General features: G+C 50.3%; 2 protein-coding genes across 3 annotated transcripts; both read left to right on the forward strand.

Annotated features, from left to right (window-relative positions):
• The first annotated feature begins 1,608 nt into the window (after positions 1–1,608).
• Positions 1,609–13,847, forward strand: Dnmt3l (DNA methyltransferase 3 like). Its single transcript, XM_051152616.1, has 12 exons — positions 1,609–1,729; positions 2,341–2,430; positions 2,687–2,731; positions 3,683–3,762; positions 3,844–3,956; positions 4,622–4,793; positions 5,997–6,084; positions 6,992–7,080; positions 9,324–9,399; positions 10,057–10,196; positions 11,422–11,507; positions 13,523–13,847. Exons 1-12 carry the CDS (start codon positions 1,609–1,611, stop codon positions 13,680–13,682), a joined length of 1,260 nt encoding a protein of 419 aa, XP_051008573.1. The 3' UTR covers positions 13,683–13,847.
• Positions 13,848–22,054: 8,207 nt separating this feature from the next.
• Positions 22,055–28,627, forward strand: Icoslg (inducible T cell costimulator ligand). Of its 2 annotated transcripts, none has more exons than XM_051153347.1 (5): positions 22,055–22,406; positions 23,810–24,103; positions 25,878–26,042; positions 27,211–27,240; positions 28,365–28,627. In XM_051153347.1, exons 1-5 carry the CDS (start codon positions 22,082–22,084, stop codon positions 28,586–28,588), a joined length of 1,038 nt encoding a protein of 345 aa, XP_051009304.1. In that variant the 5' UTR covers positions 22,055–22,081; the 3' UTR covers positions 28,589–28,627. The 2 variants fall into 2 exon arrangements, with proteins under 2 accessions (XP_051009304.1, XP_051009305.1); XM_051153348.1 differs by having other exon boundaries at positions 28,351–28,506.
• Positions 28,628–70,201: the final 41,574 nt, after the last annotated feature.

Here is a 70,201-nt window from a genome sequence, read left to right on the forward strand (position 1 = left end):
GTTCTAGTCTATAAATTGAGTCTAGGACAGAGAAATCCTGTCTTGAAAAACAACAACAACAACACACACACAAACACAAAAGAAAAGAAAATAAAGAAGAAGAAAAAAAAGAAAAGTCTGGAGATGTAGCTCAGTTGGTCCAGGCTTCCAGTGCACACAGCCCCCAGCCCCTGGGTTCTGTTTGACCCCTAATCTGTAATCTCGGCGCTAATGAGGTGGGGCAGGAAGATGAGAAATCCAAGGTCCACCTTGATTACCTAGTGAATTCCAGACCAGCCTGAGATAAGTGAGGCCCCTAACAAAAAAAAAAAAAAAGGAAAAGAGATAAAAAACAAAAGATCAGGAAGAACCAGGTTTAACTCTTGTTCCACAGCCCTCAGCTGCAGGCCGGTGGCCATATTGGCTCCTCTAGTGCAGCCTGATCTGTGGAAATAGGCAACGTGTTTCTCCAGCTTCGTACACAGTGTTTATCAGTGGGAAGTGAGGTGTGGGAGACTTTGGACCCTTGGGTCTTTGAGCAGGTTGAGCGATGGTGGGGTGAGGGGGGTCTCAGGGTTCCTAATCCTTAACACTGAGATTCAGACAAGAACCTGGTTGCCCACTTTCTCATCAGTTCCTCACGCCACCAGGCTTGGCCACAGTGGTGCTGGCTTGGATCGCTGGGCTGAAGGGAGCAGTCCATACTGAACCTTTTGTAAGTCACCTGCCCGGCTCATGGAAGCCTGGAGTCAGGAACTATACTCCCAGGGTCTCCTCACAATTTCCACCACCCCTCGCCCCCCATTATAACCACTGGTGGATTAGGTCAGCCACTGTGGAATCCTGGAAGGGACTATTGGCCATGAATAAATTCGCCCTTTAAACCAGATAGGAAGATTAATTGATTAAGCATTCTTCTAGAAATTCGCAGGTCTTCCTTCCCATCACCTACAGGTACCTGCACAACGTCACTCTAGCGGGTCCAGGAACTCCTATTCTGACCTTGACCTTGTCTAAACTCAAGGCAACATTTCTACCCCCTCCCCCACCCTTTGTCATCCTTACTCCAACTATTGCTCTTTTGCCTTACCCATCCCCCTCTCTGCACAATCAGGAACCCAACCTCCCAGCTCCCTAACCTGAACTATGAGGCCTCGACAGTCTCTTCCCCCACCCCCACCTCATTTCAGCCCTGAGCCCTAGAGTATCTATAAGCCACCCTCTGAACACACTCTTTCTCTCTCCCTCCCTCCCTCTCTCCCTCTTCCACCCTTCCCCACAAGGCTTCCTAAGACCCTTGAGCGCCGCCCCCATCCACCCCAACCCCCACACCTTCCCTCAATACCCCCACGTGCTGGTCTCCTTAAGCCCCGCCCCTGAGTGCCTGCCCCCACACCCTCAACCCTACCATTCCAGGCCTACATAGGCTCCATCTAGCCCGGGTGCGCTCTTGTCCCTACTTACCTTAAGGTTCCTTCTAACCTTCCCTTTCTTTTCCTCCCCGTAATTCCCTACTAGGTCCCTAATTACACCCACCTCTCATCATCACTTTTTGCATTGCAGGGCTCTGACGGCCTTGCTGACACACCTACCATCCCTTGGACACCGATCCTTCTAGCAGATACCTCAATGGATTCCCAGGAGACTCGGTCTTCTTGCACCAAGGCTCTTGGAACCTGGAACCTGGATACTACAGACAGCTCCAGCCCTGACCCTACCGGCCACCTGGAAGAGCGATGGCCAAACTCCTGTGAGATCTTGGGGCTTCTTTCTTCCTTCCACCCCGCCTCCCCTCTTCTTTCCTTACCTCCTCTTACTCCGCAGGGTCTTTAGGGGGTCTGGACTGTCACTCCAAGGCATGGGTCCTAGAGATTCAGCCAGGTGCAGAGGGAGGCTGGGCCACATGGGTGCTGGGAATTAGCCCACCTGAAAACACATGTTGTCTGGGACTCCGTGGATGAAGGGTACCCCATAGTACACCTTCTCCTCCTACCAAGTACCTCAAAGCTGAAGTTGTAGTTTTTGTTTGTTTGTTTTTAGTTTTTCAAGACAGGGTTTCTCCGTGTGGCCTTGGCTGTCCTGGAACTTGCTCTGTAGACCAGGCTGGCCTCGAACTCACAGAGATCCGAGATCCTCCATCATCTGTCTCCCGAGTGCCGGGATTAAAGGCGCATGTCGCCGCCTGCTGCCACCCAGTTGATGTTACAGTCTTTCTTTTCCCTAATCCCCAGATAGTTGGGTGGATGTCATTACGGCTTGGCTGGGCAGTCTAGCGGGTCTGCAGGTAGCTTTGACTGTTTTCCTGCCTGTATCTTGTGTCCCTTTGAGGCCTCCCTGTAATGATGCCCTCTCCATCTCCAGCTCCGGACCTGAAGGATGAACATAGCATGGATGTGGTATTGGACGACTCCAAGGAGCATCTGTCCCCAGGCTCACCCCCACCAGGCAGAGGTAGGACCCTACCCAAATAATGAGCTTATTGAATCTTGGGTGTGGACCTTAAGGTTAGGTGATGCATGGAATATGCCTGTATCATTCAGGATGACTCCCCGCCCCGCCCCGCCCCACAAGAGCAGGCATTAAGTGGGTATCAGTGAGGGTAGGGATGGGGACTCTTGTGTCCCAGTCACCTCAGAAGACAAGTGTGCCCAGCATGTTCCAATGAGGAGCCAGGAGAAGGAAGGGGCCAATTGTTTTTCTCTTCCAGAGATCATAAGATATGAAGTCACTGTGAACCAACGCAACATCGAAGGTGAGTTTGCACGCTTACCCGTGAGCCGGAAAAACAGTATCAGCCCCACCAGAAAGGCTGGCTCAGCCATCCCAGAAAATGAGACGCAATCCTGGGGTACCTATGGGATGTCCTCTCCCCACGCCGTCCCCTACCTCAGTACCAGTACTAGTTGAAATTTCTTGTGTATCAGGGCTGGGCATGGTGGCGCACACCATTAATCCCAGCAATCAGGAGGCAGCGGCCAGAGGATCCATGAGTTCGAGGCCATCCTGGTTTACAGAATGAGAGTTCCAAGACAGCCAAGGCCACATAGAAAAACTCTATCCCTCACACCCGACTCTTCCACCACCCCCACCTCTACAAAAAAAAGCTATGTGTTCTTGTCAGCCACTTCTACAGTCTCGGTTGAGCCTATGCTGAATTCTCGGCAGTGTCCACTTATCTCACTTATCTCGCAGGAAGCCCTAGGTTCTATTCCCCAGTAGCTATTAAAGTAGGTGTGGTGACACACCCTGTAATTTCAGGATTCTGGAGGTAGAGGTGGAAGAACCAGGACATCCTTTGTGAAGTCAAAGCCAGCTTGAAATATAGGTGACCCTGTCAGAAAGAGATAGGGAAAAAGAGGAAAATAAAAATGTGTGTCTGTTAATAGCACTCTGGAGCTCCCCCGGTTAACAATCTATTTCTCCTGGATTGGCCAGGACTTGGGAGTGTTTGGGTTTCTCTGGGCATTTTAGGATCACTGTGTCAGGTCTGCAGATCTCCAGGGGATTTGGAGACAGTCTGCCCTTCATTTGGGGTGTCTTGTTTTCCCATTCAGTCCTCTAATCCATGGCCCTGACAACATCCCTCCTGGGTCTTCCCCCCCACCCCCCAATCTCTCTCAGGGTCCTTAGATTACTTCTGCTAAGTCTCCGCCCTCCTACCCCACCCCACCCCCGCCCCACTTTCCCTCTGTGCTCTCTCTAGAAATCTGCCTCAGTTGCGGAACTCTCCCGGTGTACACCCAGCACCCCTTGTTTGAAGGGGGAATATGTGCCCAGTGTAAGGTAAGCAGAGAGGCCGTGGGACCTTCTTGACTTGGCACTGTTGCGGGGAGGTCGCACACACAGCCTTTACTCCCTGCTCAGGACAAGTTTCTGGAGACTCTCTTCCTTTACGATGAAGATGGCCACCAGAGCTATTGCTCCATCTGCTGCTCGGGGGATACCCTGTTCATCTGTGAGAGCCCCGACTGTACCAGGTGAGGCTTCTCCCAAAGGAGCCATGCCCAACGTGGGAAATGGGTACCAAGGATGCACATCCCCGATGGCTCTCTGCGTGAGCACAGCTGCCACCCTGAGCTCCATCCGTGGTGGTCCCCTGCCCTATTCTTTTGGACATCTTCCTCTTTACAGCCTTGACTTCAAGTGTCCCCTTGCCAGCCAGCTGCCCCTGTGTATGCTTTTCCTCAGACGCCTTAAAATGTATGTTATAGGAGCTGGAAAGATGGCTCTGTGGTTAGGAGCACTGGCTGCTTTTCCAAAAGACCTGGGTTCAATTCCCAGCACCCACATGGCAATACATCTGTCTGTGACTCCAATTCCAGGGGATCTGACACCCACACACCAATGCACATTTTTAAAACTTTTAATTAATTAATTAATTTTAAAAACGTGTGTTCAGGCTTCAGGGTTGTGGAAAGGTTGAGGGGGATTGAGGTCTGCCATTGTGGCAGGTACACCCACCTCACATGTTCTCGTGAGTCCCCTTCCCCCCTTTCCAGCCTGCAGCCAAGCCCCATCCACCCAACCCTGAGAGCAAAGCCAGAGAGAAACAGTTCCCTCCAAGGCGCCCGCCTGGCTTGCAGGTGTCCCCTAACAGCAGTGTGACTTGGGTCACCATGGTTTTTTTTGGTTTGACTCCTAGATGCTACTGTTTCGAGTGTGTGGATATCCTGGTGGGCCCAGGGACCTCGGAGCGAATCAATGCCATGGCCTGCTGGGTTTGCTTCCTGTGCCTGCCTTTTACTCGGAGCGGGCTGCTGCAGAGGCGGAAGAAGTGGCGTCACCAGCTGAAGGCCTTCTATGATCAACACGGGGTAAGGACATCCAGTGCAGCGGGCAGGGGGCCTAGACCCGAGGCCGCAGGCTGCTGGCTGTCAGCTATGCACACCGCTGGATAAGGCTGAAGCTTTTGCCTTGACTCCCCTTGGCATTTTTCTATCGGAGAGCAGGTGTCACTGACGTTATGTTGTGATAGGGTCTCAGGTAGCCCAGGCTGGCCACAAACTTACTATGTAGCCGAGGATGACCTTGAACTCCTGTTCCTCTACTGAATACTAGGATTACAGGCACCACATTTGTTTGTTTTTTTCAAAACAGGATCTCTCTGTGTTAGCCCTTGGCTGTCCTGGACTCACTTTGTAGACCAGGCTGGCCCCGAACTCACAGCGATCTGCCTGCCTCTGCCTCCTGAGTGCTGAGATTAGAGGTGTGAACCTCCATGCCCGGCTAGAGAAGGAGTTTTGAGGGATTGAAATGCACAGGAAAAGAAAAAGAAAAAAGAGAGCTGGGCATGGTGGCGTTCGCCTTTAATCCCAGCACTTGGGAGACAGAGGCAGGTGGATCGCTGTGAGTTCGAGGCCAGCCTGGTCTACAAAGTGAGCCCAGGACAACCAAGGCTACACAGAGAAACCCTGTCTTGAAAAACAAAAACAAAACAAAAAAACAAAAAGAAAAGAAAAGAAAAAAGAAACGCACAGGAAAAGATCTGGTAGAGGTGAAGGCAGTGGTAGCACAGTGCTGGTGGGAGCCACTGTGTACTGAGCCCAACTGCTGAGCTTGACCTGGGAACTGTCACTCCCTGAAGCCTCAGAGGCTACCAGCCCTGGTGTTACCTGGATTTCAGTCTTCAGGCTTCTGGGCTTTGGAAACGGCTTTAAACTCCTGGAGTCTTTGGGGCCTGAGACCTACAGAGTTGTGCTCTGCTAGGAGCCACTGTCCTCTACCTTCAGAGAAACCATATCCTGCTTCCCTTTGTAGATATGTGGGGGTCCAGGCAAGAGACCTGGACCTGGGGAGTGGGTAGAGTTGGCCTCCAGGGAGAGATGGACAGCACTGGTCACAACAGGGCCAGCCTGGCATTGGCAAGCGAGTCCCAGATGGCTCTCAATTGCATCCTGCCTGTCAAGGAAAGACGGTTGTAGGGTGGTCTCACCTAGAACTCACCACTCTTGCTGGACAGCCAGACAACACACATTCTCTTATCTTTTTCCCTCTTTTTTCTTCTGTTTCTTTTTCAGGCAAACTCTCTGGGCATGTACAAGACAGTGTCGGCGTGGAAGAGACAGCCAGTGCGGGTGCTGAGCCTTTTTGGGAATATTAATAAAGGTGAATATAGTCACATCGATTGACTCTTCAGAAGAGAGGGGATAGGAGGAGCCCAGTTCTGGTGTCCTTTGCCTGGCCATTAGAATATCGCTGGGCAGCTAAGATGTGGAGCAGGACTGATGAGAGAACATGCAAACTTCTTCCTCAGACTCTTGAGCTGAGAGAACTGACTATCCCAGGAAAGCATGTGCTGGCCAGAAAAATCCCCCAACACTGTACCCAACCAGGAGGGATGGCGAAAAGGGTCAGACCCAGAATCCTGGTAGGGTCCCCGCTCCCCAAGAGGAGGAAGCAGAGATGGGGTAGGGACAATCCTGCAAGGATAGAAAGCAACTGCTACTGTCAAGAAGTCTGGGTTCTGGCAGCTCTGTCCCCCTCGTCCTTATCCCCCACTTCCTGAGCCCTCTTTTATACCTGAGTCTCCTTGGGCTACTCTGATCCCCCTGTGCCCAGCAAGCACAAAGCCCCAAAGACGATCTTGTCTCTGGCTAAAGCATATCCCATGTGGGATACCAGGGTGTTCAATGACCCCACAGTGTGTCCCAAGGGCCCCATGTAGTAGCTATAACTGTATCGCCACACCTTAAGGCTATCCAGTGAGGGCTCAAACTTGCCCAAGCTCCTGTTCTCAGGGTCTGAGGGAACCCCACTTGCTTTGGGGTTCATCAGTCTGGCTCACCCTACTGGTTGTCTAAGCCAGAGAGTAAGAGCGGGACTCAGAAATGCAAGTTTCGTAACAGATTGCTTGAATGAGTGATCGGGAAGTTTGCCCTTGAACTCTCTGTCACTGAAAACATCAAGCTGCTACCCCCATGACAGGAGAGCCATGGACGTCCACTCTGGGGACGGCTCTCATCAGCTATATCCATCTTTTCTACCCCCCGCCCCCGACCCTTCCGCCAACTAGAGCTAAAGAGTTTAGGCTTTTTGGAAAGTGGTTCCGAAGAAGAAAGACTGAAGTACTTAGAAGATGTCACAAATGTCGTGAGGAGAGATGTGAGTTGAGACGGGGCAGGGGTGGGGGGGGGGGATATAGGGGGGGGGCGCTGCCAAGATCTGATGTGCCACTGGGTGAGACTACAGGGCCCTGGGGTGGGGGGAGAGAAGGGAGGGAAGTAAGGGAGCCCTGGAGGGACAGGGAGGAGCATGCTGGCTGTAGCATATTGCTTGACATCTCCAGACCAACATGAGGTCCTGGGGCTGGCTCCAGAATAGTCACACACACACACACACACACACACACACACACACACACACACACACGCCCACTGTGCCTCACAGAGGGAAGTGGGAAAACAGTGTTTCTATAACCTTTGCACAGCCCTCAGCCTCTATCAGGGTGAGCAACCAGACATCTATTTATTTGTTTATTTAAGGTTTGGGTTTTTTTTTTTGTTGTTGTTGTTTTTTGTTTTTTGGTAATTATTTATACAGTATTTTGCCCACCACAAGAAGGCATCAAATTTCATTACAGGTGGTTGTGAACCACCATGTGGTTGCTGGGAATTGAACTCGAGACCTCTGGAAGAGCAGACGGTGCTCTTAACCTCTGAGCCATCTCTCCAGCCCTGCCAGACATCTTAAAATCCACATGGCTGCTGTTTTTTTGCTGCCTTTGATAGGGATGTGCATGGGTGGGTGGGGGGGGGGGGCTCTGCCCCACCCCACCCTGTCATAGCTACAAGGGTTGAGCTGACCCAACGACAGTTGTCAGAAAGCATCTTCCAGACACAGATCTGCTGCTGCTGTCTTGACTCTGTGGTGGGACCTCTCTCTTCCTGTGTGCATGCAGGCAGGGTGCCAGTACATTTGGCCCTCCTTAGGCAGACAATTGGAATGTCAGTCTATAACCCAGAGCCATGACCATTTCTGGCCAGACCCCAGGCAGTCATTTCCCTATAGGACTCAAATCAGGTAGAGAAGTTGAGGCAGAGAGAGAGGGGTGTGGGGAGGGGGAGGAGGAAGAGGAGGAAGAAGAGGAGGAGACTTTGGAAGTCAGCTCACTACTGAGAGAAATGGAAAGGTTCAAGAAAGTGGGTGCCTGTTGTAGTTTCAGGAACTCACACTTGGACATCTTAGGAACTTTTTCTTATGAGAATGTCTAGGGCTAGCCGGGCGGTAGAGGCATATGCCTTTTTTTTGTTTTGTTTTGTTTTTGTTTTTGTTTGTTTTTGTTTTTCAAGACAGGGTTTCTCTGTGTAGCCTTGGCCATCCTGGACTCACTTTGTAGACTAGGCTGGCCTCGAACTCACAGCTATCCACCTGCCTCTGCCTCCCGAGTGCTGGGATTAAAAGCATGCGCCACCACACCCTGCTGAGGCATATGCCTTTAATCCCAGCACTCAGAAGGCAGAGGGAGGCGGATCTGTGACTTCCGGGCCAGCTTGATCTACAGAGAAAGTTCCAAGACAGCCAGGGCTACACAGAGAAACCCTGTCCAGAGAAAGGGAGAGTGGGGGGGAAGTGAGGGGAATGTGACTGTCAGCTGGGTGGTGGCGCACACCTTTAATCCCAGCACTCAAGGAGGCAGAGGCAGGCAGATCACTGTGCGTTCGAGGCCAGCCTGGTCTACAAAGTGACCAGAGAGAGAAAGAGAGGGAGACTGAATGAACGTATGGATGTCTAGGGCTAGAGAGGCCATTGGCAAAGCAGGGGTTCTCTGGGCTCTAGAAAGGGAGCTTGGGTCATTTGTTCAAATGGAAGGCTCCTCATTAGCCTGCGCTTGGGGCTGGCTGTTTCATTCTTTTCCTGCTTGTCCAGAAAGTGACCCTGTTTGATACTAAGTGGGGATTGTTTATGACCATCAGACAGTGTCCACCCGGCCCGCTGCTCCCAGCTGCTTGGCTTTCTGTGCGGCCAGTGATTTCCCAGAAGGACACGGAACCCCCTAGGCTGAGTGAGCATATGTGCTCTTCCAGGGCTGGCCCTTTTTTTAAGAGCAACAGATAGCCAAGGAAGAATCTCAGATATGGAGTGTTCTCAGCCTACCACTGTCTGGGCTGAGAGCCAGTGGTGTGTGTGTATGTGTGTGTGTATGTGTGTGTGTGTGTGTGTGTGTGTGTGTGTCCCTGCCTAAATGGGGCCCAAGGTTCAGCTAGGCGTCCTGTGTGGGTCAACCTACAAGGTCCATCACTGGGGAGATGGGTGGGATACAGGGGCTCTATTGGGAGCCATCATTGGGGGAGCACTTGGCTTTCAACCATCCTTGTCCCATAAGTGACAACATGTGTGTTCCCTAGGTGGAGAGATGGGGCCCCTTTGACCTCGTGTATGGGTCAACACAGCCCCAAGTCTCCTCTTCTGACCACTGCCCTGGTAAGTTTCAGCCCCAGTTACCTGAGAAGCTTCTTCAACCCTGTCACCTCTGCTCTGTCTTTCTTCTGCCTCTCTCTCCCCTCATACCACCTCAGCCTTCAGAAAGGGCAGAGGGCAGAAAGCACACTTTTTTGGGGGGGGCCGGGTTCAAGATAGGGTTTCTCTGTGTAGTCTTGGCTGGCCTGGACTCACTTTGTAGACCAGGCTGGCCTCAAACTCAAAGTGATCCGCTATCTCTGCCTCCCAAGTTCTGGGATTAAAGGTGTGCACTACCATGCCTGGCTCAGAAAGCACACATTTTTTTTTTTCTGAGACAGGGTTTCTCTGTGTAGCCTTGGCTGTCCTGGACTCGCTGTGTAGACCAGGTTGGCCTCGAACTCACAGTGATCCGCCTGCCTCTGCCTCCCGAGTGCTGGGATTAAAGGTGTGCACCACCACGTCCGGCACAAGCACACATTTTAAAACCAGCCTCCCTGGGCTATAACTGACAGATGGGTCTGCACATGCTCAGTGTGCTGTCAGGGGACTGACTTCTAGACTAGGCGTTCCCATCTCCACAAAGGGAGAGCAGAGGTACCCAGGGTTCACACAGGTGTGGTCCTGGCCCTCCACTCGCCCCTCGCCATCTGACCTGGTCTTCCTCCTGGTTCGTGGCAGCCTGGTACATGTTCCAATTCCACCGGATCCTGCAGTATGCGAGGGAACATTCAGGGAGTCAGAAGCCCTTCTTCTGGATGTTCGTGGACAATCTGCGGATGACTGAGGATGACCAAGTCACAGCAGATCGCTTCTTTCAGGTGGGGGCATGTGGGGGGGAGGGGCTTAGCTCTGGGGTACCTGGGGGAGGGCCTTAGCCTCTATCCAGCTCATTCCTGAGGCCACTGTTGTCCTCCTATGTGCAGGGCCACAAGGACATCAGACACCTGAGACACACACTGCAGATTTTCAGAACACTGGTCCCTACTGGTCCCCACATGACATGCATGCCCACTCCATGCACTCACCTAGGTTCCGGTGGTCAGTTCCCTCCTCGGGTAATTTGGGCCAGTGTCAAGGTAAGGATTGACAGTCCTAGATGTAGGAGAAGAAAGACAGCAAGGCCTTTATGCCTCAGCTCCCAGAAGGACATACAACTGAGGTTGAGGAATTTGACCTACTGTGGGGGAGTAGAGAAGGTGGGGACCCACAGGTATTAGAACATTTCCCTGGGAATGTTCACTGGGAAAAAAAAATCAGCAGTGAGAGCCTCTGCCTGTCAAGTGCTGTCAAAGAGTGTGCACCACATGCCCAGCCTCTTGTGTTCTTTTTCATATTTGTGAGATGGCCAGAGCATTTCCCCCTCTGCATCCATGAATGGGCTATAGTATTTGATTAGAGCTGCTGAAAATGAACTATCCTTACATTTCTAGAAAAGCCTACTTGGCCATGGTATGTTTTGTTTTGTTGCTTTTTTGAGACAAGAGTTTCTCTGTGTAGATTTGGCTGTCCTAGACTTGCTTTGTAGACCAGGCTGGCCTCAAACTCACAGCGATCTGCCTGCCTCTGCCTCCCGAGTGCTAAGATTAAAGGCATGTGCCACCACTGCCTGGCTGGGTTTTTTGTTTTTTTGTTTTATGAGACAGCATTTCTCTTCGTAGCCTTGGCTATCCTGGACTCGATTTGTAGAGCAGGCTGGCCTCGAACTCACAGTGATCCACCTGCCTCTGCCTCTCAAGTGCTGGGATTAAAGGTGTGCACCACTACTGCCTAGCGATTTCTCTGGTTTTTAAGAGTTTTGGAAAGTTATATTATTTTAGAATATAACCCATTGCAATGATGTTTGAAAAAGTGTTTTTTATATAGTTGCTCAAAGTGATCTGCAGATTTTACCTCTTTGTAGTTATTTAAGGTAAATGAATACCAAGCAGGCAGTGCCACTGAGGAGGTGTGGCCAGCCTAGATGGTCTGCTGACTATGTGTGCCCCTTGGGAGGATATTGTGTTTGTGCGTCACGCTGACCCACAGCCCCCTCTTCTCACACAGACAGAGGCTGTGACCCTTCAGGATGTCCGTGGCAGAGTCCTCCAGAATGCTGTGCGGGTGTGGAGCAACATCCCAGGGGTGAAGAGGTATCTCCTCGGGGTAGGGGGACATTAATGGGCATGACTTCTGGTAGAGCCTAGTCTGCATAGATGCCTGCTCCACTTGGCTGTGTCTTAGAAACCTCTTGTCCACCACAACCCTGGACACAACGGGGTTCAGGGTGTCCCTGTGTTCCGAGGGACACTCCCCATGCTTATACCCACACACTCATTCATATATACTGACTCAGCTCCCTAATGCATTCACACACCCACACACAGACACCCACTTCTCACAGACATGCATGGTGGACTGAGCCAGTTTGAACCGTGTCTTCAGAGACTGCTAAGTCGTGTCCTTTCCTGCCCCACCAGGAGTTTCTGGAAACTTCCCACCCACCTCTTCCATTCAAGCATTCTCCTGGCTCCTGACCACTATTGCTGGTCAGGTACCACCAGGTTCCCTCACCTGGAGGCTTTCAGGACTTGGGTTGAGGTGGAGCAGAGGGGGAGGGGGACTATAACTTTCCCAAGCATTCTTTCTGAAAGCTTCTAAGGTGCTGTCCCCTGCCCACAGTCTCTCCCTGACAGTACTGTGGGACAAGGCAGAGCAGGAGCTGCAAAAGGAGCCAGGCTCTGCTCCTTCCAACTGTGGGCCTGTCAGGCATGTCATACACAGGCCATCTATTCCTTAACAAATAAGCCTGCTTTAGAAGTAATCATGCGAGGTCCAGCCAGTACATGTGGCTGCACAAAAAGCACCCGTCCCCCTTCTTTGAGCTGGTCCCCTATGGGAACTGCCACGTTTAGAACTTGGAGGACAACAGCTTCTTCTTCTTCTTCTTCTTCTTCTTCTTCTTCTTCTTCTTCTTCTTCTTCTTCTTCTTCTTCTTCTTTTTTTTTTTTTTTCTTTCTCGCTTCTCCTCCTCCTCCTCCTCCTCCTCCTCCTCCACCTTCCTCCTCTTCCTCTTCTTCTTTTCTTCCTCCTCCTCCTTTTTGTCCTCCTCCTTTTTTGAGACAGAGCTTTTTATCTCTCTGTACCCCTCCCTGCCTGTGCTGGAACTTGTTCTGTAGACCAGGCTGTCTTCAGACTCAGAGATCTGCCTGCCTCTGCCTCCCGAGAGCTCAGATTAAAGGTGGGCAGCACCAGCACCACCTGGGACCCCACCCCTTTTCTGATTGAGGTACCTGCTTTCTGTTAGGGCTTGCAAAGGAAGTTGAGAGCTGGGTGCACCTGCATCTAATACTTAAGGTCACCTGGCTCCTGGAGGAAACTGGAGACCGTTTGCTTTCAGTGTGACTTCATAGTCAGATGAAAGACACTTGCCCACTGAAGTAGGAATCATTTTGACAAGTTCATGTGTACTGATTTGATATTGGTCTCTGGGTGACCACTGTCATGGGGCTTGGGGGTGGGGAGGTAGGGGAGTGGGGCAGCTGGAAGACAGGGTGGAAGTAGGGAAAGTGCATTCTGACACGCCATTCATTGCTTTTGTCTGCTTTAAAAGAGATGGTCCTTAACTCCACAGGGTGAAGGGGGGTTAGGGGGAAAAGGCTGGGCACACAGAAAAGGGATGCTAGGTGTTGCATCTTCAAAGCTGGAGGACTCTAGGATGAAGTTCACCATCCTCTAGGAGCCCCTGGGGCATGGGTTTACCACTTAAGTGTAAGCTGGGTTTGCTGTGTCAGGCCTCCTAGGAACAGTGCGGATACTTGAAGGGTCTCTCTGACCTTGACCTTTACTCTGTGTGGGTCACTGCCTGGGATGGCTCAGCAGTCCCTCCTGCCAGCTTCTAGGCTCTTTCTTTACCCACAAAAGGGAGTCTGACAAAGATCACAAAGGCCGTAGTTGGGGTGTTGGTGGCACACACAGGCCTTTGCTTTTAACCCCCGGGCTTCCATGTCAGTCTTGTCTACATAGTGAGTTCCCAGCCAGCCAGGACTACACGGTGACATAACATCTACAGACCATGGGCAACCTTTCACCCTGTAGGGGACCTCAAGCCCCACCCCCTGCCCCAGCCTAATGCTGCAGTTCTAACAGGTGGCTTTTTTCTTGGTAGCAAGCACGAGGCCCTGACACCAGAGGAGCAACAGTCGCTGGAAACTCAAACCAGAACCAAGCTGGCAAAGAAAATTGACCCTCTGGTGAAGAACTGTCTTTTTCCCCTGAGAGAGTACTTCAAGTATTTTTCTCAGAGCCTACTTCCTCTTGACAAATGAATCATGGTGGAATGAAAGACTATTCTATTTCCTAGAACCACGGCACCCTTCTTCCTACGGCCTTTTCCCTCTGTAGCGTTTCCTTCTGGTTTTTTTTTTTTTTTTGCATGCCTTTGGGTTTCTCCTGTTTCATTCTCAAGAGGCAGATGCCTTGGTGCAGCTCACTGTAGGGGTGGGGAGGCGCCCACTACTGTGGACAGAATCCTGATGGGATAGCTTGTCATGCGTCTCCAAAAGTGTGTGTGTGTGTGTGTGTACCTGTTGTCAAGTTTTTCAAATATATTGTAGAATTGTTAGTGGTAGTGCTTTGGTGAAGTGCGTGAGTGAGGCCTTTAAGCTGTACATCACAGTGATGACATTCCCATAGACACTGCGTGCCTGCCATTCTGCCATGGGCATATGGCCTTTGCCACCTGTGCCTTCGTCACCTGCACCTATTGACTTTGATGTCTGAAACCACTCACCCTGCTGTCCTTCCTACATAAAGCACCCCAAACCATTGCTGAAGCTCACACCTAGTGAGCCAGACCCCAAGCCTTATGGTTTCGAGGTTCTCCTAACACAATGGAGCTTGCAGAAGTGGGTTCCCAACAGCCTTTGGCAGTTGGTGTTCCAGTGAAGCTAAATCCACAGGCGAGTGTGGACTGGCCAGCTTTGAAGTGTGTGGTGAATCCTGATGAGCCATACCCTACACACACACACACACACACACACACACACACACACACACACACACTCAACTCTCAGATCTAGACCCCAGCCATTAAAGAGACTCAAACTGCCCAGCCAGAACAGCTAGGGCTCAGGGCCCACTGGGGTTGTCAGTGCTCTGGAAAGGAAGCTGGGCCAGCGTTGGACCATGAAGTAGGAGGGGCGCTGTCTTGGGGCTAGTAAGTGGCTCAGTGCACAGATGCTCACTCCCACTCCCAAGCCTAATGTCATGAGCTTGATTCTTAGAAGCCACTCCTGTAAGCCACATGCGCTGGAGCACGAGTGTGTATGTGAGTACATATTACAGGAATTACTACTTAGGCCAGGGTCTGCCCACCCAGTTGACTTGATGAGCCAGCAGAAGCAGCAAGCATGAGCCCATAGCCGCCACCACTGACCAGACAGGTGGCAAAAGCTCTGGATAGAGTGGCAGCCAATCCCACCCAAGCTTATAGCACCAGGGTTTCCCATACGTCATTAGTGTTATTTCTCTCTCTCTCTCTCTCTCTCTCTCTCTCTCTCTCTCTCTCTCTCTCTCTCTGTGTGTGTGTGTGTGTGTGTGTGTTTAAAAAAATATATTTATACAGTATTCTGCCTGTACTCCAGAAGAGGGCACCAGATCTCATTACAGATGGTTGTGAGCTACCATGTGGTTGCTGAGAATTGAACTCAGGACCTTTGGAAGAACAGCCAGTGCTCTTAACCTCTGAGCCATCTTTCCAGCCCCTTCCTTTTTTATTTTGGGTTTTCCAAGACTGGACTCACTTTCTAGACCAGGCTGGCCTTGAACTCACAGAGATCTGCTTGTCTCTGCCTCCTGAGTGCTGGGATTAAAGATGTGTGACACCATGCCCAGCTTTTAAACAGCTTCCACGAAACCACTCTTTAAAAAAAAAAAAAAAAAAGCTGGGTGTGGTGGTGCATGCCTTTAATTTCAGGCAGCATTCAGGAGGCAGAGGTAAGTAAATCTCTGTGAGTTCAAGGTCAGCTTGGTCTCCCAAGCTAGTTCCAGGGTACACAGGGCTATTACATAGAGAAACCCCCTATCAAGCAAACAGAAAAACAGACAGTTGGTAGTGGTACATGCCTTTAATCTCAGCAAAGGCAGAGGCAGGTGGATCTTGAGTTCAAGTCCAACAGGGTCTACAAAGTGAGTGCCTGGAGGATGGTTCAGGCTGTTAAACAGAGAAACCCTACTTAGAGAGAGAGAAAAAAAAGTCAAAGCAAACACTTACTTGTCTATTTTGTGCGTGAATGTAATGTAGGCATGTGCCTTGGTGCTCACGTGGACATCAGAAAACAGCCTGTGGGAGTCTTGTTTTCTCTTTTCGCCATGTAAGTAGGCCCTAGGTTGTCAGCACCCTCAATACAGCTTGGTAGAGAGCTCCCTTGCCTGAGGCATCATCTCTTTTTCTTCTTCTAAAAATTTATTATTATGTATACTATGCTCTGCCTGCAAGCACACCTGCAGGCCAAAAGAGGGCATCAGATGACATTATAGGTGGTTGTGAGCCACCATGTGGTTACTGGGAATTGAACTCAGAACTTCTGAAAGAACAGTCAGTGCTCTTAACCTCTGAGCCATCTCTCCAGCCCCCATGAGGAGCCATCTCACTAACTGTTTCTGGTTTGCTTTTCTGAGGACCTTGAACTGCTGATTGTCTTATCCCTACCTCCCAAATGTTGGGATCACAGGCATGTGTCACTATGCTTAGCCAGTGTCAGTTTCTGCCAGCCTCCAAGCAGGGATCGCTATGAGTTCAAGGCCAGCCAAGACTACACAGAGAAACCCTATCTTGAAAAACCAAAAAAGGGGCTGGAGAGATGGCTCAGAGGTTTAGAGCACTGACTAAGAACACTGTATATATAATAATAAGTAAGTTTTAAAACAAAAGAAAAAAAGATTTATTATTTATATAGCATTCTGCCTGCATGTATACCTAGATGCCAGAAGGCGGCACCAGACCTCATTATAGATGGTTGTGAGCCACCATGTGGTTGCTGGGAATTGAACTCAGGACCTCTGGAAGAGCAGACAGTGCTCTTAACCTTTGAACCATCTCTCCAGCCTCCCACTACATTTTTTTAAAAGGATTTTTTTTTTTTTTCATGAGTGCTCTATCTGCATGTACACTTAGATGCCAGAAGAGGGCATCTGGGAGAGCAGGCAGTGCTCTTGACCACTGAGCCATCCCTTCAGCCCCCCAACCCCCTCCCCCCATCCCAAGTGCTCATAGGCACTATTTTCAAATCCTTCTGGTCAGGTGACCAGTGACCTCCCTCAGGACACCCCCATTGACTCTGAGGCCCATGACATCATCTAATGTGCCACTTAGATACACTTAGATGGTCAAGCTCTCCTAGACCACCCAGTGTCCCTGCATGATCCACAGACACCCTATGGCAGGGGACTTGACTGTACTAAGGGGACGGCTGTGCAGCTGCAGAAGCTGAAACTGAAGAGACACCTGGAGCCACCAAGATCTGGAGCCAAAGAAGGCCTCTCCTCTCAAGGCAGGGCTGTTCTTATCCTTATTTTTTAGCTGATGTGCATGGATGCTTGAGCACCATGCCTTGCCTTGTTGCTATGGAGACCAGAAGAGGGCAATGAATCCCCTAGAGCTGGAGTTATAAGAAGATGCTGTGTGCTGAGAATCAAACCTGGGTCCTCTGTGGAAGATCAACAAAACTGCTGAGCCATCTCTCCAGCACCCAGAGCTGGTGTGTGTGTGTGTGTGTGTGTGTGTGTGTGTATTAGCTATAGCTGCCCCAGGATATGGACAGACCCCCAAGAGAAAAGAATGGCTTCCTCCAGCAAGGACACTCATGATCCACAAAAACTGTGACGTTAAAGGCAGATCATTGTCCTGGCCTCCAGGGATATGGTGTCCCATGGATAAAAGCCAAGCTGCCCTGCTAGAAGACTCACTGGTTTCTGAGCACCCATCAGATGCTCCCAGCTACATACTTTCCACATTTTGTGGCATCATACTTAGGAACATTAGAGCCCCAAGTCTGTAAAACTATAATTCCTACTGGTTCTCACATCCGGCCCAGCTTGCCTTCAAGGGCAAAGCCAAAGCTAGGCTCCAGCTTCAGTCTCCTAGCTCTTGGTTTGCCTTTAAATACTATGTGCAAACAGGGCACGGTGGTGTATGCCTGGAATCCCAGCACTGGGGAGGCAGAGGCAGGAAGATTGAGAACTGGAGGGCAGCCTGGAGTGTTCCTGTCTCCAAACCAACCAAAGCACATGTCTGTATCTGTAGCCCATGCAGTGTTAGCTGTGCATTAACTCAGATTTTGTTTTGTTTTGTTTGTTTTGAGACAGGGTTTCTCTGTGTAGCCTTGGCCATCCTGGACTCACTTTGTAGACCAGGCTGGCCTCGCACTCACAGTGATTCACCTGCGTCGGCCTCCGGAGTGCTGGGATTAAACGTGTGCGCTACCATGCCTGGCTGTTTTTGTTTTTTCAAGACAGGGTTTTTCTGTGTGGCCTTGGCTGGCCTGGACTCACTTTGGGATTAAAGGCGTGCGGCACCATGCCTGGCCTTTTTTTTTGTTTGTTTGTGTTTTTTCTTTCTTTGTTTTTGTTTTCATAGAATTATTTTTGTTGTTACATCATCACAGTCATCTGGCTACTGTTAGGAATTTTAATTGAATATCTGTGTTTTCTGGTGGTCTTAGGCGCCTATGAAAGAGTGGCCCAAACCCCAAAGAGGTCGCAACCCACAGATTGTGAACCACTGTTTTATAGGCTCATATCAACATTGTCCCACCAATGCTAAATAACTCACTTAACGGTGCACAGCTTCCAGGAATCAAAGGTGGGATTTGAACCCAGCCATGCATTTGCCATGGTCTCCTGCTCTAATGTCCTTCTCCCAGGGACTCCTTCCCTGCAGCTGCCCAGCTCATGTTGCGGGGAGGGACACCAACTTTTGCAGAACTCCAGTCCCTTCCACTTTGCTAGCCATAGCATAGTCCAGCTCTGCCATAAAAGCCCTCTCAACCTCTTCCCTACTGCCTGCCTGGAAGAACTGCTGGGTTTAGGGGGTGAGGGTCGGTCAGCCTGGTGGACACAAGGCAAGAGATAGCGTGTCAGCCAATGGGGGCGCTGTTCAGGCCCCTGGACATCAGTGATAGGCCCGGACGTTGATGCCAGGTCAGGCCTATCCAATCAGAGAGAGCCTCGAGATTAGTGCCAGCGTTGTGCTGCTCTAGCAGAAGTGGGGGTATTGGGGGGCAGGGGCTGGGAGTGGGGGTGGGGGGGACTTGAAACCTAGGCTCTGGTGCTACTGTATCCGTTTCCATCTGCCCAGTAACGCCAAGGTGGCTCCCCAACACCGTCTTCTGCTGAGTCCTCAGCTGCTGCCAACCTGGTGGGGAGATGGGGGCGGGGGGGGGGGGCAAGAGAGGCCCCCAACCCTATGTGGTACCTAGCAAGAGTCCCAGCTCACACCTGGATTTTCTCTACCGGAGCCCAGTAGTCACGTTCTGATACTTGTGTTTCTACGCCTAGCACACCAAGAAGGCAGCTCCCCGCCCTGACTGCCCTGGTCACCCCCTCCCTTTCCTCTCTCCTGTTCCCTCGTGCTTGCCCTGGCCTGCCTGCTCTCTGCTGTTGACTGCCAAGAGCCTCTGGTGGGTTTCGAGACAGGGTTTCTCTGTGTAACCTTGGCTGTCCTGGAACTCACTCTGTAGACCAGGCTGGCACAAACTCAAGCGATCCACCTGCCTCTGCCTCCTCCTAGCCTCCAGGGAACACAGCGTTGGAAACAGGATTGCCAAGTCTGCCTGGCTTTGGAGAAGAAAAGGAAAATCTCATTTCAGTGTTCTCGAATGTTTACTTCACCAAGCCTTCGAAGATTGGGTGATGGGAGACCTGGACCAGAGTGGAACCCCTAATTCCCCTCCCTTCCTCCCTCCTGCTGACCCTCTTCACCCCTCCCACCTGCTTGCCTTCTACTTTTTTTTTTTTTTCCAGACAGGGTTTCTCTGTGTAGCCTTGGTCATCCTGGACTCACTTTGTAGACCAGGCTGGCCTCGAACTCACAGCGATCTGCCTGCCTCTGCTTCCCGAATGCTGGGATTAAAGGCTTGCGCCACCACGCCCGGCTTTTGCCTTCTACTTTTTATTTTATTTATTTAGTTAGTTTTGTTGTTTTTTTGTTTTTGTTTTGAGACAGGGTTTCTCTTGTCGTCCTGGCTGTCCTGGCCTCACTTCGCAGACCAGGCTGACCTCGAACTCACAGAGAGCTGCCTGCCTCTGCCTCCCAAGTGCTGGGATTAAAGGCGGGCGCCACCACGCCCGGCTATTTTTTAAATTCCTAGTCTTTAGGTTCTCCGTTCATGTGTGGTGTTTGGTCAGCACCAGGTCCAGGCTTTGAACCTAGGTTCATCCTCTATAAATAGATAGGGCCCGACACAGGGCTCTAGAAAAAGGACGCAGTGATGAGGCCCGGAATGTTCTTAGCAGCGCTGGGGGCCAGCGGTTGAGTATCGTGTCTTCTCACCCGCACCCTAAGCCTCAGCCCCCGACCTTTGGGGTACACCGTTGCCCGATCCTCCTTTTGTGCAAACCACCCAACACCCACGCACCTGTAACTCCGGCCCAAGTCCACGCGCCTGCCCAGCAGCGGACTGGGCAACTCTCAGGAGCCCCGCCTCCTCCCGCCCCCCAGGATGTGGCGGGAGGGATGGGCCGAGGGCGGGATCCCAGCCGTACCAGTCCGCCAGGCGCGCAGCGCGAGCGCGAGCGAGCGGAGTTACAGCTGGTCTCCTCCGGCCGAAGTTTCAGCAGCCCCAGATTTCTGCAGCCCAAGTCCTGGCAACCCCAGTTCTCCGTGGGCCCCGAGGGCTCCGTGGCCCCCGAGGGCTCCGGGACCCCGGCAGCTTCAGCTGTCCGCGCCCGGAGATCCAGCAGCCTGGAGTCTGCGCTCGCACCATGCCGCTAAAGTGAGTTCGTTCGCGGTCTCATCCTGTGAATGGGGTGAGGGAGTCGTGGGCTGGAGCCGGGGAACCACCCGAAGTGGGGCTGAGAGTGCCCGACGGTAGCGCAGGGGCCCAAACCTGGCGCAGATGTCCCCTGTTCAGGACGGCTAGTGGCCACACCTGGACCTGCCTGCATGAACGGCAGGAGGCGGCGCAGGGCGGACCTGCCGCACCCGCGGACCAGACCCCGGCGCGTGGGCGGCTTGTGGGAGGAGGGAGGGCAGGAGCGGAGGCTGAAGGTGAAGACTCACGGCAGCCCTGGGCACAGGCTTACCCGCCGCCGCCCTTCTTCTCCCTGCTGATTTCCCAGAAGGAAGGATGTGTGCTACCTCAAAGGCCAGCTGAAACTCACTGCTTGGGGACGGAGCACCTTCTCCGTACACTTGGCTTCCCACATAGTGGGAGGGAGAGAGGGATGGTGGGTGTGGGTGAGGTGGGTTGGGGGTTCTCTGTGGCTTGTCCTCAAGGATTTCTCTTGAGACAATCTTCTGAGAATTTCAGGAACTGCTGTTGAGGTAGACTGAGGTTTCAGATGTTAATGGTACGTGGTCAACTGAGAAGCATATATGCCCCACTGCAGGTTCTTAAGTCCTTGTAGAGAGCCTGCCTGGAATAGATAGCCTTGGGGGACTGGCAAGAGCTAGCTAAAGTATTCAAGGCCGCTTTAGAGTAGAGTGAGGTGTCCCTCTTTACCCCCCCTCCCTTTTACCCCTCACTCCCACCATTAACTCCTGTGTGGCTTGTAAGAGGAGGTGGCTAGGTTGAGACCCACAGGACAGTCTCTTGTGAGGCTGGGAGAAGCATCCAAGTCACCAAGGGTCTGGAAGATGAAGTCTCATCAAGTTTGGTTTCAGATGGTCCTGTGCCTCACCTCTCTTGGGGCCATCAGGTGTCTCCATCCCCTTTTAACACTTTAGAGGCAGTCCTACAATCTTGTGTCCTTTTTCTGGGCAGTCGGGGCACAGACCTCAGCAGGGGCTCTCGTTGCCCTGGGGATTTGCAGTAGGTCAGGGAGGGATGGGTGGTGGGGTGGTGGGGGAGAGATCTCAGTGGAAAACCAGCCTAGGGTCCTCCTGCACTCTTTCTCATTGGTATCATATTTTGTGTCCTCCGGGAACCAGCCTGCCAGTTTGGAAGAAGCAAGGTCTCGCTGGTCTCTCTTGTCTTTCTGATGGGTTCTTCTCTGGTCCCGGGCTGCTCTTGCTGCTGTTCAGCAGCCTTCACGCTGGTAAGTTGGGATGCTTCCTGCCATGTGTTTGTGTGTGTGTGCAGAGCATTAGGGACGCCCTAGCCAGAGGCCCGTTGGAGAAAGCTGGGTTCCCACACCTAGGCTGAAACAAAGGGTTGGAGGTTATAAAGGGAAATGCTTTTCCAAACTCTATATTTCTTATTTCTTGCTGGGGGAGGGGTCAGTGGAATGTCCCTCCTGGCCTCTTTGTGTGGTGAACCATAAAAGCAACCTTTGAGAAGAGCTGCGGACGAGATGGGGGAGAAGGGGGGGACCGACACTGGCACTAGGTGGAAGCTTGCACCTCACACCTGAGTTGATATAAGACCTTCACCCACCCTCCTAATGAACCTTAATAATAAACTCCTCTCTTGCCTTGGTGGGTTGAGATAAGACTGGTATTTGAATCCTGAGTAAATAAATCATGCCATTTTTTTCTGCAGAGGGTGAAGTTAAGGATGTCCATGCGATGGTGGGCAGCGACGTGGAGCTCAGCTGTGTTTGCCCCCACAGAAGCCATTTCAACTTGAATGATCTGAATGTCTATTGGCAAATCGATACCCAGAGCACTGTGGTGGTGGCTTACCACCTTCCTGAAGAGTCTACGAGGGGAAGTATGCATGTGAATGAGACGTACAAGAACCGGGCCCACCTGTCACGGGACCGCATGGAGCAGTGTGACTTCTCTCTGAGACTGCAGAATGTCACTCCTCAGGACACCCAGGAGTTCAAGTGCCTGGTATTTAGGGAGCTCGAACTGCACATGAAAGTGGTGGTCAGGCTGCATGTAGCAGGTAAGACACTCAAGGCTTCACCCAGCCTGATGCTCTGGAAAATTCCCAGGAAATGCCGATCCATCCTGTCTTGGCGGCAGGCCTCCCGTGCAGTTCTGATCTCAGCAGAGTCCATGGCTCAAGACCTCATGGTTTCAGAGAACTGTTCCGTCTAGCCATCTTTGTCTTCAGCTGCCTAATTGAACTCAGAGTGCATACTGACAACTGAGCCAATAGGGGCTGAGGGCTCATTTGGTAGAGTGTCCACCATACAAATGTGAAGACCTTAGCTCAACCCCAGCGCCCACATAAAGCCAGGCATGGCACCACAGGTCTATAGGTAGATCCTTGGGGGCTCACTGACTAACCAGTCTCTAGCCTAGCCTACCCAGCTTTAGACCAGTGTGTGATCCTATCCCATCCCCTCCCCGCCACGCCCCCAAAACCAAGGTGGACAGCTCCTATGGAACACTACTAGATTTTGTACTCTGGCTTCCAAGAACATTCTTGCACATGTACACAAGGACGCCCCCCCTCCCCCAACCAGCACGTCCTCAAACGTGTGCACACAGGGAGTAAGGAGTGCTGGAAACCTAAATGAAGTTGGGCTTTAGGGGACGCTTGCTCTACCAGGGATTTGGGGGACACTTAGTGGGGAGGCAGATGTGTCTCCGGTGAGGCCCACATGAGGGACCAGGAATTTGGTGTGTGCACTGTCACCAGGCTCTCCATATTCTCCTCTTCCCCCACCTCTGGTTTAGCTGCACTCATTACTTTTGTGGCACTACGGCCAAAATACTGATACAGATGACAGAGGAACAAAGATGAACCATAGCTTCAGCTCCCAGACCAGCCTGGAGGGAAAGGCATGGCAGGGCAGCACAAGGGATGGCAGCAGCCAACATGAGGCAGAGGCTGCTCAGCACACAGCACACCAGGCTGCAGAGAAAAGGGCAGGCTGGCTCCCCGCTCCTGGCTGGTTTTCCCTTCCTTGAAAATTATTCTGTGTATGGGTGTTTTGTCTGCATGCACGCCTGGGGACCACAGAGGGAATCAAATCTCGTGGGACTAAGTTATAGATAGTTGGTTGTGAGCTTCCACATGGGTGCTAGGAATCAAAACCCAAGGCCTCTGAAAGAGCAGCCAGTATTGAGCCATCCTTCTAGCCCTCTTTTTTTTTTTCTTCTTCTTCTCCTCTTACCCTGTCTCCCAGTGCATGCTGGGAGTTTATTCAGCTACTCCTCTGGACCCCCTCATAGACTAGCATATCCCAGTCTAAAAACAGGTGGGTCTCAGCCCAGTCGAATTGGCCGTGAAGATTTAGCCATCTATATCTGTAGGTCATTCTGCCCCATAAGCAGCTTGGGCTTCCTCGCAGGTTTGAGCCCCCGCCCCCCCCTCATCACTGCCTCCTTTCCCTGCAGCCAACTTCAGCACACCGGTCATCAGCACCTCTGGTCCCTCTGCCCCAGGCCAGGAACTCACCTTCGTCTGCAGCTCCACCAATGGCTACCCAAAGCCCAACCTGTATTGGATCAATAGGACGGACAACAGCCCCATAGACGAGACCCTGCAGAATAACACCGTCTCCTTGAACGAGCAGGGTCTGTACGATGTGGTCAGCGTCTTAAGGATCCCTTGGATGCCCCGTGTGGATGTTAGCTGCTGGATAGAGAATCTGGTTCTTCACCAGAACCTCACCAGTGTCAGCCAGGCGGGTAAGGCCCAGGCAAGGGGCACCAGGAACTCAGGGAGCATCCAAATTGTGGGATAGGAGAGGCCCAGTGTCGTAAACAGACGCCTTACAGATGATCCCTACCAGGAAGTGGCAATGTGGGGCTCTTGGTTTTTAAAGGTAGGGACAGAGATTGCTGCTCAGGTCTTGAAAAATAACCTTGACTCGCTCTCTCAGTAAATGATTAGCATGCCCAGCACCCACAGCAGCTGTTTCTTAGACTCTCTAACCAGTGAGAACTGGGGTTCTGCAGGGCCCAGTGCATCTCAGCAGCCACAGAACTTGGTCAGAGTGGAGGGCCATGCCAGGGCACTCCCCCATATTCTCTGCCTTTGAACATGTCCCCCCTCCCCCCTGAAGGAATTCAGCTGGACTTGACTGGGTCCTCTATGGACCACAAAAACATGACCCTCCCCATAGCTGTCCCAGTCCAGGTAAGGGACCAAGCCAGTCGCCGGATATCAGAAGAGTGAGTCTATTAATAGGAAGTGTCCTGAATAGGTGATCCACACAGGGAGGATGCAGGCAATAAGAGGCCGGGAGCTGGGGTGCCGTGGGGGTGGGGGAGTGGCTGTTGTCTTTGGGGTCGGTGATGGCGCCGTACTGGCATACTTAGCACTACTGAATTGCCACACAGTGGGCACCTGGGTGTTGTACAAAAATCAGAGAGTGCCACCCTCAGAAGAGCCTGTACTTTTTTTTTTCTTCTCGCAAAACAGGTTTTTCTCTGCGTAGCTTTGGCTGTCCTAGACTCGCTTTGCAGACTAGGCTGGCCTCGAACTCACAGTGATCCACCTGCCTCTGTCTCCCGAGTGCTAGGATTAAAGGTGTGAGCCACCACACCCGGCCACAAGCCTGTACTTCTTCTACACGCCCCCCTTTATAAGCCCAGGACCATGGCTCCAAGTCTTTTTTTTTTTTTAAGATTTATTTATTATGTATACAGTGCTCAAAAGAGCATTAGATCTCATATAGATGGTTGTGAGGCACCAATGTGGTTGCTGGGACTTGAACTCAGGGCCTCTGGAAGGGCAGACAGTGTTCTTAACCTCTGACCCATCTCTCCAGCCCATGGCTCTTAAGTCTTTAAGTAGAACAGGGGACCTTTGCCTGAAAGAACACCCCTATACTAACATGAGATTTTGTTTTGTTTTTCTTTTTTGGTTTTTTGAGACAGGGTCTGTCTGTGTTAGCCTTGGCTGTCCTGGACTCGCTTTGTAGACCAGGCTGGCCTCAAACTCACAGAGATCCACCCAGCATGAGATTTAAAAACTCACCCACTGATGGTAGGGGAGCTTTTGAAAATCTGCTGTCCTTTTTTTCCCTCCCCATCAAGGTCCTTTTAAGTCTTGCTCATTTTCCCATTTCCTTTTTTTGGGGATGGGGTGGGGTGGGGTTGAGACAAAGTTTCTCTGCATAGCCCTGGCTTTCTTAGAATTCACTCTGTAGAGCAGGCTGGTCTCTGCCTCCCAGTGCTGGGATTAAAGGCGTGTGCCACCACTTCCTGGGCCCCAACCCTCCCCCACTCCCCCTGCCCCTCCCTGTTTCCTTTCTTTTATACAAGGTCTCATGTAGCCTAGGCTGGCCTCAAAGTCACTGTGTAGTCAAAGTGACCCTGAACACCTGATCTTGGGATTTCAGGTGTGTGGCCACGCCCAGTTTGTGCAGCATCGGGGTTGAACCCCGGACTCAATGTATGCTAAACAAGTGCTGTACCCACTGGGCCACGCCCCCATGCCATTTCCTTTTTCTTGCAGATAATTCCACTGGAAACAATGACAGATTCACAGAGAACCCACAGGAAACTGACAACCAGAAGAAAAATGTGGTCCTTTTCTGCCTCCTTGCTGTGCTACTGGTGGCAGCGGGTGCCGTTTCCACCTGGCTTTGCAGAAGCAGGTGTCCTCACAGAAGCTATGCAGGTGCGCACTAGACTCATTGACAGTGTTCTCAGCTGTTGTGGATGCTTTGACTTTTTACCGTTCCCTACACTCTCTGAGAAAATTCCATTTAAGATCCAACTTTAGGGGCTGGAGAGATGGCTCAGTGTTGAAGAGCACTGACTGCTCTTCCAGAGGACTCTGGTTCAATTCCCAGCATCCACATAGTAGCTCACAACTGCCTGTAACTCCAAGGTCTGACACCCTCACACAGACATACGTGCAAGCAAAACACCAGTGAATATAAAATAATTTTTTTGTTTTTTGTTTTGTTTTTCCAGACAGGGTTTCTCTGTGTAGCCTTGGCTGTCCTGGACTCACTTTGTAGACCAGGCTGGCCTCGAACTCACAGCGATCTGCCTGCCTCTGCCTCCCGAGTGCTGGGATTACAGGCATGTACCTCCAGGCCCAACAAACTGATGCTTTTCTAAATCTTGGGCAAGTATGCGCCTGGAGTTTTGTGCACTCCAAGGACAGGCCCAGAAAGTGACAAAGCCACATGTCACACAGTCACACAGTACAGTGTCTATGGCCAGGAAGCCTAGAAATGCTTCAAGGAAGTGGATGAAGATAAATGCCACCACAGCTCCTGTCTGGCCTAGTCCCTGAAAGACCTTTCTTCCCTTCCCCAGAGGCCACCCTTGGGTTCCCAGTTTGTGGCCCATACCATTGGTGTCTGAACTGTTCTCTCAGTTGATCTGGCTAGGCTGTGCCAGGGGTCCTGTGCTGGGGACACACAGCATTTTAGTCTTTTTTATTTTACTTGTGTGTGTGCCTGAGTGTATGTATGTGCACCACCTGTGGAAAAGCCCGTAGAGGGCAGAAAAGAGCGTTGGATCCCCTGGAACTAGAGTTATAGGTAGTTGTAAGCTACCAAGTGGTTGCTGGGAACTGGACCCAGGTCTTCTGCAAGAGCAGCAAGTGCTCTTAACCACTGAGCCGTCTCGCCAGCCCTGACACAAAGCTTCCCCACACTTGTTCCTTAAAAATCCATTTTTCCCTTAAAAGCAAGGTTTTCAGGGGAGCCCCCATGGGAACCCTCTCCTGCCCAAAGCAAGAAGCCTCAGGGAAGATGTGGGCAGAATGAGTGATGCTCCTGTGTGCCCACTTTCCCCAAAGCCTGAACTACTTACTCTGCTTTGACCCACAGGTCCCAGGGCTGTAAAGCAGGAACTCACAGGTAAGTGTGCCTGGAGCGGGCAGCAGGGTGGCTGAGCTGTTGTGACCTTGGTCGGTACTTTTAAATACCTGATGGTTCCAGAGATGCAGAAGCCCTGTCCTGTGGTAGAAACTTCTGGACCTTGCACAGCTGAGAGCCTGATGTAGGCCCCCAGGCCTCTTCTTTGTGGGACCCATGGTCTCCTCGACTCTGGCACAGCTCAGTGTCCCTTGGTGGAGGTGTGCATCCTATAGTTTGCACAACAGTGGCAGGTAGACTTCATTGTTTCCAGAGGTCTAGACTCGTACCCCAATTTTTGTTTTGTTTTTTTGGTTGTTTGTTTTTTATTTTTCAACATAGGGTCTCTCTGTGTAGCCTTGGATGTCCAGGACTCACTTTGTAGACCAGGCTGGCCTTGAACTCACAGTGATCCACCTGCCGCTGCCTCCCAAGTGCTGGGATTAAAGGCATGTGCCATCACGCCTGGCTTTTTTGAGACAGGGTTTCTATTGTAGTCCTTGCTTGTCCTGGACCTGCCTTGTAGACCAGGCTGGCCTCGAACTTAGAGAGATTCACCTGCCTCTGCCTCCTGAATGTTGGGATTAAAGGCATGTGCCACCACACCCAACTCCTATCCCAAATTTGGAAAAACACCCACATGAGGTGTTGGTTGACCACCAGGAGAGATCAATGGCTTTAAGGACGTTTGCCACTTCAAAGTGAATTTTCCTCCCCAAACCTGGCTAGGGATGGCAGCATGTGTGGTCCCCCTCAGTGTGGTGAGGCTTGTTTGCTTCCTTAGGTGAGCAGGCTTTGATGGCTAATTCTCCCCACCCGCAACCCCAGGCTGGACAAGCTAGTGTCAGGCCACTTTGGAACAAACTTTAGGCCACCTGGTCCTAACCCAGTCATGTGGCTCCTATAGCCAGCTGCTTCTAGTTTTTAGCCCCTTTTCCCTCATGAGTCTGAGTCCCAAGAAGAATCATTTCATTGTTCACCCTCCAACTCCCCCCACTGCCCCCCCACCCCCACCCTGGGATGAAAACACTGAGGATGGCTCTGTAGTGAGTGCTTGCCTGGCAGGCATGTGGAGGCGGGGCCTGCCTTCACCTTCCTTTTTCTCCTTCTAAGACCATCCCTGACAGGACCCTACCCAGGATGTGGACAGAGGTTCTATGAGACGCCACCCCGTGGATGTCATGCAGTTTCAGAACGGACTCCCACAGGCCTGGTGGTGGAAGGGGACAATGAGCTGTCTGCTTCTATGCTACAATGGAGGACAGGGATCCCCAGCCTTGAGAGGGGCACAGAAACCGTGAGGGAGACCTTTCCAGTGGGCGGCACCATCAGAATATGGAGCCCCCAGTGAGTCCCTCCCACTCAGCCTTCAGCACACAGAGCAGCAGCTTGTGACGAGTCCCTTCCCCAGCAGGATCCCCAGAGCATGTGGCTCAGCCCCCATGGGTTCTTTGAAAAAGGACATTGGAGCCTCTCTGAAAGCACCTACAAATAGACTGGAGACTGTTTTTCCTTAGGACCTTCAGTTGGGGAGATGGCCTGATGTTGGTCTGTTTTGGTCTCAAGCTGTTTGGACTTCCTTGAGGATACGTGGAGTTTTGTGACAGCAACCCTGCTGCTGGCTGGCAACGGCTGGGCTCAGAGGTTTGGGGCCCCTCGGCTTCAAAACATCAAAGGGACGTGCCTCAAAGCAAAACACAATTCGTGTGCCATGCACGGGCGTTTCTCCCTCATCATCGAAGGCCCTGGAGCCTGACTATCGTGTGGATACAGAAGCTTGGCAAGCTTTGAGCACCGTTACCCAGCCTCAGCAACTCCTGCCATTCTCGGAGCCATCCCCGTGGCCGCAGCCTCCTGGGCCTCCAGGTTGTTGGCCAGACTAGAGCTAGCTATTTTGTTTCTAGATGGTTCTGCAAAGTTGGCTACTTGGTAACCTAGGTGTGCACAAACAAGCTCAAGGGAGATGCAGGGAGTCCCATGGACTCCCCGATGGGACACAGCATCAGACCCTAGTTGTGGGCAAGCTCCTTCCCACTCAGAGGCCTGGAAGTTCTAGACAGTCCGGGCCTGCTTGCTATATGGCCGCTGCTCAGTGCTGACTGATGTGTGAGATCTCAGGAGGCCCAGATGGAGCAGGAGTGAGAACCCTGGCGTCAGGCTCAAGGGGATCAGTTTTATGAGGACCTGTTCATTGTTTTTTTTTTTTTTTCTGCTCACAGACTCTTCACATGGACGTATTAAATGGATGTAAAGAAAGACCCACTTAACTTCCTGCAAAGCATTATGTATCTGTAAAATAGCAGTGGTCATTATGGGTCTTAAGTTGGCAGCTACAGCAAAAAAGCACAAGGTACCAATGGGTACAGGAAGCTGGGGTGCAGTGACCCCAGGCCAGATGTTTGGGACTTAGTGCCTTCCCAAGGCCCACAGTTCCAGAACACAGCCATGCCCCAGGTTACCCTGGAACTCGGGGGGGGGGGAGGTTGGGGGGGTCAGGGGTTTGTTGCAGCCCAGGAGGGGGATCCAGTCTACTTTCACTTTTCTTGTCAGAAGGTAGTTTTGGGTCAGAAAGAGATCACCCCTGCAAGCCAGCTGCCTTGGGGCACCAGACACACTGTTCCCACTGCGTAGGCAGGCATTGGGAATCCTCACCAACTGTGCCTCCCTCCGTGGGCTCTGCTGTCATTGCCACCTGCTGCTCCCAGCAGGCCACCTTCCCCGTGGAATCCTGGGAGCACACCCCCTCCACCCAGCACATCAGCATTCATGAGATCCGCCCTGTAACACCTCCGCCTCCGACAGCCCAGAACCTTGTTATCTGTCTTTATCTGGTTTGTAGATGGATGGGGTTCCAATGTTCTCAGAGATTTCCAGAACTTGACAGGAGAATAAATCTAAGATGTGCTTTCTACCTTGTGTCTGGTGGCTTGTGTCAGTGTGGCGAGTGTGGCTCTATCGGTCCAGCTGTTGGAATTTTACCACTCCAGGTACCTCTGTTCCTCAGGGGACATGGGCAGTCAGCCAGCCTTAGGGCTTGTCACAGCCCTGATTCAGGAGCCAGGAATATCTCTCAGTATCACATAGAACCCAAAAGTGTCCTAAAGGGGGAAAGTGCTGACCTCAGCAGTCCCTTGGTAGATGGACAGGGCAGGTGGCGCCCATCACTGCATTCCGTGCCTCAGTTTCCTCTCTGTGAAGTGAGGGACCTGGAGATGGAATCTGTCTACTGCTCTGTTCAGTTTGGACATCCCTGATAGAGGCCCTGGCCTGGGGTGACAGCCGTGGCTCTGGAATGGCCAGCTTCAAGAGGTGGTGTCTCTGTGGTGGATCTGAGGATGTTTCAGCTTGCTCTTACAGAGTACTCGTCCCTGCCAGGGTTCAACACCAGCTTGGCTGCCAAATCTCCCTCCCAGCCCAACTTTTGAAACAGAGGACGAGCTCATGCATCTAATGAGGCGGCAGCTGCTGTGACAATCTGGGAATGATTTCATCCTTCGCAGCCCTTTGTCTCACCCACAGCTTGGAAGATGCCAGGAGGCCAAGACGGGGTGGACTTGTGGAGGCTCCCCTAAAGTCTCCTTGCCCACTCAGAGGCTCCAAAGTTAAGATTCCCAAAGCTCATACCCCATGGCTGATCACCAGCAGGGATCCTCTTCTATCCCAGAGGCCTTCATGCTGCCCCACTTCTAGACAGTCCCCTCCCCAAGGTCCCTGCCACTTCCTTCAGACATTCCCACGAAACTCTCCTGGGAACTGGTGGACTGTTGGCGTCAAACAGCCTAGCCCAAGCCCAGAACGGAGAGGGGTTTCTGTTTTCACCACCTCCCTCCCCTTTCCAGCAAGCCTTTAGTCACGTGTGGCCACCACACATGGCTTGTCCCCACCTCCCCTTGACAAGCAGGAGCTAAACAATCCCCGCCCCCATACCTTCCCTTCATCTCCCTTTCCAGACCCCTGACCTTGGAGCTCTTCCCAAGAGCTCCACTCATCCTCTGAGGATGTGAGTAGTTGGAGGGCCTGTGGCATCCAAGTGAGCTATGGGTAGCAAGCAGCCTATAGGAACGGGGTTCTCAAAGAACTTGGACATAAGAAAACTCCACTTTTAGCAATGGGGTCTGATGGCCACTTTTGCACACAGACCCCAAGGCTCCTTACTATCACCTCTCAGCCTTTTCCGGTGCTGCACATAGCAAAAGTCCATGAGCTTGGTTGTTCAGGAGCCCTGTACTGAGTCCCTGAGCTTCGTCTGTGCTGTGACATCCCCCCCCAGCCAGTCCTTCCACTAGGACAGAAATGTGGCCTTGGGGAACATGCACTGAGTGAGACTCCTTCAGGGTGTATGTAGCAGCCCCAAGTACAGATGGACACTGTAGACATACACGGTCAGGCCCCCACAATCCCAACAAAGGTGTGACATCTGTCTGTCCTTAGGGAGGAATAGACATGGCCACCAAGGTTCTTAGGGAAGCCATCTGGGGGAAAAGAGTGCAGACCGGGCCGGCCAGTGGTGGCACATGCCTTTAATCCCAGCACTCAGGAGGCAGAGGCAGGTGGATCACTGAGTTTGAGGCCAGCCTGGTCTACACAGAGAAACCCTGTCTCAACCCCACCCCCGCCCCTTCCCCCCAAAAGAGTGCAGACCGTGGGAGCTGCTTGTGACATCAAGCTGTGACACAGAAGATACACGTGGCAGGGAAGGAAGGACATGTTCTGATGATCTTCCAGAGCCCAGAGGGAAGTTTCGCCAACTAAGACTTCAGACCCAGAGGCCAAGACAATCTGCCACCCACATTAGAATTCAGAGGGATGGGGGTGGGGGCGCGTTAAAAAGATCACTTTGTAACTATTCTGCTGCTCCTGGGAATTGCTGGAATCAACAAAGGACTGAACTAAACGTCTGGGAAAGATGATGAGCAGCAAGCAACAAAGTAACAGCTTTATCCCTTCGGAATAGGAGGAGCTCTAAGGCTGGGAGTCTGCTAAACTGATGGACGCTGTCTGGGGCTTGGGTGTTTTATAGGGTGCCTGGGTCCTCCCCTTTTCCCTTATTGGTTCTGTTTAGATACCTACCCCTGTGCCTTCCTGTTATTTCTCCTGATGTCTTCTCAGAGCAAAAAGCCACCACATCAGAGAGCCCTCTTTTTTTTTTTTTTTTCAAACAGGGTTTCTCTGTGTGGCCCTGACTGTCCTGGAACTCACTCTGCTGGCCTTGAACTCAAGAGTTCCACTTGCCTCAATCTCCCTAGTGGTAGAATCAAAGGTGTGTGCCACCACCACATGGCACTGATAGCACATGCCTTTAATCCCAATATTCTGGAGGGAGGCAGGCAGATCTCTGTGAATTGGAGGCCAGCCTGGTCTACAAAGCGAATCCAGGACAGGCAAGGCTACATAGAGAAACCCTGTCTCCAAAAATAAAACCCAAAGACCTGCTCATATCTTTGTAACCAGCTGAGGTTTTCTGGCTTGCTCTTTCATTCTTGCAAAGCATCCAGACACCATGAGAGGCATCAGCAATCAACCAGCCTAGCTGTGACTCTCTTTTGCAAGTTGGCACAGCTGATGGCATGGCAGTCGTTTGCCTGGAAGACAGTGCTGTGTGATGCCACCCTAAAAAATAGAATATTGAGCTGGAGAGATGGCTCAGTGGTTAAGAGCGCCGCCTGCTCTTCTAAAGGTCCTGAGTTCAATTCCCAGCAACCACATGGTGGCTCATAACCATCTGTAATGTGATATGGCGCCCTCTTCTGGCTTGCAGGAGTACATGCAAGCAGAGCACTGTATACATAATAATAAATAAACAAATCTTTAAAAAAAAAAAAAAAAGAATATTGAATCTGGGGCTGGAGAGATGGCTCAATGGTTAAGAGCACTGACTGTTCTTCCACAGGACCCGGGTTCAAATCTCAGCATCCATATGGCAGCTCACAACAGTCTGTAATTCTAAGATCTGACACCTTCACACAAACATACGTGCAGGCAGAACACCAATACACATAAAATAAAAATGTGTTTAAAAATATTAGCTAGGCATGGTGGTACCCAACTTTAATCCCAGCACTCTGGGAGGCAGAGGCAGGTGGATCTCTGTGAGTTCAAGGCCAGTCTGGTCTCCAAAGCAAGTCCAGGACAGCCACGGCTACACAGAGAAACCATGTTTCAAAAAACTAAATATCTAAATACATTAGTTATAGTATAGTATAGTGTAGTATAGTATATAGTAATATATATATTAGTTTTAGATATATTCCAAACTACACACATAATAAATAAATAATAACTGTATATACTATTCAGTGATGGGGCTCAGTAAGTTCCCAGATAAACCTCATAGAAAACACAGACAGAACACAGAGTACACTACCAGAACGATGCTTTTGGTTTTGAATGGATGTAGAAAAGTCTCCCCTAATAGCTGCTTTTCTTTCTATCATGAGGTAAACAAACCACAGTGCCTTTGCTTTTTGGCCATTCCCTTGTTCTGCTTTCTGCTGTTGCAGAATCAGGGGCCAGTCTGACTGAAAAAGGGGGCTTTGGAAACCATCTGGACACAACATGCTTGGGTTTGGAGTGGGACAGCCACACCCCCATCTGAAGAACCAGTCAGTGAGTGGGCTTAAACGTCACGTGACAGTTTTCACAAAAGCTACTCCTATTCATCTGTAAACATGAACCCAGTGCTTTCCTCTGGACAGGAGATTTGCTACTGAGTCCAGGGAGTACTGGCTGCACCCAAAGCACCCATCCTCCTTGTAAACAGTATAGATTGGTCCAGATGAGGCTTATCATTTCAGCCTGTGGGTTATGACCCCTTTGGGGGTTGACAACCCGTTCACAGAGGTCAGACATCAGATGTTCTGCATATCAGATATTTACATTACAATTTGTAACGGTAGCAAAATTACAGTTATGAAGTTGCAGTGATAATAATTTTACAGTTGGGAGTCAAGGCAGCATGAAGAACTATATTAAAGGGTCACAGCATTAGGAAGGTTGAGAATCACTGTTCCATTGGATCATGCAATGGGAACCGGGATTGACACATTTTTCTTTTATTTTTTGGGGGGAGGGGGGATTTTGAGACAGGATTTCTCTACATAACAGCTCTGGCTGTCCTAGAACTCACTCTGTAAACCAGGTTGGCCTCAAACTCATGGAGATCCACCTGTCTCTGCCTCCCAAGTGCTGGGATTAAAAGCGTGCACCACCACTGCCCGGTTGTCACATTTTTCTTGAGAGGGTTTGTTTTTTGTTTTGTTTTTGTTTGGTTTGGTTTTTTTGTTTTGTTTTGGTTTGGTTTGGTTTGGTTTTGGTTTTCAAGACGGGGTTTCTCTGTGTAGCCTTGGCTGTCCTGGACTCACTTTGCAGACCAGGCTGGCCTCAAACTCACAGCAATTCATCTGCCTCTGCCTCCCAAGTGCTGGGATCAAAGGTGTGCGCCACTTGCCCATGGCTCAATACCCTGTCTGTTTGTTTACTCTTTCTTTGGGCAATATTGCCCTTTTGTCCCTCCCTACAGACACTTGGGTCCAGGCCTTTTTTTTTTTTTTTTTTTTTTTTTTTTTAGATAGTGTTTCTTTGTGTAGCCTTGGCTGTCCTGAACTTGCTTTGTAGAACAGGCTGGTCTCGAACTCACAGAAATCTGCCTGCCTCTGCCTCTCGAGTGCTGGGATTAAAAACATGCACCACCATGCCTGGTTGGGCCCAGGTCTCTTATAGGGACCATTTGTACCCAAGATATTTGATGCTGCTAGTCCTCAAAACACTTGATTTGTCATAAAAGCCACGGTCTATATATGTTTAGACCACAGAGGTGCCAGAAGTTCCACTTACTGAGTCTGTGATGAGTTTGCTCTGTTCCAGCCGCACAGGATCCCCAAGCCCCAAGTTAAGACATTTCCAGTAGCGGAGCAGTAGTGGCGCACGCCTTTAATCCCAGCATCTAGGAGGCAGAGGCAGGTGGACTGCTGTAAATTCGAGCCAGCCTGATCTACAAAGTGAGTCCAGGATAGCCAAAGCTACACAGAAAAATCCTGTCTTGAAAAACCAAAAAAAAAAAAAAAGACATTTTCCAGTGATCCCCAACTCAGCCAATTTCTCAGAGCTGGAGACAAAGCCAGATGCAGACAAGGAGGTGTGTCCCAGCCCCTGAGCCCATTGCACAGACATCTGAGGCTCTACTGGGGGATCCTGGGCCAAGTTCAACCATAAATAGCTTCTAAGAAGCCTAGAATTCGAGCCAGGTGTGGTGACTCACACTTGTAATCCCAGCACGCAGGAGACAGATCTCTGTGAGTTCGAGGCCAGCTTGGTCTACAAAGCGAGTCCAGGACAACCAGGACTACAAGAGAAATTCCATCTCTAAAAAAATAAAATAAAAAAAGAAAGAAAGAAAAGAAAAGAAAGAAGCCTAGAATTTGGGTTCTGCCTTATCCTGGGACCCTATCCACCCATCAATTCAGAAATTCTCCTAGTGTTAGTCATTTGCAGAAACCCCCAGAGAAACAATTAGAATTTATAATTATCATGCACAGCTGGTGGGTGGAGGGTGGGGGGGACCTCCCTCACAGGTGTGTCTCTGCAGCCTGCAGCATCCCATCCCTATTTGGTTCTCAGATGAACATCCCCGGGGTTCTTTTGGAGGAGACAACTCCTGGTTATACAAGCTTAGTGCCTGGGACCTGACCCTGGGCCTGCTGGGACCTAGCCACCTTTCAGTCTGCTAAATGCACACTCAACCTTCATCCAGTGGAAAGGTTGTGGTCCCTTGCTATTCCAGTAACTGGTCTTAGCCTGTTGAGATTCACAATCTGCCTCACTTTTCCTACAGGGATCATCAGGATAGAAGGGTCCACGGCACAAATGGTAGACTTCTACAAGGGCTGCCTTGGCTACTAGGGTAACAATACCCCTGACCTCTGCAGGTCCCCTGGACATAATGGCCAAGCCAGGGGCAAGCCAAGGAGATGGCAGCCTGACTTCAGGGCCCCAGGGTGTAGCCACTTTCTGCTCTTCTGACTGAATGAATGGTTTCTTGCTATACCTCATGGGCCCTTCTGTTGCTTCCAGAGGCATCCCTGAAGGTGCTGCCTTTATTGACAGCACTTTGCAGACACTGTGAGAAGGGGGCCTACGACTGCACCGTAATAAGCTTTACCTAGCAAGAAACCAGTCCATCTACCACTCAGCCCACACCAGGGTTTGTTTACAGCTGGGGAGTGGGGTGGGGTGGGGTGGGGGTGGGGAGGTGGGGGTCAGTCTATCCTGTTGGTTTTTACATACTTCCTACTCAAGGCTGCTTTTTAAATCCTCCAGTTCTCGCAATCTCTGTATCTGACCGCCCTTCTGAAAGACAAGGGATAGTCTTAGAACAGGGCTGTCTTAGACCAGAGCATCCTCCGGTGAAGGCCCTGTTCCTGTTACCCGAGCCCGCCCTCCCTCAGAATTCACACATGGCAAGGGCACTTTGAGGTTGGACCCTTCCTACCTGTTTTCTTGAGCACTCGAAGGAAGAGCAAAGACAAGCCTCCAGGAGCCACAGCCAAAACCCCTGGGGGTGAGGGGCCGGGGGGGGGGGTGGAGGAGGGGGGCTGCGCTAGCACCCAAGGAAGTTCTCCTGTGTGGAGACAGACAGTTCTCTCCTAGTGGCCTCAGTGTGAACTTCAAGCTTGGAATGACTATTCTCTCATGACTTCTGCAGGCTTTGCCCGAGTGCTAGAACAGACTGGCTCAAGAAAAGAGACAGCTGACTGGGTCCCCACCCCTACCCCACCCCCAGGTGCCCACATTTAGCTAATCAGAGCTTAAGGGCCCAAGAGTTGCGGGAAGGGTGAACAAGAGCAGATTGGACTTCCCTGTGGACCTCTCCCAGGTGTATTGAGTGGGAAACCTGCCTTCACTCACCCCTCCTCCCCAGGAGATGACCGGTTCCCTGGGGTCCAGTCTGCGTGTCTCTTGGCTCAGCAGAGGCTGCATAAGCCTTCTGTCTGGTACTCACGAGAGAAACCCCCATCTAGCTGTAAGAGATCAAACACCCACCCCAACAGACCCTGAGCGCCTTTACTCCTTACTCTCAGTGGGGGGTGCGTGCTGGTTGGGGGTTTCATGGCAGGGTCTGCGGAAGGGTCCCTCTCTGAGACGGGGCCCGTGGAGTGCCAGAAGGTCACAGCCACTTCCAAGTCTTTTCTCTGTGATTTTCAGTCAGGCATATAAACTTGAGTAGAAGCCTTCTCAAATCCCAGATGAGAGTCCTCAAGAAATACAACGGGGTTGATATTGACAGTGGTCATCTAGAGGGGGCTGCGGACTTGTTCCCTGGGATGAAAAAGGAGTTGGTCCTCCAGGAAAGATCAAAGACCTGCCCTGGAAAATGAGATAGAAGGAGCCTGAGAACCTGCTCAGTGCGCAGGGGTTTTTAGAGGGTCTGGGGTCCTTCTCCCCCTCCTCCTATTGGTTCTTTTTAGATACCCGCCCCCATGCTTTCCAGCTTCAGGGACTAAGACGCCGCCATCTTGGAGAGCCTGTTTTAGCTAGCTTTCCTTGTCCACCTATGTCTCTCACTCACATCTTCAGCTTCTTCTTCTTCTTTTTTAATTTTTTTTAACTTATGTACATTGGTGTGGGGGTGTCAGATCTTGGAGTTACAGACAGTTGTGAGCTGCCATGTGGGTGCTGGGGATTGAACCCAGAGTCCTTTGGAAGAGCAGGCAGTGCTCTTAACCACTGAGCCATCTCTCCAGCTCCCACCTTCAGCTTCTTAATGGCAAGGTACATCTGTTGACTTTTGAGGCCTCGAGTTTAACTAGTCCCTTTAGTGCCTTGAAAGTGAATCAGAACTAGGCTAGGGACATATAGCCATTGTTGGGTGCTGGAGGACTCTGGGGGCTGGGGGTTGGGGCCTTTTTGGTTTTGTTTGTTTCTCTTTTTTTCTTTTCTTTTCTTTCTTTCTTTTTTTTTTTTTTTTCTTTCCGAGATAGGGTTTCTCTGTGTAGCCTTGGCTGTCCTGGACTCGCATTGTAGACCAGGCTGGCCTCCAACTCACAGGGATCCACCTGCCTCTGCCTCCCAAGTGCTGGGATTAAAGGCGTGTGCCACCATTCCTGGCTGTACTTTCTTAGAGCAGTGAGTGCAGCCAGGGACAACAGCACCCTTAGCTTTGAGACACCCCACACAGTATGAAGAACTGGATTGAGGGGGCTGCTGTGACAGTCTCATGGGGACCCAGACTTTATGGCACCCCTGATATGAACTTCCAGGGCCAAAGTGATACCAGTGAACTCTAAGCCACCTCTACTCCATACCATGGACCTGATGGGTGGTGACCTTGCTGGCCTGGGTTGTGGCTGAGAAGGTTCCAGGTCAGCTACTCTGATAGATGGTAGTCACAGTGTTGCTGAGCTGTGGCCTGAAAACCAGCATCAGAGACCTGGAGGGGCTTTCCAAGCCGTTGAATAGCGGAGGGACTAATTTGCTGTAGGAGTGGATGACCTCACACTTACAAGGAGGTTTTCTATTTAGACCTGGGCGGCTGCCTGATCAGGATGCTCTGCTTTTGTTTCCTTAACGGCTTGGGCTTCTCCATTCACATACTAATTTGAAAGAGGATGGGGTGGGGGGGGGTGGGGAAACCAACTTCCTCTGAGTGAGTCAGTGTGATCTGTTGCAGAAAGGCTGGTGTCACAATCTTCACTTTTATCTGTCCTCTGCAGTGACCAGCAGGAAGCACACAGCCTGGGCTCCTGCGGGCTGGTCTGGTCCAAGCAGCAGCTGTTGAGATAGGGCAGGAGAGCTGGCTTCAAGCACCCACCGCTGCATACTAAGGTCTCCTCCAGCCGAAACAAGGGCACACTGAAGAACTGCTGTGTACCAAACACTGTCTGGGCAATGCCTGGGGTACAGGGCAGAGGGCAGCCCCTCTGTACCTGGAAGGAGATGGCTGGAATTGTCTTCTTTGAAAAACTCAGGACAAGCTGGGCATAGTGCCACACACTTTTTTGTTTGGTTGGTTTGGTTTGGTTTTGGGAGACAGGGTTTCTCTGTGTAGCCTTGGCTGTCCTGGACTCACTTTTAGACCAGGCTGACCTCGAACTCACAGTGATCCACCTGCCGCTGCCTCCTGAGTGCTGGGATTAAAGGCCTGAGCCATCATGCCTGACCCAGCAGATGATTTTAATCCCATCACTTTGAAGGCAGAGGCAGACGGATCTCTGTGAGTTCGAGGCCAGCCTGGTCTACAAAGCAAGTCCAGGACAGCCAGGGGTGTTACACAGAGAAACCCTGTCTGGAAAAACAAAACAAAAACCAACCAAACAAACAAAAAAATTCAAGACGAGGGGTAAGAACCAGAGTGCCTGGGTCCAAGAGGCACCTCATTAAGTTCTGAGTGGCAGGAGACAGAGGGAAGATAAGGTGGGGGTGAGTGGGTGAGAGGGATTAGAAGATGGGGCGGGGCAGGCCTGTCACTCAGCACAGTGGATGTTGAGTTCCTGTCTGCTTCTAAGGACTGAAAGAGGAAGCAGCGCTTTCACTAACCCAAGATCCACTCAGGACAAGAGATCTTTCTGCTGAGGTCTCAAAGCCTACCGGCATTGCTGGAGCAGGGGCAAGTGCCCAAGTTTCATTTCCTGCAGACGTTTGAGGGTTCCGAATGCAGCGAGGGGTTGGGCATCCCCGAAGACAGGCCTTCTGTGAACAGGCGGGGGGTACCGCTCACCTAGCTGGGGCCTTCCTGGACCGGTGACTAGGAAGTGGTCAAACATTCAGTTTGTGTCAGAGCACTGGCTGGGCTGGACCAGAATGTTCGTTCTCTGTGTCAAGCCATGAGGAAATGTTTATAGACATGGGGCCACTCCCAGCTGAGAGTGTCAAGCCCTCTTCCTCTGCTTCCTGAGTGAGCCTTGGAGATGGATGAAAGGGGTTCCTGTCATGGGCCATTCCTGCATCTACCGAACTGAGCCCCTCAGGTGACAAAAAGTGCTAAGATGTCCAACTTGAAAGCGAGAGACATGCCTGGTGTGCTGGCCCATGCCTGTAATCTCAGCACTCCACAAGGCAGAGAGGCAGGCGGATCTCTCTGAGCTAGAGGCCAGCTTGGTCTACAGAGTCTGGGACAGCCATGGCTAACACAGAGAAACCCTGCACCAACCCCGGCCTTCAAAAAAAAAAAAAGAGAGAGAGAGAGACATAAACTAGTTACAGGAGAGCCCAGGACCTAGTCACATTGAGCAGGGCTGGGGAGAAGACTAGAGTCATCCAGGGCATGAACACACAACACAGTGTGATGCTCAGGATGGCCTTGACCCCTGCCCAGTGGCCCTGCCTCTGCCCAGCACCCTGGCAATACTGACGACAGTATGCCTGCCAACTGTTGCGATAGAACTCGGCACACACAGGGTGTGTTCTCTTTAGTTCAGTTTGGAGAGCAGATTCCCCAGCTCACCCTGCTCTTTGGTCTCTGAGGTCCATCAGGGCCAGGGGCAGAGGTGGGGCAGAGGAGGGGGAGGGGGAGGAAACACCTCCCCAACTATGTATCTAGGTGTTGTCATTTCCCCTTGACCATCTTGCTTGTGAAACTTCATTTGTCAAGTCGCCTGCAAGACCAGGGTGTCTTCCCAAGTCACACAGCCCTCTACTTGGGGCTGGAGGGTAAGACCATGAATGAATTTTAAGTCAGCTCAGTCCAGGTGCTCCATCGTCTCTGTACAGCAAGCATGCCTGTGTTCTTTTGCAAGCGGCTACCTCCTTGGATGAAGCCCCAAACCAAGCCTGTCACTTTCTCTGGAAACTGCCATAGTCTCTGGACATGCAAATCCAGCAGCTTGGATGACAGCACCTCTTGATAAAAGAGAATTTTTATCAGTTTGGTTAAAAACCCAAAAACAAAACTGGGTGGCGGTGGCGGAGCACACCTTTGATCCCAGCACTCTGGAAGGCAGAGGCAGGTGGATCGCTGTAAGTTCGAGGCCAGCCTGGTCTACAAAGCGAGTCCAGGACAGCCAAGGCTACACAGAGAAACCGTGTCTCAAAAGACAACAAAACAAAGCAAAAACAACCCTTCCTTCCAAACAAAACAAAGCAAAACCAACCTTTCTGTGGGGCTGGAGAGATGCCTCCCCAATTAAGAGTACTGGCTGTTCTTCCAGAGAATCTGGGTTTGGTTCCCAGCACCCACATGGCAGCTCACAGCTGTCTGTAACTCCAGTTTCAGAAGATCTGACACCCTTTTCTCACCCCCATGGCTGTTGTACACACATAGTGTACATACGTACATGCAGACAATCCACACATACACATAAAATAATTACAAAACAAAAAGTCCAACCCTTCTTGTTTTTGGCAGTTTCTATTGATACTCCACTGAGGGCCCCAAGTTTGTTCTTATAATTTTTTTTTTGGTTTGTTTGTTTGTTTGTTTGTTTGTTTTGGTTTTTCGAGACAAGGTTTCTCTGTGTAGCCCTGGCTGTCCTAGACTCACTTTGTAGACCAGGCTGGCCTCGAACTCACAGTGATCCACCTGCCTCTGCCTCCCAAGTGCTGGGATTAAAGGCGTGCGCCACCACGCCCGGCCCCCCAAGTTTGTTCTTATGAGTCCATAGATCCAGGATGTTTCTCTTCTCTCTGTTCATTCATTAATTCCTCCAGCACCCATTCACACCACACACTTTAATTAATCAGTCATTAGTTCACCCAGCAGCCATTCATTCATTCATTTAATACTCAGTCGGGTCCCATTCATTCATCACATCAATTCATTTGCTCACTCAGCACTCTTCCACCTACATCATTCATTCAGCGTTCTTCCATGTCCAACCATTCATTCATTCATTCATTCATTTAGTGCTGTTTAGGTATTGGAGATGAACGACAGTTACAAATGTCAGGCCAGTCAGAAAATACCCGGTAAAGTGGGGGACATCATGGCAACAACAGCTCTTAGAGGATTGAAGAGGTCAAGGGCCAACCTGGAGCATTACTATTTTCTGTAGAGATTTCTGAGAGATGATGTTGGTCGAAACTTCAGTCCTCGGCTCTGTCCTGGGTATTCGAGCTGCTGGAAGTCCAACATTCATACCGTCTGCTTTGGAGAGAGTGTCTGGCTAGAGATCTCGGAAGAGACACACCCACAGATAGACTACCAAATGGCTGGCCAGGCATGACAAAGAGGGCCGGAGCAAGAGTTCTTGCACGGGGCTAGGGAGACATGTTGGGGTCAGGCAGGGCCACGCAGATGGATCTCTCCCTCAACCACACCCCAGGCTTGGCTTGGGGACTCTCCTTCTGTTGGGGGAGGGGTTACTGTAAAATGCCTAGTACTCCTAACTTGATAGGGATGTCCACCCACCAAAGACCTCCCCTCCCAGCTCTTTTCCTGTTTGTGTTCCTGGAGCAGGTGTTATTTGCTGGCTCCTCAGCCACAGTTGTGGAAGGTTCTTGACTGTGGGTGTGCTTGTAGCCACCTCATCCCTTTAGTGTCTTGTGGTTCCCTGTGTCTTTGCTGCCACCGCCACTGGCTCCAGGTTCCTAAGCATTCTGAAATGGGTGCTATGTTCTGGAAGGCCATTGGCCAGGTACTGGAAGAGCTGGGGGGCAGCAGGCCCTGGGTTCCTTTCTGACATCATTATACCAAGCTGATGCAGAGTCCAACAAGTAAGATCACTCGTAGACTAGGGTCTACTCACCTGAGCGCTGTATTGAGCGCTCTAAGCCAAGCACTGTTTTCCCCTGGTGAACAGGGAGGCAGCCAGAGCCTCCAGCTTAGCAAAGGCCTGGGAATTTTCTCAGATCTATTGACTCTTGATGATCTGACAAGGCTTGGAAACTGCCTTGCTAGTGCCTTGGGTCTGTGGCTATGTGCCTGAGCAGATAGGTAACTGTGCAGGTGGGCATCTGTATAAGTGGGCATCCTCCAGCTGGGCATCTGTGTGAGCAGGCACCATGCGAGTGGGCAACAGTTTAAGTGGTCAGCTTGCAGGTGGGCACCTGTGAGATGAACATCCACGCAGGTGGGCATCTGTGTAGGGTGGGTATCCGTGATGGCGTGGCAGAAGGTATTCTGCAGGAGGGCGTGTCTACGAGAGGGCTTTCTTCACGGGACTACGCTTGTGTCAGACACTCCTGCCTTGAACATCCATACTTTCTGTCTGTCACTGCCACCTCCCGTCCTTACATCCTGCCTTCGCCAACCTCCTGCCCTAAATACACAGTGCCCAGTGCCCTGTAGGGCAAGGCCAGCCTGTCAGAGTGGTGTAGGAGATCAGCACCTACCACTCCTTGCCCTTCCTTTAAAAGGTCCCTCTCGTAACCTTCTAGGTGGTTCTCCCCTTTACCTGCTCTGTGACTTGCCCATACTTCTCCTTCCAGTAGGGACCTACGCAGCTCCTTCAGGCCTGAGGGCCCCTGGGAAAACTTCCCCGTGGCTTCAGCTTTACTAACATAGAGACTGAGGTGACAGATTCTACTTCCCGGAAGCTCGGGCCTAGTAACTCACCCAGGCCTGAAATTCTTCTCAGTCTTAGGGGGAAGACAATAGTCGATATAGAACTGGAGCAGCTAGCCCCGTAGACACAGCATTTTCTTTCTTTCTTTCCTGGTTTTTTGAGACAGGGTTTCTCTGTGTAGCCCTGGCTGTCCTAGACTCACTTTGTAGACCAAGCTGGCCTCGAACTCACAGTGATCCACCTGCCTCTGCCTCCCAAGTGCTGGGATTAAAGGCCTGCGCCTCCACACCCGGTGACATAGCATTTTCTAATCTCAATTTTGGCCTTCTGTTTCTGGAGTGAACCTGAGCTTTAGGAGAAGGGCGGGAAGCTGGGATGGCAAGTTCCTTGAGGACAAAGGCTGAATCTGCCTCAGGCTCTTCATAAGCAGAGGCTTCCTCCTATCTTGAGGCAAAGGAGTCCATGTGGCACAGGTGCCGCCAAGCACTCAAGAAGAAATAGAAACCAACTGTGGTACATCTGTGAGTAGGCGGCCAGGCGGACATGGGGGCAACCTCCCAAGGGAGGACGGCTTGCAGCTCAAAGAGCAGGCCAGTAGGTAGCCAGTCCATTTCTACCCAAGGCTCTTGGAGGCATGATGAAAGAATATGTGGAGGTGAGGAGATGCAGTGAGTTAGAAGATCTGGAACCAGGGTGAACTTCCTGAGATTGGAAGGGCCGGGTTCTGAACATCCGAGGACAGACAGACGGCTCTCAGTCAGCTCTGAGCATTACAGCAAAGGCCTATTGTGAAGGTCACAGTGATCAGAGCCACTGCTGGTCACTACCCAGGGACAACAGCCAATTAATTGGGAGGCCCAGGAAGTGTATGGTGAGTCTGATGTGTTCCCTGTAAGGATACAGACCCAGCCACATTAAGAGTGACCCCGACCCCTGGCGTGGTGACGCACGCCTTTAATCTCAGCACTCGGGAGGCAGAGGCAGGTGGATTACTGTGAATTCGAGGCCAGCCTGGTCTCCAAAGCGAGTCCAGGATAGCCAAGGCCACACAGAGAGACCCAGTCTCAGAAAACAAAAACAAACAAACAAAAACAGTAACCCTGTCTGTCTAAATTCGCACCTGGTCATGCCTGTCACCGCTGTTTCCTGAGATGGCTCGTGCATGTCTCCTCCGAGGCCGCACATCCGGGGGCTTCCCCAGACCTGAACCAATTTGCTCACAGGACCGTATCCTTTTCGGTTTGAATGCTGATGTGTCCCATGGGAGCCACACCTCCCATGAGTACACTGGTGTCACTCGATTTTTATCATGAGTGGGTAGGTCAGGACAGGGCCTGGGTGCTGTATTAGTTACTTTTTTTTTAATGTATATGACAAACTGACTGACAAAAGCAATTTAAGGAAGAAAGGATTTTTGGCTTTGTTTTAAGGAAAGGGGCTTTTTGGCTTAGAGTGCAAGTTCATGGCAGAGATGGTAGGGCAGCTAGAACGTGAGGTCAGTGGCATCCTCAGTCAGGAAAGAGATGAATGCTGGTGCTCAGATCTCTTTCTTTTTTTTTTTCTTTTTTTTTTTTTTTAATTTCAAGAAAGGGTTTCTCTGTGTAGTCCTGGCTGTCCTGGAACTCACACTGTAGACCAGGCAGGCCTTGAACTCAGAGATTTGCCATCATCTGCCTCTCAAGTGCTGGGATTAAAAGTGTGAGCTATTGTAGTCCAAGACCCCAACCCATGGAACTGTACCACTCATATTTGGGCTGTATCTTTGCATCTCAACTAACCCAATGTAGAAACAATTTTAGGTTTTTTTTTTTTTTTTTTTAATGTTTCTTTAAAAAAAACCACAGAGATATCGAAGCATGGGTGGTGGGTGGGGGTGGGGTGGTCAGTGCTGAAGCTGCTACCAGCTTCATTTTAATTCCATGTGTGGAATATTGAGGCTGCTTCAGATTGTCCACAGCAGCTGATTATGATTTGTCTCGTGCTCTGGCAGGGGTGTGATCTTGCCAGCTGAGGATAGTTTCTGGGAGTGTGTGACATTTGGGATTCTGGGGACTTTTCAGAGGTGTGGCAGGCTGATGGTTGGATGCTGTTGGTCAGGGTTTGTTAAGCAGTTGTGTGCAAAGAAGAAACAACAAGAAGAAATTAGATAGCTCCACGGTGAAGATCAAACATGCCCCAAGGAATTTGAGGCCCCCAGGCAGCAGGAAGAAGTCTAATAATAAGGTCACTCCCTTTTGGACCCCTGACTTTATTCAGGGATCTCTTTCCTTTTCTATCTTTTTTTTTTCCCCTCTCTTATCTAGTGTTAGGGGGTTGAAAGGGTGGAAGAAAGAAGAACCCACAAAGTAACAAAATCCAGCTACAGCCCAATCTAGAAGTCTCCAACAGACACACCCAGCAGTTTGTCTCCCAAGTGCTTTTAGACAGTGTCAAGTTGGTAATCAACGTTAACTATTACGTGTAGACCCAGGGAGTTCCCACTTAACCATCCTGAAGTTATTCACACTGAAATATAACTTTTGAAAAGAGAGTGGATCATGACTGTTAGATAGACAGAGTAGGGGTACATCTGTGGTAAAGCAGGGAGATTGCTGTGAGTTCGAGGCCAGCCTGGTCTACAAAGCAAGTCCAGGACAGTCAGGGCTACACAGAGAAACCCTGTCTCAAAAAACTGGAAAAAAAAAAAAAAAAAAAAAGACTTCACTTTGGTCATTATAAGGGAGGAAACTGGCCAGACGTGTGAAAAAAACTTATGTGGAGCAAAGGAATATGCGAATTACTTAGGGCATCAGTTCTCAAACTGAGAGCCTCAAACCCCACAGGGACTGAATATCAGATATCCAGCATGCCAGATATTTACATTAGGGTTCATAAAGTAGCAAAATTGCAGTTATGAAGTAGTAATGAAATAATTTTATAGTTGGGGGTCAGGACAACAGGAGGAGCTGTATCAAAGGGTTGGAAGGGTTAGGAAAGGTGGCTTGGATCTAGGTGAGCTCCACCACAGCCGGAAAGACTTCTGATTCTCTGGGGACACTCCCAGCCACAATTCCCTGCGCTTGTTGGGACTCTGTCATTTTCTCTCACTCTCCTGCAGCCACTGCTGTCCACAATGCACAGATAGATAGGCAGGCTACTCTTCCCCAAGCACACTGTGCCCTTGTAGGCAGACCTATTGGCATCACCCCTGCTAGGCTACCCCATTTTTATGGACTTGTGGGTGAGGGTATCTGGACCCCAGAGCCAGCCTCCTTCCCATATATGAATGAATGAAGAGGAAGAGGGAATGAGGTAGCCCCAAGCTTATATGGCTCAAAGTAGAAGAGGCTGGACAGGAAACACAGTGTGGCTGAGAGAGGCATGGGTGGGTGGGGGTGGGGTGGTCAGTGCTGAAGCTGCTACCAGGCAGATGTGGGCAGCTAGGCTAGGCAGGTCCATTAGCTCTGTGGCTCTGTAATGGTCTGTGCTGACTGTCACTTGACAGACGAGGAGATGAGTCTCTGGGAATGTCTGTGAAGGATTTTCCAACTAGGTTAACTGAGGTCACAAGACCCACACCCACCCTCATTTCCGGCAGCACTCTTCTATAGTTGGGGGGGGGGGTCCTGGGCTTCATAAAGAGAAGAAAGCAAGCCAAGAGCCAGCATTCACCTCTGTCTTTCTGCTTCCTGACTGCAGCTGCGCTGTGGCCGGTGGTCTTAAGCTCCTACCACTGTGCCTGTTCTTCCATGATGGACTGTGTCCCCTTGAACTGTGAGCCAGAATAAACCCTTTTTGCTCTAAGTCAATTCTGGCCAGGTATTTTGTTGTAGCAATGAGAAAAGCAACTAATACAGGCGCTCTCTGTCCTGTAGGGCTGGGAAACCAGAGCCCACTCCCCATGGCTATTCTGCAGGCAATGCAGGTGACTGATAGTCCATGGGGGCTGTGACTCCTGGTTGTAGCTGGCCAAAGAAGCAAGTATGGCCTTGAACTAACCTCTCCTAGGCTCAGTGGACAGCAGATAGTACCTGCATCCCTTCTCTGAAGCTCCTACCCTTAAGCCTCACTCCTTTGTTGTGGCCAAGGGCTCAGTAGAGTCTGGTCAGCCTGGGTGGGACCCTAGGTACTGGGTGGCTTTGCTCAGCCATCAGGCCTGGCAGGGTGTAGTGAGCCAGCAGACCAGAGAACATCCTAGGATTGTGAGGTCTGTTGAGGAGCAAGTGACCTTTCCTAAACTCAAAAGCCCTTGTATTGGAGCCAAAAATTTGTTCCCCTGAGAAAGACATTCCAAGTTTACACTCTTAATTTTTCTAACCATTAAGGCCCTGTGTCCATGGCTCCCAAAAAAAGAAAACAGGAAACCCTTTCTCCACCCTGCACAGCCTGGCCTTTACTAAGCCTCAAACTCTCCATCCATAAGCATTTGCTGAACATCCACTACATGCTAGGCAGGAGACAAGGAGACTGAGAGGCCAGAGGCAGGTGTGTATAGTCTCTGATTCAGGGAGGCAGTGACTAGCCCAGAGTTGTGAAAACAAGTCTAGGGCCAGCATAAGCAGGAAAAGCCCTAGCACCTCCCACTGCACCACAGCAGTCCCAGATGCCCACAGAGACAGCTTACATCATCAAGGACTCACTTGCATGTTTTGTTATGCAAGGGCCAGAGGGCCTGAGAGCAGGCCTCCAAGTCTCCACTCCCTGGAGGAGGAAATAAACAGCCTGTTAGTGGAAGGGGTCGACTCAGGAAGAGAGGCCCTGTGGTCCAGACTGGAGCAGGAGATCAATCAGGCCTCAGTGAGGATGGTGTGAAGGGAGTCGGGGAGGAAGTCAGTCTGTGAAGGCATTAGGGAGCTGGCCCCAGAAGAAGAGAGTGCTTTCTCTGCCCTCATAATGATAGTAATGTCCCTCCCTGTGCAGCCTGCTTTGTGCAAGGGAAGTCCCTGGGTGGGTAGGTCGCATGCATCTGCCCCCTCTTCCCGAGTGTCCTAGAGTTCTGAAGGCTCCAGCTGTGTCTGGCCTCTTGTGAGGACAATTGATAGAAGGGACCAGAACTCTAGGTAGCTCTGTAACAGGTGCTATGAGCCACTGACAAGCCTGCCAATCACAAAAGGAGTGGCAGTCTGGACACCCCTGGCACTACCTCATCCCATTCAAGGCTGAAGGCTCTGAGCCCCAGATCAGTGTCCCATTCCAGCTCTCCCAAAGACACCCGAGGGTCTCCTGAGGTGTCCCCTAGCTGTGCAGACACCTCACGGGGACAGAGAGCCTGTGGTGCCTCAGGCAGTGAGGCACTCTCAGATTCTCCTGGTAGAGACAGGACTGGGATGGTGATCAAGTCAACCACACAGGACCAAGGCATCTCAGGCCCCTTCCCCACCATTCCTTTAATGTTAAACATGCAGCTTATGTGGTGCCTGATGTTTAAAAAACAAGCAAACAAGCAAACAAACAAATGCTGAGTGTATGGTGTCTACTTTTGCACAGCTACAATGGTTAAAATCCTTTCCTGCCTCCTCTTCCTCCTCTTCCTTCTTTTTGTTTTTGTTTTGCTTTTTCAAAACAGGGTTTCTCTGTGTAGTCCTGGCTGTCCTGAACTTACTTTGTAGACCAGGCTGGCCTTGAACTCACAGCGATCCACCCGCCTCTGCCTCCTGAGTACTGGGATTAAAGGCGTGCGCCACCACGTCCGGCTCTTTCCTGCCTTCTTTTGGGTACTTCTGTTTGCTCCCTTTAGGGTAGGTGGGCAGACTTGGTGTTTTGGAAGCCCTAGTATCAGGATCTGGCCCGGGTCTCTGGTTCCTTCCACTCTCATCAGGGTCTCCATTCCTAGATCCCTACTCTGCCAGACTTCGAAGGTTGTTGAAAGCGGTGACAATCCTGGCCCCACCACAAAGGTCTCAGTCCACACACACACTGGGGTGCAAATGTCAGGAGTTTATATCTTGTACCTCTAGAGGCTGAGAAAGTCCAAGGCCAAGTGTCTGGCAAGGGTGCCCATTGTGTCATTGTGTCCTGTCACAGCACAGATGAGGGAGAGAAACAAGTGCCCTAGGTCTTGGAACAGGCCACTATCTATCTGAAGGGCTTCTTCCTGATGACCTCTTCAGTCACAAGGCCCCAACCTCAATAGGGGTAAGAATTTCAACAAATGAATTTTGGGTACATAGATATTTGGGGTGTAACAGCAGGTACTTTTCATGAGTAGGAGGAATACAGGGGACATAGACCCCCCCCACACACACACCCATTGCCTTTCCAGCCCCATTAGAAAGCTCCAGGAACCCAACAGTCCTTACTGCAGGGTCAGGAGGCAGTGGCCACCTTGGGTTGTAAAGGAGCCAGAGGCCAGGGTACAGAGGGAAAGAATGGCCCTGGGCAGGCATGAAAACGCCTGGCTGAGAACTTGGGAGATTAAAGTGCAATGGCCATGAAAGCCTATTGCACTGACCATGAAGGCAAGCAAGTCTCTCTGGCAGTGGAGAAGGAAGAGGAGATGCATCCAGGAGGCTGATGTTCCCCTTGTAAACATTCCGGCCAGAGAACTAGGAGCGTCTGGGGAGGAGGCCTTGGGTGCGACATGGTTAAGTGTTCCCAAAGCTTAGTGCGTTTGAAATTTCATCTTCATTGGAAGATGGGGCCCAGGGAAGGTTACATCGCGGTAGGACCAGGATATTATCCTAGTGGCTTTGTAAGGGGAAGGAGAGAGAGGGCTGTGGATGTAGCTCTGTTGGCTTGGTGTTTGCTTAGCTTACATGAAGGCCTAGGTGGATCCTCAGCAGCTCAGCACTGCATGAACTGGGTGCAGTGGCATATGCCAGTCATTTCAGCACTCAGAAGGATCAAAGGACCCAGATCCTTGTCAGTCATATATCAAGCAGGAGGCCAGGCTGGGAAACATGAGACCTTGTTTGAGAGGAAGAGAGAGGGGACAGAGAGAGAGAGGGGGGGGGAGAGAGAGAGAGAGAGAGAGAGAGAGAGAGAGAGAGAGAGAGAGAGAGAGAGCACACCCTCCCCCACATGCTCACCGTCTCTCATCACACAGTACTGTATACCACCCTGGGCCTCCATCAGCAAGAAAGCAGCCAGCAGATAAACCAGCCACAAGAACTCTTCCTGCAGGGTGGTGTTGGCGCACGCCTTTAATCCCAGCCCTTGGGAGGCAGAGGCAGGAGGATCTCTGTGAGTTCGAGGTCAGCTTGGTTTTAAAAAGTGAGTCCAGGACAGCCAAGGCTACAGAGAGAAACCCTGTCTCAACCCCCCCCCCAAAAAAAACAAACTGCACGAGCTACCTTGCTGCTGCAGGTAGAGTTGGGGGCTCTCCAAAGCTGTACAGGGAGGGTTTCTTTCTTTTTTCTTTTTAAAATTTATTTATTTATTTTATGTATATGAGTGCTCTACCTGCATGTATATCTGCATGACAGAAGAGGTAGCCCAGTATAGAAGGTTGTGAGCCACCATGTGGTTGCTGGGAATTGAGCTCAGGACCTCTGGAAGAGCAGCCAATGCTCTTAACCTCTGAGCCATCTCTCCAGCCCACAGGGAGGGGTTCTTTTGTTTGTTTGTTTGTTTGTTTGTTTTATAGGTCTCTCTCCCCCAAGACAGAGTTTCTCTGTGTGTCCTTGGCTGTCCTGGACTCACTTTGTAGATCTGCCTGCTTCTGCCTCCTGAGTGCTGGGATTAAAGGCATGCACCACCACCGCCCGGCTTTATAAGTTTTTCAAGACAGGGTTTCTCTGTATAGTCCTGCCTGTCCTAGACTCACTTTCTAGACGAGGCTGGCCTCGGACCCACCCTGCCTCTGTCTCCCAAATGCGGGGATTATATGTGTGTGCCATCATGCCCAGCCACAGTGAGGATTTCTAAGCATGGAGAACCTCAGGTTTCTAGGCGAAGGGTGAGTAATCAGTCCTTGATGAGGAACACTCGTGGAAGTCCACCAGACACCCCTTGTGAACTTCAGAGCATCAAGGGAGAACAAGGCAAAGCAAAAAGATTCTGAGAAACAACTCGCAGGTTTGGGTTGGGGAGTGAGGAGGGACTGTACCCCAAAGGGTGGGACCCCTTAAGGGCAGGCAGCTCGTCTTCAACTGAACCATGTGCTCAGAGTGGGAGAGGATGGTAGCAGAGCTAGGTCTTTAACAGCCAGTAACAAACTGGACAAGTGTCCCTTTCACATGTTTCTCAATGACCCGTGAGGATAGGTTTCAGCACAGCTAGGGGGACCACAGCTGCCATGAGCCCTGAGGTCCACAGAAAGCAGGATAGGTAAGCCAGATGACACCTTCTCCAGAAGGAGGGGTCCAGAGAAAAGCAGGAGAGGGGCTCCGCAAAAGTGTACTTAAAGGGGAAGACAGAAGGGAGTGCTGAGGCTGAACTGGCTAAACTGTGCCCACCTAATAGGGTCTTTACAGGCTGAAATGCTTACAGGGAGAAGAAAGGGACACATACAGGGACATTGCCCTGCAACCACAGCATTCTGGAAGGCTCTCTGTGGATGGTGCAGATGTGTGTGTGTGTATGTGTGTGTGTGTATGTGTGTGTGTGTGTGTGTGTGTGTGTGTGTGTGTGTGCGCGCGCGTGCGTGTGTCCCTGGTGTTGTCTGGGGAACACGCTGAGCACATCAGTGCTGCAGGATGTCATGCATGGCGACTGTCCCAGTCAGGGCCGGAAAAGTTGTTTATCCAGTGCATGCGGGAAGGTTTTTAATCTTTGATTTATAGGCCACCATGAATCGCTTTTGTTTTCCGGTAAAAAGCCTCAGGAATGGTAACAAATGAACCGGATCTTAACCATCACCATTCCAAGGAATTTTGTGCAGGAAGAGGAGACCGTGGGACTTTGATTTGCTTAGCTAAGTGGGTCCATCACATCTGCTGTGAGCTGGGGACTTATCTGGGGACAGAGTTCTTCCCTCAGGGTCACAGAAGGGGGGCCAGGTGATCTGTGGAGAAAAGCCAGTTCTCACTCAGTCCCGGAGGATCCTTGTGTGCTTTCCCTCTGGGGAACACACCCCACCCACCCACCCACCGGACCTCTGCAGGATCCTGTTTCCAGGCCCTTTAGCAGTGACCAATCAGAGGAAACATGTTACAAGGAGGGAGCCCCGTCCAGTGCCTGCTCTCCCAGAGACTTTTCAATAGTCACCATTGGGAGTACAATGTACAAAGTCCACTACAGCTAGCCGACGGTGGCGATAACCTTGTAGCCTCTCAAGTGGCCACATAAACATGACTGCAAGCTTAGGCTGGAAGCCACTGTTTTGCTGAGATCCAGATGCACGGTCTCCAAGGACACCACAGACAACCATCCTTCTCAGGCAGCTCAAGGGCTCTTGGTGGGAACTTTTAACAGTTTCATTTCTAGTTGCGACTGGAAAGAGCTATCCAACAGCTCCCAGGGCAGATGTCCAAAGTCAGCCTTCCCAGGGAGGCAGGCTCTGGGCAGGGCTGGGCCCGTGTAGATGTCCCAGTTAGTCACTGCTGTGCCTTCCTCAGCATGCAGGGACCCCCTGTGTCCCATGGCTCTGGCCTTTCCTCCTCCTTCAAGGACAGCACCCCTGCATCCTCTGCTTTTCTCCTCATGCATTCTTTTGGCCCTGACTTCCCCTCCTTCCCCCCTCCTCCCTCTCTGACATCAGCCATCTGGATTACCCAGCTAATGTCCACCCTCCAAATCCCCAGGAAATCCTATCCATAGCATCTTCATCTTTTGTAGGGTCCTAGATTCTGGGGTGAAGGGTTAGACTGGCATCACCTGCTACAGACAAATCCCACATGTCAACTTCAAGCCATGTTCCCTAATGACATCTGAAGGTGAGAATGAGTGAGAGGCGAGGAGTGGCAGGAGGTGACCCATGCAGACATTGACTGTTGGTTCAGGGCTAGAGCACGGGGTGCTCAGACACAGGGCACACAATCTCTGCAAGAGCGTTAGATCCCTTTTTGAGTGTGTTTGGTTTTGCTTGTTTGTTTTTTTAAAGTGTAGAGGCCAAAGAGATGGGTCAGCAATGAAAAGGGTTGTTGCTTTTGCAGAAGACTCAAATTTGGTTCCTAGAACCAATGTTCTAGCATGTTCGGCAGCTCACAACTGCCTGTAACTCCAATTCCAGGGACTTCTCACTTTCTTCTGGGCTCTGCAGGCATTCAAAAGTGTGAGAGTGTGTGTGTGTGTGTGTGTGTGTGTGTGTACGCACGCACACACACACAAGTATGAGTACCTTCGGAATTAAGAAGGTGTCAGAGTTCTGTCACTTTTCTAAAGGCCAAGGCAATGAAATGAGACACACTGCTGTCCCAGCTGGGTTTACAGCCCGGTACATACATGAGTGCATACATGCATGTGTACAGTGTAGCAAGCAGAGGTCATGCTCACTGCATGCTGCTGGGCTATTTACAAGACCTGGTCAATGTGCAATATTTCTGGGAGCTCATGGTCACATGTGGACACCAAATGGACAAGTAGATCTCACTTTCTCTGCCACAATATCTGATTTGACCTCAGTGACATGGGAGGCATCCCCTCCTTGTGAGGCACCGTGGTGAAGCTCTCCTCATCTAGAACACAAAACCTGCAGCTCCTTGTATTCTATGAGTGAATATATATACATATATATGTATATGTGTGTGTATGTGCGTATATGTACATATGTATATCTGTATGCATATATGTATGTGCATATATGTATGAACGTACATACGTATGTATGTATGTATGTACGTACGGACGGATGTATGTATGTACGTATGTATGTATGTTTGAGGCACATAGTGAAATGATGGCCTTGTACAAAACACTGAGTAGAGAAGTCTGACGAAGCAGACCAAGCAGGTTGGAATTCCGTCTGGGAGCAGCTGTGTCTGTCCCCCCATCTGCACAGGGAGCCCCCGACAGACTGTTCAACAGAGCCTTCTAGTTGGCTCCCCAGATGCATCACCATTGCATGCATTTGCTGAGAGGGCCCTTGGCAAACCAGGAGCCTCCAGAGGTAACGAGGCGGGAAGATTCCAACATGGCCTCACATGACCTCTAGATGTAGCAAGCGAAGATTTCAGGAGCTTCACGTTTCCTTTTGCTCAGTTCTTCGGCTTCTATGAGACTCTTCTCATTTCCATTTATAAAGCCGAGGAGAGGGGCTGGAGTCCAGTTCAGAGTGCCTGCTGCTCTTCCATAGGACTGGCTTCGGTTCCTACAATCATGTTGACTCACAATCACCTGTATCTCCAGCTTTAGGGGATTCAGTGTCCTCTTCTGACCTCCAAGGCCAACAGCCACCATCATGGTGACCAGCACGGGACACCAGCCACCATCACTGTGACTAGCCTAAGAAACCAGCCACCATTACAATGACCAGACCAGGACATCCCCAGAGAAACCATTACTGGTTTGGTCAATACAGGCTTGTCTCTCAGCTAGCCAAACTAGTCCACCTTGCCTGCTCCAGAAAGCCTTTGGGATTTTAGGCTTCACCTTCTAGACCCTCATAGTTTTCTACCCAGACAGGGTGTGTGTGGGTTTCCAGGCCTGGGGTTCCATCCCCCTCCCTGTGCCAGCGGTCTGCACTCATTCAATGCTGCACCTAATGTAAGGGACACCAGAGAGTGAGGTTTGTGAGTGCGTGGTTCCTCTCCTGGGCAGGGGCCATGAAGACACACACATCGACATGACAAGGCCACCACAATAAGAGAACAAGACACACAGACAGCTGCAGCTGTCCAGATGCGGATGGAGAAGGGGGCGGCCATGCAGAAGAAGCCAGCTGCCCCAAGCCTTCCAAGAATGGATGGAAACCACAAAAGGCAATGAAGTCCAAACTGGTGAAGTCTCCCCATTTTCTAATCTTTATTGAGAATGTTAAGAGCTGAAGGGACAGTGGCAGGCCAGATAATAGCCATCTGGTTTGGATTTTTATTGCTGCTGGCATGCATTCATCAAGGGCTGCTCCTAGCTCCAAGACTTACAGATCCAAGCCATTGCTCAGTCAAATGGACTCCAAACACTCACAGGATTCTGCCTCTCCAGAGTTGGTCAGAAACTTGCAACACAGAGAGCAAACAAAAACACAGAGAAGTCTCTGAGAGAAGGCTGCAGTGGGGGCACGGTTAACTCTGTGGCTCGGCGAGCAAGCCCTTCGGTGTATTGAGAGGCAAAGGGATGGAACCTATGTCACATCGCACATAGAAATACAGACAAATCCTCCACACATGGATGACGCTGTACAGCTCTTAGATAGAGAGCTGGGGGCGTAGCTCAGTTGCTTTCCTAGCAAGCACAAGGCTCTGAATTCAAACCCAGCAACGCATAAACTGAGAGTGGTGACACGCATCAGGAATGTCAACGCTCAGGAGGCAGAAGCAGGAAAATCAGCTTAAGGGTAATCCTTGGCTACACAGAGAATCGGGGCTAGCCTGGGATACATGAGACCATGTGTGAAAAAGCAAAACCAAAACAAACACAACAATGACAACAACAACAAAAACCTTTTAAAGGGAGGAAAAGGGAGGCTGGGAAAAGCGTAGGAAAAACTTCACGCAGTTGGACTTGGCAGTGATTGCTAGATAAGACACAGAAAGCACAGATTGTAAAAGAGACAAACTGGGCCAGGCGTGGTGGCGCACTCCTTTAATCCCAGCACTCGGGGAGGCAGAGACAGGTGGATCTCTGTGAGTTCAAGGCTAGCCTGGTCTACAAAGTGAGTCTAGGACAGCTAAGGCTACACAGAGAAACCCTGTCTCAAAAAAACCAACCAAACAAACAAAAAAAAAGAGACAAACTGGACTCTAATAAAGTTAGACTCCTGTTCACCAGTGAACACGCTGACGGAGAGAAACAACGTTTGATAAGATGGAGGAGACGCTTGCAAGTCACGCACGTGACAAGGAGTTAACACGTAGAGCATACTTTTTTAAACTGGTGGAGGACTTGAGTGGAAATAGCTCCAGAGGTGAGAAGACAGATGGCCAACAAGAGGGCAAAAATCCCACGCTGGGAGTCATTAGAGAAATGCAAACCAGAAGCACAGTGAGTGTGGCCACACCAGGTCAGGATAGCAATTAGTAAACCTAGAACAAGAGCAGGTGATGGGAGGGGCCCTAGGGACACTAGTAAACCCAAAACAAGAACGAGCGTTCTGGCGGGGGTGGGGGGAGGGGAGGGGAGGGGGGCCAGGGAACCTCCGTTCCCTGTGGAAGTGTGAGTGGTGCAGCCATTGTGAGAAGCGGAGAGTTCCTCAAAAAATAAAAATAGACCCATGTGACTCACTTCCACTTCTGCGTGTACATACCCCGCCCCCCAAAAAAATGAAAGCAGGAGCTCAAATGGATGCTTGTAGCCCTCACAGCAATGCCGTTCATAAGAGCTGTAGGCTGGCAATCAGCCCAGGTGCCGCTGACGGGTGAATGAGCAGACAAAATGCAGAGCAGACACGGCCTGTAATGGAATGCCAACAGGCCCTGGCACAGATCAGCAGGTCTCAACCTTCCTAACGCTGTGGCCCTTTGATACAGTTTCTAATGTTGTGGTGACCTCCAGCCATAAAATTATTTCCGTTGCTACTTCGTAACTGTAATTTTGCTACTGCTATGAATCGTAATGTAAGTATCCGTGTTTTCCGATAGTCCTTTGGAGGTCGTGACCCACAGGTTAAGAACCACTGACGTAGATGAACCAGATTTAAGCCAGGCATAAGAGGATAAGTGTTTTGTGACTCTACTTACATGAAGCGCCTAGAGTAGGACATTAGGAGGGGGAGCAGGGCGGCTCCCGGGACAGGGGGGGAGGGGAATATAAACCTGTTGTGAAGGGAGAACCCTCAGGTGAGAAAATGAGAAGTTTTGGAAGTAGATAGCATGGGTAGTGCATTTGATATACTACTGTGCGCTCTAAGATGGTAAATTTCCTGATATATATATATAATAATAATAATAATAATAATAATAATAATAATAATAATATTATTATTATTATTATTATTATTATTATTATTATTATTAACACAAAGATAGCCTAAGCATAACGTTGTCTTATTTTTATTGTGGAATGTTCAATTCTCACATGCAGGCCTGGAGAAATGGCTCAATGGTTAAGAGCACTGGGTATTGTTCCAGAGGACCCAGGTTCAATTCCCAGCACCCGCAGGGCAGCTCACAACTGTCTGTAACTCCAGTTCCAGAAGATTCAGTGTTCTCTTCTGGCCTTTATAGGCACTTAGGTACACAAATGGTACACACACACACACAGAGACAGAGACACAGAGACACAGAGAGAGAGAGACAGACAGACAGACAGAGAGACAGAGAGAAAGGGGGGGGGGAGGAATAAAAGCTGGGCATGGTGGCATACTCCTGTAATCCAAGCACAAGCACTCAGGGAGGCAGAGACAGGCAGATCTCTGTGAGTTCGAGGCCAGCCTGGTCTACAAAGTAAGTCTAGGATAGCCAGGGCTACACAGAGAAACCCTGTTTAAAAAAAAAAAAAATGACGACATCATCAACAACAACAACAACAAAAACAAAAAAGAAATTAAAAAAATGAAATCTTAACAAAAATTCTCCTAGGCATGCAAAGTTGGCATAAACTACAGCATACCGAAATAAACAGACAATTTCACCATGATCATGCATATGCCAAGCCTTCTGTGTTATCTTAAAACCAAGTCAAGTAGCTGGGCAGTGGTGGCGCACGCCTTTAATCCCAGCACTCGGGAGGAGGCAGCAGAGGAAGGTGGATCGCTGTGAGTTCGAGGCCAGCCTGGTCTACAAAGCAAGTTCAGGACAGCCAAGGCTACACATAGAGACCCTGTCTCGAGAAAAACAAAACAAACCCACAACACAAACAAAAAGAACCAAATCAAGGAACTATCTATCATTTTTTTATTACTGTTGTTTATAAGGCCGCATTAGGGTGTCAAAGTGGACTTTAAGTGGTTTACAGGACCAGTTAGAGAGTTGGAGGAACTGGCTTGTTTGTTCAGTGTTTCCTGTTAGCTATTTGAGATTCTTGAGAAATTAATATATAAGAGAAAATGAAACATTACCGGACAGCCTACTGACAAGAGCCAGAGCCAGAACCCAGGGACTCTGAGACAACTGCCCTGAACTTGCCTGACCGGCTGAGCTCAGAGAACATTCCAGAATGTGTGTGTGGTGGCAGTGGTGAGGACACATATAACTTCCTCGATCAACATATGGGCTGTAAAAATTTGTGTGACAGAACCATCAGCAGTGAGGGCTCAGGTGGTAAAGTGTTTGCCCAGCACACAAGACCCTGGGTTCCATTCCCAGGGCCACATAAAGTGGATGTAGTAGCTAAAACATGCCTGTAATCCCAGCTCGCAGGAGGCAGGAGGATCAGACACTCAAGGTCATTCTTGACTGCAAGTTCCAGGCTAGCCTGGGCTACACAATACCCCGTCAAAAGAAGAAAGAAGGAAGGAAGGGGGAAAAAAAAAAGAAAGAATAAAATAAATGTATTGTTATGACTAAGGGTATTTAAGAAGTTACAGCATACAAGTTTTACAGAGGAGTCTGCCATCTAACAGATGTGAGGACATCTTCTTCATCAGCTGTGAGGACCACAACTTTTTCATCAGATGTGAGGACCACATCCTCATCAACTGCAAGTTCATCATGATGGTGACAGCAGCGAATCTGAGGAAGTTCTCAGCAGATGACACCAAGGGCGAGGACAGTGATAGCTGGAGACAATACAGAGCCAGGGTGTGCCTCAGAGCTGCTCAGCAGCCACCTGGAGCGGTGTAGTTGGGACCTGACACAAGGCCTATGTGTATGTTCCTGAGTGAGGGAGCCCTGCAGAGGTGAAAAGCATCCAATGCCCGGGATTGCACTGGGATAGTGAGGAAAAGAAGATTGCGGGCTTAAAAGTCTACTAAACAGAAGAAGGGGAATTGCTGGGGCAAGCCACAGTGGAGAAGGAGCAAGTTCAAGTCTAAAGCAGAGAAACCTTCAGTGAGAAACCATGGTTTTAGCCGTGTGCGAAGTTGGGTCTCATGCCAAACCTGCCCTCTCATTGGTCCTTGCAAATACATTTGTAAATTTCTAATGTCAAGGTCTGATCTTTCCCTTTGTTACCTCAAGGATCTCAGCTCTCATGTTCCTGGTATTATATCTGATCTTTTGACTGTTGCTCATCTGTTGTTAATTGTAAGGAGTTATTGTCTCCAAATCCTGCATTTTTCCCTAACTGGAGTCAGGCAACTGGCCTCTGCTCCCTAGGTCACTGGGCTCGGAATCTCTGTTCCCGTGAAATCTGAGCCATTGCTCCTTCATTCTGGAGCTTCCTAGCTGCTGATGAATTCCACATGGGAGACAGGGTCTCTCTCACTCTGTAGCCCTGGCTAGCCAGGAACTCACAGCAATCTTCCTGCCTCAGTCTTCCAAGTGCTAGGATCGTAGGTCTTCAAAGGCTGTCTCGGTGCCTTTCACAATGTGGGGTTATTTTCTTTTAAACCATTCATGTGTGTGTGTGTGGTTTTGCGTGTGTGTGTGTGTGTGTGTGTGTTGGTGTCCAGTGACTGCCTGAATTGTTCTCTACCTTGTTTTCTGAGAATAGCTCTCTCACTGCCCGTCAATCTGGCCAGCAAGCTCCAGGAATCCTCCTGTCTCCGCTTCCCCTTTGCTAGAGTTACAAGTGCTTGATGCTATGCTCAGCTTTACTCATGAGTGCTGGGGATAAACTCAAGTAAGGGAAGGAAGGAGGGAAAAAGTAGAGGGAGGGAGAGGGCTCAGGACAAAATATGCTCAAGAGCATACCCCAGTAGCTTACTGCCAGGCCCCTCCTCTGGAAACTTCTGCCAGTTCCCCATAAGCCATTACACTAGGGATCCGTCAAAGGCTTTCATTCATTGCACTCTGTTTCTTGACTGTGGATGCCATGTGACCAGCTGCCTCAAGCTCCTGCCACCTCGACTTCACCATTAGGATGGACTGTGTAACCTCGAACTGTGAGCCAAGAGAAGCCCTTTCTCCTTTAAGTTGCTTTTGTCAGGGTGTTTTGTCATGGCAACAGGAAACTAAGCTAAAACAACTATAGGTAAGTCTGTGATAATGCTCTCTGGCCATCAACAGAGCATGCATTTTTGTGTGTGTGACGTGAGCTATATGATTTTTCTGACTGAATTTTACATGTAATAATATGAGCACACTGAGTGAAAGCTGAGCACTTGATAAGATACCACCTGAACCCCTGGTCACCTCCGGAACATCATCCTAGCCTATGAAGCCACCCTTCCCACAAGAAGAGGTAATGACTTACCTGGTCTAACCAGGAGGCTGGGGAGCCCAGGTCCTAGTCTAACCCAGCCTAGCAGCATCAGACTCGTGGGACCTTGGTAACAGTTGCTGAGATCACCCTGTAGAAACACGGAGACATAGAAATGACCAGACCAACCTGCATGAAACAAGAACATGAAAATTGCCTAATATCCATAGAGGCAACCAAAGTCTGTCTTTAATGACCATACACCTAGACTTTTAACCTTTATACATGTATGTATGCATTTAGATACAAGGTCTCACGCAGGCCAGGTTTGCTTTCAACTCTGTGTAGCCAAAAATGACCTTGTTCCTCCTGTCCCCGCTTCCCAAGTGCTGGGGTCACAATTATGAGTCACCATGTCCCATTCCACGCGGTGCTGGAGACTAATTCCAAGAACCAGTGCATACCAGGTAAGCAGTCTGCTAAGCTATATTCCCAGGCTTATATTTTCCTTTTAAATTGATATTTTCATCTTGTTTGAAAATTTCTAGGCATTAAAAAGACAAGAAGCCAACTGGGCATGGTGATGCATGCCTGTAATCCCAGCACTTGGGAGGCAGAGGCCAGTGGATCTCTGTGAGTTCGAGGCCAGCCTGGTCTACAAAGTGAGTCCAGGACAGCCAAGACTACAACAGAGAAACCCTGTTTTAAAAACAAAAGAAAAGAAAAATCCAAAAGACAAAAAGACAAGAAGCCTCCAATTGACCTATGATGTAACAATTTCTGTTTACACCATATACTGCAATGTTGAAGGCCTGGCGATATTGAAATGTGGTGGAACTTTGGTTTGTTTTGGGTCTCCTGTAGCAGCCCTGGCTGTCCTAGAACTCAGTATATAGACAAGGCTGGCCTGAACTCATGGAGATCCACCTGCCTCCTCCTCCCTAGTGCTGGGATTTAAGGTGGTGTGCCTCGCTAGTAATGGAACTCCTGAGAGGTGACACCATCTTGCTCTACCACTCCCTCCCACTCTAATGTGCTGCCTTGACACTGGTTCAGGCCCATGGTCTGAGCCCTCCAAAACCGTGAGCCAGGAAAATTCTTTTTTCTTTATAGTCAATGGTCTCAGTGATTTGGAGAGAAACCGAAGTTCTGCAGAAAGTTCATTAGGTGGCCTAAAGACTGGGTGTTGTCTTTCATGGGGCGGAAGTGTTTTACAGGATTTGACCTTTACTGCACTCTTAGCTGGAGAGTTGGTATGGGCCAGAGCTTGTTGGTTTAGCATACATTCCAGGAGTCTTATCTGTCATAGCTGGCTGCTGCAAGGATGACAGGTGAGAGACAGGATTGAGGGTTAATAGTTACTATAAGGTCTGGAGATAGCCCAAGATCATTTGGCTTTAAAACACACACACACACACACACACACACACACACACACACACACACACACACACACATCTGTCTGTCTGTCTATCTATCTATCTATCTATCTATCTATCTATCTATCTATCTATCTTCCAGCTCTCTAGCCACAGGGCTCTTATCAGCTCACACAGCTCCTATCTAGCAGAGACTTAGGTGCCCTAAGAAGGAACATGGAAAGAGCTGTGAAGATTCTAAGAAAAATATTAGAAAGACTCTCCCAGTGTCAGTCAGAGCCTACCACACAAACCACCCCCAGGCAGGGTCTACAGAGGAATGCAGAGAGGTTAGGGAGCAAGATAGCAACACAAAAGGGAAGCCAGTGAGTGAGACCAGGCAATGTTATCCAGGAGACAGAATATACATATGGCTGGTCTGAGGATCCCCAGGGAATGAGAGTGACCAGGAGTCCAGCGCATAGGGGACCTCAGAGTAGAGCATCTCAGATGCTTCAGGGCTTCTGCCGGTATGGCATGCCACAAGGGCTCTGTGGCAGCTCCTAGGTGGCAGAACATCCTGGCCATCAAGTGGCTGTGTAGGGGCAAAATTAATGCCATATCCTATATGTAAGTTATATTCTGCATGTAATACCATGTTCTGTATGAGAATTTGTCTCCAGGTGACCCCACTCCTTCCCGCGTTTCAGGAACGATCGCATACTGCCATAAACTGGGCCTGCCAGCACAATGCATGCCCAGTGATTCTCTCAGATAAAACAGCTTCCCTGGAGATTCAGCCTCCTGGACCCAACCTGCCTGAAGGTCCACATTCCTGAGACCCACGACCCCCGCTTATGGTTTTTTCCTTACTTCCCTGTGACCCCAACCCCTAATTACAGTTTTTCCTTATAAACCCATTACCCTTGAAGCTCAGGTATCATTCTCCTATCCTGCTCCATCAGGAAGGACTGTGATCCGAAGCTCTGAGCCCATAATATGGGACCCTGTGTATATTGCATCGGTATCGAGTCCTGGTGGTCTTTTTTTGGGGGGGGGTCTCGTGATCTGGGTGATCTCGGTGTAACAGTTGGAAGCACAAAAAGGTGGGAGAAGAGCATGCTCTTGCAGAGGACATGTGGACTATAGGCAATAGCTAGCTACCCCTCCAACATGGAGTGTAGGCAGGGTGATGTCAGCAGGGCAACCTATGTCCCCAGCTCAGATAAAGAAGCAGGTCCCCACCTGGTGTGTCTGTTGACCTCCCAACTCTTTTCTGGGGCTGGACTCCTCTCCTCTTACCCTCCCAGACCTAGGCCCCAGGGCAGGAACTACAGCAGGCAGGTGCTAGCATGGGGACACTTGGGGGATGCTGGCCCACTAGTAGCCATGCTCTGACATCTAGATGGATCTGTCTCTTTTCAAAGGCCTCCAAAACATAAGCTGATCCCACCTGTCTATCAGTGCCATGGGTTTCCTCAGGGAAATAGGGGAGTGGCCAAATAGGAGAGCCTCAGGCTGAGCTGGGGCCTCAGCAGCACACAAGTGGGAACTATGGGACAGAGGGCCATGGGTCAAGAAACCAGTAGGGGCTTCTACTGTTGGTTAGTGACATGTGGAAGGCACAGGGACGAATTTGTTGGGGGCAGGAGCTTTGCCCAAAGAAGCAAAGATGAAGTTGAGATGGGCCTATGAACCAAATAAAATATGAGGAAGAAGGAAGCAGCAGAGCCTGGCCAGACCAAGGCCTCACTTCACAGAGAGTTCCTGGTGGAATTTCCTGGCCTTCTCCCTAAGTTCCTCCAGGAAGCTGCAACACCAAACTGGCCACCTGCAGACCACTGGGGATCTGAATAAGAATGACCCCCATAGGCTCCTGTATTTGAATGCTTAGTTACCAGGGAGTGGCACTATTTGAAAGGGTTAGAAGGATTAGGGGGCGTGGCCTGTTGGAGGAAGTGTGTCACTGAGGGTGGGCGTTGAGATTTTAAAAGCCCAGGCCAAGCCTGGAGTCTCTTTCTGATGCCTACAGACCCATATGTAGAACTTGAAACTGCTTCTCTGGCAACATGGCGGCCTGCACGCCATCTTCCTCTGTTGGCATGGCTAGTAGGACAGCAAAAATCATACAGCCAGCACAGCTGTTTAACAAAGCTCCAGCAAAGCTGAGCTGATGCAATTGCTGTGGTTCTGTGGTGTGGTCTTCTACTTTTTGGCCTTGATCTCTATGTGTCCCATGCTGGGGTGGGGGTGGGGGTGGGGGATGGGGAGGGGGCGGGGGCTTCCATTATTTGTACAACTTGGGGATACTGGATTGATGGAAATTTTCTTATGAATCATTTACACCTTTCTACCCTTTCCCAGAAGCATGGCTTCTAAGCTACCCCAGGGATGCCCTGGCCTTACTGCCCCTCCCACTTTTAAGGAGATATCCTTATCAAGACCTACTTGAAGGTCTTCCTTACCCCCTGGAGGTTGTGACTCAAATAATTACGCCAGAAACCTCCTTCTGAGACTCCGATTCAAACATACTCTTGGCACGTCTGGCCCTGAATGCTCTTTACTCAGGAACAAGATAATCAAAGCAAAGTAAACTTACAAAGGTAAACAATGTTCAGTAGGCTAGAGAAGTTGGCAGCACGTCAAATTAAAAGCCTCTTGCTTATACTGATGGGCAGACAATGATGATTTTTTTTTTTTTCGAGACAGGGTCTCTCTGTGTAGCCTTGGCTGTCCTGGACTCGCTTTGCAGACCAGGCTGGCCTCGAACTCACAGCGATCTGCCTGCCTCTGCCTCCTGAGTGCTGAGATTAAAGGCGTGCGCCACCACGCCTGGCTGCAATGATGATGATAAATGATAAAAGAATAAAATATTAAGACCTCCCTTTCTTGGAAAAAACTTAACTTGTACAGGGCCACTATGGTGTTGTATGACCAAGGAGCAAAAAAAAAAAAATACCAACATTATAGATATATAAATAAATTCTACTACAAATATATAATATATAAACATTGTATTATGCCAGAACTTGAGTAATAACTGCAGCAGCAGTGGGCTGAAGATTTTTCCTAGGCCTAAGGACAATTAGCACTCTTTTAAAAGTTGATAATACACTGCTTGGGACATGGCAATCTGCCCACGCTGGCTTGGAGATTTTCTTTCTGCTAGTGCCCTTGAAACCTCAAAAGCTGCTAGCCTGAGAACAAACAGGTTGTCATGCTTTGGCAAAATATGTCCTTGAAACTTCAATACCATTAAAAGTTGGGTTGTGAGGTTGATGAGGGGAAAATGACTATAAAAGATAATTCTCTTCTGTCATGGTTTATCAATGATGATTAAAGACATGACCAAGCGGAAGTGAAAACATATGTCAAGCACAAAAATGATATGATCTGTGTTCTGGAACAAAGTGCATCAATCCCCGCCTACTGAGTTCTGTATAAATAAAGCCAGTCAATCGCTGTAAACTCCTCCAATCCCTGTGCCTGGCTCATTCCTCCTCCAATCCCGGTGCCTGGCTCATTCCTCTTCCAATCCCCGTGCCCTGGTTCATTCCTCCTCCAATTCCCGCTCCTGGTTCATTCCTCCTCCAATCCCCGCTCCTGGCTCATTCCTCCTCCAATCCCGGTGCCTGGCTCATTCCTCCTCCAATCCCCGCTCCTGGTTCATTCCTCCTCCAATCCCCGCTCCTGGCTCATTCCTCCTCCAATCCCCGCTCCTGGCTCATTTCTCCTCCAATCCCCGCTCCTGGCTCATTCCTCCGCGCCTGGCTCATTCCTCCTCCAATCCCCGCTCCTGGCTCATTCCTCCTCCAATCCCCGCTCCTGGCTCATTCCTCCTCCAATCCCCGCGCCTGGTTCATTCCTCCTCCAATCCCCGCTCCTGGCTCATTCCTCTTCCAATCCCCGCTCCTGGCTCATTCCTCCTCCAATCCCCGCTCCTGGCTCATTCCTCCTCCAATCCCCGCTCCTGGCTCATTCCTCCCTTTCCTCCCCTGCCACTCTGCATCCACTCTTCTTCAGGCCCTGACCCTCACCCCAGGGCTGGCACCTTGCACTCCATGCCATGAACACAGGCCAGTTGAATACCTTCCTTTATATGAATTGTCATGGTCATGGTATCTGTCACAGCAACAGAACACTAGGACACCACCACAAAGCAGGGCAAGGAGGCTGCCCCCTTCCCTCCATATTGGGGGTACGGCACCGCATCAAACTACAAAGGGCAAAAGGGCAGTACATAGGCGTCGCTTCGCTGAGACCCAGGAGAGGACCGGGCACCAGCAGTGAGTTCTGAAGCAGCAAGCAAAAAAAAAAAAACAACCAGACTGCCGTTTTCACAGCTCCCCAATGGGCAAATACTGTACCAAGCACCCCAAACAGTCCTCAAATCGACACCCACCCCCACCCACTACAAGCTTCGGGAGTCAGGCACCTGCGCATCCAGTCTCTCCTCTCGGCTTCTCATGACTTTCCACACTGACGAAATCGTTAATAAAAAACTGGGAAAGAAAACCGGGCATAGTGGCACACACCTGTAATCTCAGCACTCAGGGAGTCAGAGGCAGGTGGATCTCTGTGAGTTCGAGGCCAACCTGGTCAACAAAGTGAGTACAGGACAGCCAAGGCTACGCAGAGAAACCCTGTCTCCAAAAACCAAAAAACAAACAAAAACTGGGAAAGGAAAAAGAAAAAGAAAATTTTAAAACGTGTTCCAGAGACTCACTTTCTGAAACACCTTGTAACAAATTTGGGAAACAGCATCAGTGACCACACCAGACCCTATCACCATATGAAAAGAGCGGCGGGTGTGGTGATACAGGAAGCAGACACCAATTACCCATGAGAAACGAGCTTTGCTAAGAGAGCGCTTCATGGCTGTGATGTCTGTTCTTGGTTGTCAACCTGACTACATCCAGAATAAACTAAAACCCAAGCAGGTTTGAAGTCAAATCATTTGAAGTGGGAAGACCTACTGTTAATCTGCATCTCCAAGGTGGGAAGATACACTTTTATTCCAGGTCTTTTGAGGTAAGACTATCCACCTTTCACCTGGGCCTCAGCTCCTGCTTGGCAGCCTATGTAAAGGACAGGGGGAGAAGGAAGCGTGCTTCCTGTGCCTGCTTGGGAGTCCAGTCCTTTGCTGGCTTTAGAGGCCACTTCTTCAGGATTCCGGTGTACACTGAAGACCAGCTAAGACATTCAGCCCCATTCACTGAGCAACTGCTGGATTCTTTTTCTTATTGTTTTTTGGTTTTTTGAGACAAGGTTTCTCTGTGTAGCCTTGGTTGTCCTCGATTCACTTTGTAGACCAGGCTGGCCTCGAACTCACAGCGATCCGTCTGCCTCTGCCTCCCGAGTAGCTTCTGGATTCTTATTCCATTGGTAGGCAACCATTGTTGGATTAACTGGAGCACAGCCTGTTAGCCGCTCTAATAAATTCTATCTCATATATATGTATACATATATACACATTGTGAGACCATTATGAGAGGCAGCCTGGAGTAAAAGAGGAGAACAGAAATCCATGATGGTGAAGCATTTGGGGGGGGGGCTTTCAGAGACTCCCTCAACAAAGGGATATTCTGATTTTTCTATCTTTTGAGGACTGGGGTTGTTTCCCCACCACTCCTCAGCCAGTAGAGATATGTAGAGATACACGTGTTCTCAGCAGGGACTGTCAGTCCTTTGTCTCGGGGGCCAAAGTGCAGAACAGTGTGGTCACATCTGATCTGTTTCAAGACAAGGTTTCCCTGTGTAGCCCCGGCTGTCCTGAACTCTCTTTGTAGACCAGGTTGGCATGGAAGTCAGAGATCCACCTGGCTCAGCCTACTGAGTGCTGGGATTAAAGGTGTGTGCTGGCTGACCAGCCTCTTAAAGTGGCAGGCCTATGCTTTTGTGTAACAAAACCTTTGCATGGGAAGACACATAATGCCAAGATTACCCAGATCGCAAGACCCCCAAAAAAAGACCACCAGGACTCGATACCAATGCAATATACAGAGCATCCTGTATTACGGGCGCAGAGCTTTGGATCACAGTCCTTCCTGATGGAGCAGGATAGGAGAGTGATACCTGAGCTTCAAGGGTAATGGGTTTATAAGGAAAAACTGTAATTAGGGGTTGGGGTCACAGGGAAGTAAGGAAAAAACCATAAGTGGAGGGTCGGGAGTCTCAGGAATGTGGACCTTCAGGCAGGTTGGGTCCAGGAGGCTGAATCTCCAGGGAAGTTGTTTTATCTCAGAGAATCACTGGGCGTTAATTGTATCTAATTGTTCCGGTGGCGTTTCTACAAAGTGCTGGCAGGTGTCATTCCCAGAACGCAGGGAGAAGGGTAGCTAGAGGACAAGTTCTCATACAGACCATCATTAATTGCAGAATATAAATTACATATAGGATATGGCATTAATTTTGCCCCTACAACAACGCACACGTCTACTCCTCCAGATAGGGAGCCCACGGCAGACCGAAGCTGGACACCCCCAGAGTCCATCTTGATGAACAAATGAGTTTTATGGGGGTTACTGAAAGTAGGGTGGGTGAGGGGCTACTAACAGGAGAAGAAATGACTCAAAGACAGCTGTAACACGAAAGTTCACCCCAACATGAGTGACAGCTCGCAAAGCTGGAAACCCTGGAACACACAGCACAGCCTGCAGGCTCCCCAGCAGGTTGGAGAGCATCCTTTCCCATGGATTCTGATGACCTGTTCCAGGCAACGCTGATAGTTTCTACCTTGCTCAAGCAGCTGGTCTGGTCTCAGAGTCTTCTTTGCAGCTCAGCCTCCTTTTGTCTGACAGGGACTCTTAGGTTTTATTCTTTACTCAGCAGGGAGGGAAAGCTAGTGAATCTGTTCAGTTGCAGGGAGTTCCTGAGCTTAGTTTGAGTTATTTTCCTTCCTGTGTAAGGAGCTTCCCGCAGGATAGGATGCTTTAATCTTAGAGGAAACTGTTAAACCACACATGCCCTTCCAGTGCCCCTGATGTGTAAGCACATCCCAGGGGTGTGACGGTCCTCCTTAAATGGGCTGCTATTAACAGACAGCATATCTGATACAGCCTAGGGGTCTTCATGTGATTCATTCTCTCTTCCAGTTAAAGAAATAAAAGGCAGGGGAAACCTGGAGGGCAACAGATGGTAGCAGAGAAAACTCAAGCACCACAGACTGAACCAGCACATGAAGAAAGGGAGGGTGGGGTGGGATGGCACACACATGCAGCACACAGAGGAAAAGACCTTGTGTATTGTGGCATTCAAATCCACTGGGACAGACCAGAGATTTAGACTCAATTCAAACTTAGATTAAATGAATTGTTATCTCTCTCTCTCTCTCTCTCTCTCTCTCTCTCTCTCTCTCTCTCTCTCTCTCTCCCTCTCTCTCTCCCTCCCTCTCTCTCCCTCTCTCTCTCTCCCTCTCTCTCCCTCTCTCTCTCCCTCTCTCCCTCTCTGTTTTTTGGGTTTTTTTGTTTTGTTTTTTGTTTTTGGTTTTTTGAGACAGGGTTTCTCTGTGTAACCTTGCCTGTCCTGGATCCTCTTTGTAGACCTGGCTGGCCTTGAACCTCAAACTCACAGTGATCAGCCTGCCTCTGCCTCCCTGAGTGCTAGGATTAAAGGCATGCGCCACTGCACCCAGCTAAATGAATGGATTCATACAGCAAGCAGAAGGGCGGCAGGCGGCCTTAGAGCCCATAGAGTTGTATATTACAACTGCCCACGGAATCCACAGCTGGGCAGGGAGCTGTGTTACTTCCCTCAGTTGTTTCTTACTTTCCTGCTGTAGTTTCATCCCTTTCCCACAGCGATAAGCAGGGTTTTACAGTAGCTGTTATTTCCTCACAGCCCATTAGCCTGTCTTATCTCACCTGCAGGCCACTAGGACCTCCCAGGCATTCCAGCTCAAGGGTCCTTAAGGGATGCCTGGCTCCACACTAAGTCTCTTTAGTCATCACAGGGACCTGTGTGAGCAATTGCTCA

This window comes from Acomys russatus, chromosome 11 (assembly GCF_903995435.1).
Source record: "Acomys russatus chromosome 11, mAcoRus1.1, whole genome shotgun sequence".
Taxonomy (NCBI): Eukaryota; Metazoa; Chordata; class Mammalia; order Rodentia; family Muridae; genus Acomys; species Acomys russatus.

Excerpts from the sequence above, each read along its gene's own strand:
- Dnmt3l (XM_051152616.1), top strand. The coding sequence starts at position 1,609 with ATGGATTCCCAGGAGACTCGGTCTTCTTGCACCAAGGCTCTTGGAACC. Across the intron at positions 2,431-2,686 it reads CTCACCCCCACCAGGCAGAG|AGATCATAAGATATGAAGTC; the intron begins GTAGGACCCTAC and ends TTTCTCTTCCAG. Across the intron at positions 3,957-4,621 it reads GAGAGCCCCGACTGTACCAG|ATGCTACTGTTTCGAGTGTG; the intron begins GTGAGGCTTCTC and ends TTTGACTCCTAG.
- Icoslg (XM_051153347.1), top strand. The coding sequence starts at position 22,082 with ATGGTGGGCAGCGACGTGGAGCTCAGCTGTGTTTGCCCCCACAGAAGC. Across the intron at positions 24,104-25,877 it reads CACCAGTGTCAGCCAGGCGG|ATAATTCCACTGGAAACAAT; the intron begins GTAAGGCCCAGG and ends TTTTTCTTGCAG. Across the intron at positions 27,241-28,364 it reads TGTAAAGCAGGAACTCACAG|GACCCTACCCAGGATGTGGA; the intron begins GTAAGTGTGCCT and ends CATCCCTGACAG.